Genomic DNA, 72,089 nt, shown 5'->3' on the forward strand with positions numbered 1-72,089 from the left:
TGAGTTTGTACTCGGGCATCACTCCTAGGGGTGATTTCGCTCTTAAGAGTGATTTCGCTACTAAAAACAGTGAATTCACTCTTATTTTTGTAATGAGTAAAATTTTAGAGTTAAGCTGGTTTTGTGAAGATTATCCACGAAGTGGTTACACGGTCTCACTAGTTACACTGAAAAAAACACTAATCACTGTGTTTCCACCAATCTCAGTGTTTTTTTGACTGTATACCCACCACAGTGTGTCCCATATACAATCTCACAGCAGGGATCATCCTTTTAAAGAGCTGTGAATTTGGTTTTTTGTATCACTAGTTTTTATAGTAATTCATCAAATCGGGGGACGTCCACTGGAGTCAGTCTGGATACAGTGAGGAAGGAACCCCAAACCTTCCGTTTGCTAAAGCATTGCTAAAGCAACTTAACTAGACTCGATGATTTAACCGCTACACCAAGTGACACATGAAATGATAGGTTTTAATTGTATAAGAATTGGAGTATAGAGTAATGTATATATGTAGTAGTGGGAAAAAGGTGCTATCCAATCAAGCGCGAATACACGTTAGTGTTGAGTGGTTGGTTGGATAGAACCTTTTTTCCCTCAAGTTTACTGCAATTTAAACTAATCTGAACACGCCTGATCTTGACGAAAAATTTATAACAGAATTTACAAAGTACTTGCTAATAACTCCCGTTGTGCAAAATAGCACCAAAGAAAACAGGAGTCTTTAACTTTTTTAATTATTTTGTTTATGCCCGTTGCTGATTTTAACTTTCTCTATGTTCAAACCTTGATAACGTCAATAAATGTTCCCTTCAATTGCTTTGGAAATGTTTTTTTTTCCTTCAATATATTGGTTTTCAAAGTGCGCGCACCAATCTGTATGTATCAGAGGATTTTAACATTACGTTGGAAATGTCTGATTTCTCGACTATATATACCCGGTTTTTGTCATTTATTTTTTACCTCCCAGGTATTAATTAAGTTTAGACTTGCAAACGTGTGTTTGATTAGTTAGAAATCAATTTGAATTTGCTTCAAAAGCTGATGTATGTGGAACTGTAATACACGATGCGTGTTTTTGAGGCTAGTGTGAAAACTATTGTCAATGCTTCGTAAATACGTAACTAATTTTAACGCCGAAAATCACTAGTTCCCACGCGTCACCTTTTTCAACTGCTTAAGCTTCTAGTAACTAAGATATTTGAATTAGATCGAAATGAAAGAAAGCCCAATTTTTGATTAATTGCGCAATTGTTTTCTCAATACTAACTGTGGCTTAAGAAGACAATAAGAAGTTTTGCAAATACCCAAAGCATTTATGACAAGAATAATTGTGTTTTTAAATTTATTCTCAAGTAATTACTGAAAGATTTAGGGCAATCAAGTATTAGTCTATTTCATTGGTCAAATTGGTAAAATTGAGTTACGTATATCCAAAATTACTAGTTAAAAAATGTCAAAAATTTTTCTAAGATGTAACTTTTTTTCGGGCACTAGAGACGTAAAAAAAGCAGCAATCAGTCCCCATGAAAGTAGGTTGATTACAGGATTGCAAGTATAATTTTGCCATTTTCACTGAAATGAGTATCAGTGAAATGGAACAAGAACAAATGGATCATTAATTGAAATAGGTCTGAGCAACTTTTGAAATTCCAGATAATTGCAGTAGCAGATCAAACAATACCAGTTTTTGCTAAATTTAACGTATGATTTTAAACTTGTAAAGGCGCATCAAGCAAAGTTAAATTATTTCTCAAAATCACTGAGAAGTTCTGACTTATATTAACACCAACTTTCTCCGTTAACGCCAGATTTTTTTCAGTGATTTTATTAGAACCACTTAACCCATTCGTTCATAATAGTAGCAGTTTTGTCACTGAACGATTCAATCGCACTGCCCATTTCACAATATTCCTTTGTTTCATAAGCACACTGTGCATTGAAGAAAATCTTTTTTATTTGATTTGGTTTATCAAAATTCCAATCAAGCCATATTTCTTTAAATTATAATCCAATACTTAAGATTTTGATACTGTGATATAATTGATTATTTAAAGAGATGTTTTAGCTTGCACTTGAACCTCAATGTGATTAATTATATTCGGTATAAAAAGTGGAAGAAAATCAGATCGTCTTCATCGTAAACAAATTAAGAGAAACAATTAAACTTAGTTTTCAACAGTTCATATGTCTTGAATCTGTCTAAACATAGGGAAATTATAAACAAAAATGTTTTATAAAATTTAGAAAAAAAATTTTACAAAAAAAATTTAACAAAGAGACCACTGAAGTCCTTAAATTCATTGACATCCGAAAACGATTGTGTTCACACCTGATAGGAATAACTTCGTGTTCTGTTAAAATTTTTTGAATAATTTTGTTCTGCAATCAAAGTGGGACTTTATGCGTGTATGCGCCATTTAATTTTTTGTGGATCAATTTACAATTTTCATGCTGTCGAGTGTTCTAAATAGTTTCTGTCAAGACCCCGAGTCAACACGTCTAACGCCAGGAGTTTTTGGTGCAATTTTTAATGATTTTTATTTTAAAAAAATTACAAACTTTTACAAAAACTTTTCGAGTTGAAAAAGATGTGACTAGTCAGTACATCGCCTGAATAGATATTTTTTGGCTTTTTCAGCAAAAACTCTGTAACTTCAAAAACGACTCGTAATCTAAGAAAACACATTGTCTGAGATTTTTCTCAAGAGCGGTTGAAATTTTGGTGATTTAATTGAGCATAAGTGAAAATTTGAAAACTCCTGACTGGGTTGGCAGGATAACACGACTTCATCAATAACAGCCACCTTAAGATTTTTTCTTATGGTTGGTTATCTCTGGTATACGTGTCGTGATTTCATTGTAAAAATTTCAACCGCCTCGGAATTTTTTGAACATCATTATCCAACTTTGACGTCTATCACCTCAATTTGATCACGATCAATTTGTTGTCGCTTGTTTTAGCTCGCACATACTTCAGTTTTTGGTGTATAGGATGAAAGTGACACGCACCTCTTAGCGTCTGACTATAGGGCCTATATTACTTATTTCCAACAAAGACTAAGATAAAAATGTTTCATAAAAATTGAAGAAACGTTTTTACCAGCTTTGAATTTCTCATGCTCTTGTGACAGCTTTGAATTGCTCATTTCTCACCAAATCGAGTATAATTGAACACTTCATTTTTGTTGTTCCCAGACTAGAGCATCAATTTCATCGGTATAAAATACAAGATTGTGGCGTCAAATTATGGAAAAGATCGTAAGTGAATACAGATGATAACATATTCGCACCAGTAGCTAGTTTACTGTTTGTGGCTGAAGTATATATGAGTTTGGAAAACAAATAAAAAATTACAAAACTTTATGTGACCTGAAGTCATTGACTTGTTCAAGCAAATTAGTGGTGGTAGAAAAATATCCGGGAAAATGATTCGTTTGCTCTCGCGGCAAAATAATTGACAAAAACAAATTTTGTGTTAAAAATCAGAAGATATCACCGCTGAAAAATTTTCTTCAGTTCTCAGCAGTCTTGTTTGCTTGCTCCTTGGACTCAATGCAATGACCTCATTGACCAAACGAATGTAAGCTTAAGGCGCAAATCTAAACAAAGTTAGAAGTGTTACGCTATCAATAGTAACAGAAGTTGTTTAGTTGGTGAAAATGTGATCATAAACTTAGTTTTGGTGAAATATTTTTCGTTGTTTAAGGAAAATTTGGGCAATATTATGAAATATACAGAAAATGTTATTGTCAGTTTAAAATTTTGAGACCTTAGAGGAGAACTCAAGGCAAAAAAATAAGCCAATAAGGTTACAATATTTGGCTTAATCGCAATAAATCTCCGAACATGGAAAAACCGGAATAGTATATTGTGCTTTAATATCATTTTTTAAATCAATTTGCTCGCCCGATGTCAATGAGTATAGCTTAATTGCAAACAGTTAACAACTAAATTTTCTCATTTCAATACTCCTAGTTACTCCTGCTTTGATTTCTTTATTAAAAATCCGATGTAAAGATTTAAAGGGTCACCTAAACATCCTATTTGAAATCTTGAAATGTGGGAAAGCTGTATGGATGAAAAACTCTGGACGCAAAAGCACTGATCAAAATTGCAATGAAAACTTCCAATATCTGACTTCTAAGTTGGCTTCAACTGGTCCAAAAATACCGCATTTTGGGCTAAAATGCTGTACTTGGCAATGTGAAGACCATCTATGCTATATATCTATTCAATCATGGATTGAATATCTCTGCCAGATAAAAATTAATTCTGCTGTGCTCAGTGATAAGAGTAAATAAATATTTTTTCAGCTGCATCTTGATTTTGCGAAAACGGGATATCTTGCGGGTGGAGCTATAAAAAGATTTTTGTTGCTGATTATCGACAAAAGGGTTTGTCTTCAAAAACAAAATTTCATTCTAAAACTCTCTAAAACCTAACCAATCAACAGTTTGAAAAAATTTTGTACAAAATAAGACATTCATTTTTCATAATCTCAAAATTTGGTGCTCAGATATGTAAAATATTGTTTTGTTTTACCATGCAAAACAATAACAGATTCATCATAACAGAATTGGTTTTCGTGATCCAAATTTGTGAAGAATTACTTAATTCGAAAATTTTTGTTTAAGAACCATCAAAACTGCAGCGTTTTTCTTCATTTCTTTTGCGAATATTAAATGCGGTAGAAAATCTGGCAGCGAAAAAATGAGATCGTATTATTTGAACGACATGAGCAACATTCAAAAAAAGCGAACCGTATTTGCTCTTTCACTTTCTATGCCCAAATGAATTCCCGTAGAATGGCCGTGTTTTAGTTGCCTTTTTTCTTGCATTTCAGACCTCCCGGGTAAAAAAGTTAATCTTGTAAAACCTTGCAAGATTTTTGCAACATTCTTACACCACGTTTTTAAATCTTACAATATTTTTAAACGTTTCTCACAACATTTTTTTTCGCAGAAATCTTAGAAAATTAACTTTTTCTTGCAAGATCATGCAAGATTAGTTTTCTGAATAGAGACCCTAGAACTAGTTAAAAGAGCGCCCAAGAATAGCAAAAAAACCTATCATACGTAGGAATACAAATACCGATAAGAAAAACTCCTACTTGAGAAAAATTTGTCCAAAACAATAAGAATTGGTTTTCATTATTTAAGAGTAACCTTACTTTTTGTAAAAAAAAAACTGTAGGTTTTGGTTTTTAAACTTTGTATGGCATCACATTAAAGCCAATTATGGCCATGCATTGATCAGCCTCCATCCAGGTTTAGGTGCGCGACCCTAGATCACTCTGATCAGACCATTTCCCAGACTTTGCCCTCTTATGTGACCATCGTGCGATCCAAAGCCCTATGATCAGACCGTAGTGCGACCAGAGAAATTGTGCAACCATAGTGCGACGCAAAAAACCTCTGATCAGACCATCGTGCGACCCAAACCCAGTTCGCCTCTCCTAAGAGCTGACCCTTTAATAAGCGACTACACTGAGGCAGCGTACTGAACTAGTTCATTTAGGTCTTAAAAGCGATCGATCTGCTTCTCCGCCGTCGCTCTATCAAATTTCATTTAAACTCAGCACAAAATTACATTTTTTACATTTTGCATTCGACCCCAAGATAACTGAAATTATCCTGTGTTTCAGAGGAGTATCGCCGATCTGAATTTGAGAAGCCGTGTGATCCAAAAGACCCCCACAGCAGCTGTTGTAAGTAGAAAAAAAATAAACTTCTGTTTGATCTGTTTCAACAAGAAATCTCGCACGTAGCACAGAATAATCCAACATATTTCTCAAGAATTTCAGCACAATTGACCCATTCCATTTTACCCAATGTCTTTATATCCAATGCCATTTTACACAACCTGCCATTTTACCCAATGCCAATTTACCCAATGCCAACTTACCCAATTCACCCTATTAATAAATTTGATAAATCAGAACGACTATTTAGCTGATTATAAAAAACCCGTGGGACTTGATATGAAAATATCACAAACGAACATGGGATTATAATATCCACATAACTATTTTAAATCATACTTGTAATAGCGACTGCTAATTTGTAATTTGTGAATTGAACGCAAAGATCAAAACGCATTGGGTAAGTTGGTATTGGGTAAAATGACAGGTTGGGTAAAATGGCGTAGGGTAAAATGGCATTTGGGTAAAAGGGAGTTGGTAAAATCTCATGTAACCGTCTCAAGTTTGTCAAAAATTATTCTCCAACCGGAGCGGAAGATCTCATTTGCCCCTGAGTTTTGCGCAGCCCAATTTGAAGCAATTTTGCGGATAAACTTTGAGTGCCACTTTTTTTACAATGGAAGGTTAAAAAAATAAGAATACTCATTTTAATATAGTTTTAGCATGTATTACACATGCATCATCAAAAAAATGCAACAAGAAACAGCTTTTTGCAGAAATTTAAATTTCAGCAAGAGCAATCTGTTGCAAACAATAATCTTTAGCTTTAGCCAACAGAGAGTGTAATTTATAAAAACAAATTGCTGAGACCACTTTACATGTTAGCAACAGCAAACAATTAACGGACTGGATATTATATTAATGGTTAACTTACGACATGGAAGAGAGATTAAAAATTTGCAATCCAATTAAAAAAAAATTTGTTGTTCCATTTTTTTCGTTTAAAATTTCCCACTTTGAAGAAAATTGTACATATGAGTTCAGCTAAAGATCCTGTATACTTGGCCAATATTTGACCAATTCCATAAGTTTTAATCAAATCAGATAATAAAAACTAAAGACCGTGGTTTCTGGTTTGCGCTCGTGGTCGCAGAAGTTTACAAAATTTATCAATTTTTTCAGGAGAACTTTTGATCTGTCTCTTAATTTAAAAGAGTAAAAAAATGTTCTTATAACTTCGAAATAACGCTGAAAAAAAGTTATTATAACCTAACAATTCTACTTTGCAAGCAACACAATTGTCCAGGAACTCAGTGAAACCAGCAAAAACAAGAAAAATGATTTCAAATTCGTTTGGTCATTTGCTTAATCTCTAGAAAAAATAATTATTATAGATTTTCCTGTAGATGAAAAGTATAAGAGTTGTTCATTTGGATAGTTAATCTGCGATATAAGGTGACAGAAATTATATACAAGGTACTATTTAGTTTCATCATCAACGCTAAGAGTTCAAGAAGGAAAGAGAGTTGGTGAATCATTTTCTTATTCTTTTTTTAAGCATCTGCTTAAATTTAAGCATCTTTTTTTAAGCATCTTTTAAGCATCTTTTTTTAAGCATCTTCTAATATTTAAGCATCTGCTTAAATATTTTTTAAGTACAAAACTTTATTTTTTTTGTTTTGGTTTTATCAGAAGCCTTTTAAGTAACAGTAATTAAAAGCCTGAAAGAGCTTTGTAAATGAAAAGAAAACTTCAATGAAATGAGAAAGCATCATTGAAATTGGAGAAGTTTGTGTTTTCTTTTCGAGTTTGTCTTTAGTATACTTTTTGATTAGAAAGATATGTTTTTTTTTCAAACTTCAATACAAATTTGCAATATAATAACTATATGTAAAAAAATTAATTTAATGTATTAACTAGCCTTACATATTGTTTATAAAAATTTGTAGCAGTTATATGATCAATACAATTTTAAAACCCAATTTTGCAACAGCTCTTCTCTTTCAACATTAGCTAAAACTGTAAAATAATCACACCCTATAACTGCTATAAATTTTTTTGTTTTTTATCTAAAATGCGTGAACACAAAGCAAAAATTTGAATAACAAGCTGTTCTCACACATATGTTCCACGATTTGAAAAAAATTCAATTGTCCGATTCAACTCAATTAGACGGCGTTGCTTGGAAAGAAAAAATAGAAAACTACCCCGATCTGGTTGGTAGTCGATGATACGTTAACGCTTTTGAATACACGTTGTGTCTAAAAGCCTTCTATTGCAGAACTCTACAAGAACTCGCAAAAAGCACTTAGAAAACATGACGCTCAAAACATCCAATAATGCACAGTTTGCAAAATCTTGTGAGATAAATCTAAAAATAATTGGTTAATCGTGCATAACAATTGCAAAATGTTAGAATCAATTGCTAATCTTGCATCAAAATTGAAAAAAAACAGTCAACTTTATAATTCGTTTCCATATTTTTCAAATTAAGAAATTATAATAATTAATCAGCTAGAGACAATCAGGTCAACTAGAGACGTTAGTTCGTATTATAAAATCAAATTCGTATTATAAAATGAAATCTAAAGTTGCTCATCCACTCTATGAGGTAAAACGAATCATTTACTGCTGGGAGCATATTAGTAATTCCTATTACTAATTAATATTAGTAAATCCTAGTAATAAATAGAAATCAATAAGCCTATAATTAAGGCAAGATCTTGAACCCCTTCAAAAGAAAACAGCAATTTTAAATAGTAAAAATAGAAAAACATGCGGTTCGTTTTGTATTTCAGAGTTGCATTTAAAAGAAATATAATTCACCATTAAAACAAGGCGAATTTGAGACCTTTAACAAAACTTCCAAGTCATTAAAATCGGAAAGAACGAACAATTGAAAATTGAACTGATAGAACATACTTGTTAAAACACAGCGGAAATGCATTAAAAAATGTTCTTCCCGCAAATAAAAATTACAACCCCAGCAGCCCCGAGAACTGACACAACTGATGATTCAGGTCCTTTTTCGGTAAAAACGAACATTTTATTTGTTCGAGTTGACATTTTTGCAACTTTCTCGCTGAATTAATTATAAACTTCTGGCCAATTTCATACAACAACATCTTTTGATAACTCTAGGAACTTTCTACGGTTACGCACATTCAGAATCTATTGTCATTCAGTCTATTACAGAAAAACAGTAAATTTAGCACAGTAAGATTTTTGGAAAAGCCGGAAAAGATGCCCTTGTTCTGGAAAAGCTGCCAATGGTTTTTTTTTCCAGGAAAAGCTGCCCTTGTCACACGCCATTAAAGAAAGCAATCAAGTTAGTTGCCCCCCCCCCTTTTAGCTAACATACGTTACGGGCACTTACCACACTTAAGCTCAGTTTGATGATATAATGTATTAATGTAATCTACTATACTGTATTAATAGATTGTAGTAATGTATTAATATAAGGATTGTATTAATATAATGTAATAATATAATCTACCATAATGTATTAGTAGATTGTAGTAGAGTAATAATATAATGATTGTATTAATACAATGATTGTATTAATATAATGTAGTAATATAATCTACTATAATGTATTAGTAGATTGTAGTAATGTATTAATATAATGATTGTATTAATATAATGATTGTATTAATATAATGTAATAATATAATCTACAATAATGTACTAGTAGATTGTAGTAATGATTTAATATAATGATTGTATTAATATAATGATTGTTGTAATATAATGTAATAATATTATCTACTATAATGTATTAGTAGGTTGTAGTAATGTATTAATATAATGATTGCAAAATTATAATGATGGCATGAATATAATGTAATAATGTAATCTACTATATTGTATTACTAGATTGTCCTAATGTATTAATATAATGATTGTAATAATATAATGATTGCATGAATATAATGTAATAATTTAATCTAATATAATGTTTTAGTAGATTGTAGTAATATATCATTATAATAATTGTATTTTTAAAAAGTTTGTATTAATATAATGTAATAATATTATCTACCATATAGTTTTAGTAGATTGTAGAAATGTATTATTATAAAGATTGTTTTTTTATAATGATTGTTTTAATATAATGTAATAATATAATCTACCATAATGTAACAGTAGATTGTAGTAGAGTATTAATATAATGATTGTATTAATACAAAGATTGTATTAATATAATGTAGTAATATAATCTACTATAATGTATTAGTAGATTGTAGTAATGTATTAATATAATGATTGTATTAATATAATGATTGTATTAACATAATGTAATAATATAATCCACTATAATGCGTTAGTAGATTGTAATGATGTATTAATCTAATGATTGTATTAATATTATGATTGTATTAATATAATGTAGTAATATAATCTGCTATAATGTATTAGTAGATTGTAGTAATGTATTATTATAATGATTGTATTATTATAATGATTGTTTTAATATAATGTAGTAATATAATCTACTATAATGTATTAGTAGATTGTAGTAATGTATTAATATAATGATTGTATTACTATAATGATTGTATTAATATAATGTAATAATATAATCTACTAATACATTATAATAGATTATATTACTACATTAGTATAATGTAATAATATAATCTACTATAATGTACTAATAGATTGTAGTAATGTATTAATAAAATGATTGTAATAATGTAATGATTGCATGAATATAATGTAGTAATATAACCTACTATAATGTATTAGTAGATTGTAGTAATGTTTTAATATTAAAATGATAGTATTAATATAATGTAGTAATATAATCTACTAAAATTTATAATTATTTTGTAGTAATGTATTAATATAATGATTGTATTAATATAATGATTGTATTAATATAATGTAATAATATAATCTATTATAATGTATTAGTAGATTGTAGTAATGTATCATTATAATGATTGTATTAATACAAAGTTTGTATTAAGCTAATGTATAATATAATCTACTATATCGTTTTAGTAGATTGTAGTATGGTAATGTATTATTATAATGATTGTAATAATATAATGATTGTATTATTATTATGCAATAATATAGTCTAGTATAATGAATTAGTTGGTTGTAGTAATGTGTTAATATAATGATTGTATTATTATAATGATTGTCTGAATATAAGGTAATAATATAATCTACTATAATGTATTAATTGATTGTAGGAATGTATTAATATAATGATTGTATTAATATAATGATTTTTTAAATATAATGTAATAATATAATCTACTATAATGTATTATTAGATTGTAGTAATGTATTAATATAATGATTGTATTAATATAATGATTGTATTAATATAATGTAATAATGTAATTTACTATAATGTATTAGTAGATTGTAGTAATGTATTAAAATAATGATTGTATTAATATAATGATTGTTTTAATATAATGTAATAATGTAATCTACTATAATGTATTATTAGGTTGTAGTAATGTATTAATATAATGATTGTATTAATATAATGATTGCATTAATATAATATAATAATACAATCTACTATAATATATTAGTAGATTGTAGTAATGTATTATTATAATGATTGTACTAATATGATGTAATAATATAATCTACTATAATGTATTAGTAGACTGTAGTAAAGTATTAATTTAATGATTGTATTAGTATAATGATAGTATTAATATAATATAGTAATATAAACTACTATAATGTATTAGTAGATTGTAGTAATCTATTATTATAATGATTGTATTAATTTAATGATTGTATTAATATAGTGTAATAATATAATCTACTATAATGTATTTGTAGGTTGTAGTAATGTATTTATATAATGATTGTAATAGTATAATGATTGCATGAATATAATGTAATAATATAATCCACTATAAGGTATTGGTAGATTGTCGTAATGTATTAATATAAAGATTGTAATAATATAATGATTGCATGAATATAATGTAATAATTTAATCTACTATAATGTATTAGTAGATTGTAGTAATATATCTTTCTAATGATTGTATTAATACAAAGTTTGTATTAATATAGTGTTATAATATAATCTACTATATTGTTTTAGTAGGTTGTAGTAATGTTTACTATAATGATATTATTAATATAATGATTTTTTTAATATAATGTAATAATATAATCTACTATAATGTATTAGTAGATTGTAGTAATGTATTAAAATAGTGATTGTAGTAATATAATGATTGTTTTAATATAATGTAGTAATATAGTCTACTATAATGTATTAGAAGATTGTAGTAATTTTTTAATATAATGATTGTATAAATATAATGATTGTATTAATATAATGTAATAATATAATCTAATATAATGCATTAGTAGATTGTAATAATGTAATAATCTTTTGATTGTATTAATATTATGATTGTATTAAAATAATGTAGTAATATAATCTGCTATAATGTATTAGTAGATTGTAGTAAAGTATTAATAATGAAATGATAGTATTAATATAATGTAATAATATAATCTAATATAATGTATTAGTAGATTGTAGTAATTTATCATTATAATGATTGTATTAATACAAAGTTTGTATTAAGCTAATGTAATAATATAATCTACTATATCGTTTTAGTAGATTGTAGTAAAGTATTATTATAATGATTGTTTTAAAATAATGATAGTTTTAATATAATGTAATAATATAATCTACTATAATGTATTAGTAGATTGTAGTAATGTATTAAAATAATGATTGTAGTATTATAATGATTGTTTTAATATAATGTAGTAATATAGTCTACTGTAATGTATTAGTAGATTGTAGTAATGTATTAGTAGATTGTAGTAATGTTTTAATATAATGATTGTATTAATATAATGATTGTTTTAAAATAATGCAATAATATAATCTACTATAATGTATTATTGGATTGTAGTAATGTATTAATATAATGATTGTATTAAAATAATGATTGTATTATTATAATGTAATAATATAATCTACTATAATGCATTAGTAGATTGTAGTAATGTATTATTATAACGATTGTAATAATATAATGATTGTATTATTATAATGCAATAATATAATCTACTATATCGTTTTAGTAGATTGTAGTAAAGTATTATTATAATGATTGTTTTAAAATAATGATTGTAATAATATAATGCAATAATGTAATCTACTATAATGTATTAGTAGATTGTAGTAATGTATTAAAATAATGATTGCATAAATATAATGATCGTTTTAATATAATGTAATAACATAATCTACTATAATGTTTTATTAGATTGTAGTAATGAATTAATTTAATGATTGTATTAATATAATGATTGTATTTATATAATGTAATAATATAATCTACTATAATGTATTAGTAGATTGTAGTAATGTAATAATATAATGATTGCGTGAATATAATGTAATAATGTAATCTACTATAAAATATTAGTAGATTGTAGTAACATACTAATATAATGGTTGTATTAATATAATGATAGTATTAATATAATATAGTAATATAAAGTACTAGTAGATTGCATTAGTAGATAATGTATTAGTAGATTGTAGTAATGTATTAATATAATGATTTCATTAATATAATGATTGTTTTAATGTAATGTAACAATTTAATCTACTGTTATTTATTAGTAGATTGTAGTAATGCATTATTATAATGATTGTATTAATGTAATGATAGTATTAATATAATGTAAAAATATAATCTACTATATTGTATTAGTATATTGTAGTAATATATTATTATAATGATTGTATTATTATCATGATTGTTTTATTATAATGTAATAATATAATCTACTATAATGTATTAGTAGATTGTAGTAATGTATTAATATAATGATTGTATTAATATAATGTAGTAATATAGTCTACTTTAATGTATTAGTAGATTGTAGCAATTTATTAATATAATGATTGTGATAATATAATGATTGTATTAATATAATGTAATAATATAATCTACTATAATGCATTAGCAGATTGTAATATGGTATTAATATAATAATTGTATTAATAAATTGTTGTAATATAATCTGCTATAGTGAATTAGTAGATTGTAGTAAAGTATTAATATAATGATTGTATTAATAAAATGATTGTTTTAATACAATGTAATAATAAAATCTACTATAATGTATTAGTAGACTGTAGTAATGTATTTTTATAATGATTGTATTAATACAAGGATTGTATTATTATGATGTAATAATATAATCTGCAATAATGTATTAGTAGATTGTAGTAATGTATTAATATAATGATTGTTTTTAATATAAGGATTGTTGTAATATAATGTAATAATATTATCTACCATAATGTATTAGTAGGTTGTAGTAATGTTTTATTATAACGATTGTATTATTATAATGATTGTATTAATATAATGTAATAATATAATCTACTATAATGTATTACTAGATTGTAGTAATGTATTAATATAATGATTGTATTAATATAATGATTGTATGAATATAATGTAATAATATTATCTACTATAATGTATTTGTAGATTGTAGTAATGTATTTTTATAATGATTGTATTAATACAATGATTGTATTGATATAATGTAATAATATTATGTATTAATATAATACAATATAATCTAAAATCTTAGGTATATCTCAGAGAGTGATGGCTTAGGAAAGATTTCATTAATTACGATCTGAATTGTTCTCGAATTGAGGAGAAATTTTCTGAATCAATATTGTAAGAGTTTTTTTTCAAGCACGAATTGAGAAATGAGTTTTTTTCAAGCACGAAAAAAATCATGGCCTTTTCCTTCCACTTCAATTGGCTGCTCAGCAAATTGGAGTGGAAGGAAAAGGCCATGATCTTTTACTGTTGTTCTCGTGAGAGTGAGATGTGGGGGTCTGAAAACTACTTTCTCAGGCAGTTTTTTTTTTCAATTTAGATCGTTTGCATAAGAGGTTTCAACAAGCCTGTGTGTTCTTGCATCAGCTTTTTCCGACAGAGTTTTAAGGTCAAACGTTTTTGGTCAATTTATATAAGTTTAAATTTTCGTGGAGTCAATTCAACGTTTTTGGGGATTTGTAGCCGTTTTTGGATTTTTGATTGCTTGCATTGCTTTTATTGGGAAATGAACAGTTGCCTAAGTTGCCTATCGGGCATTATTTTTGTTCAGATATCTGGAAAATCGTAACTGTTTTGTCAGCTTTTTGTAAATTCTTTAAAAGTCAAATAGTTTGTCTGCATACAATGAGTCTCCTAATAACATGCGACCAACTTTTTTTTTGCAATTTATCTTTGATTTAGCTTAAATGTTATAAAGGTAAAAATTTTAAACAAAAATCGCTAAATCTGAATTTTTACGTCGGCCTATGACAACATAATTAATCTAACGATGCTTTTTTGACTTGTGATGAGTTTCACAGCAAGCTAAAGTGTCAAAACAAGCTAAAGAGCTGCCGCCCTGTGAACTTTTACAGTAGTTCATTGAAAAACTTTCTTCATTTTAATTATTAAAAAGGTGAAGTGATCTCTCTTTGAAAATTATCCATTGGTTGCAAATTTTTAAATAAAATTCCCGTCCATCGTCCATTTTTTGCATTATTTCCATGTAAATTTTTTCCTTTTTTGTACATTTTCCTGGCCAATACAATAGCTCTAAGCTGTCAATGAAGTCATCTATCAACTTCACCTTGATAGGCTCAATATGTCTGTATAGCTAAGTTACTGCATAAAGAACAAGAAAATTACGTGCATTTTTGAATGGGGGACCTCTTCTATGAGTTAGAGACTTAAAATTATAAATTATTTGTTAAAAAACAGTTTCTTTATTCCTTTCAAGCACCCTCCTCATGACCCCTCCCAGGGGTTGAGGATATTAACGTTTTTTAGAAGGTTGAAAAAACAATAAATAATTTTTGCATAAGATAGGCTTGACATAGCCTAGCAAAAATCTCTACCTGTTCAACGTATACTTGGCTAGAGAATTGAAGCCTTGAGGAACAAGAAAGTGAGGTACGTGAGAACGGATTATAAGAGATGCCCAAGTTCGAGAGTTTAAGACCTGTTGGTGTGAATGGGTAGCACACTAGGCTTGCAAGTAAGAGATGCTGGTTCGAATCCAGTACTGGTCCATTTTCACAGTAGTTTCTTTTTCCTGCTTAGAACCCCTAACAGTTTTCACACCATTTGTACCACAAGTACCTTAAATTTGGGTGCTGCCGTTATTCCAATAAATTATGCAACAAGATCGATTAATTGAATTGGTTTTTTGTTTAGATAGTGGCTACAACCATGTACGACGCAACAGCCGAGTGGCAGCAGTAGGGGTTGATAAGAAATCAAACAACGACGGGGGTGCCAGTGTCATCGGGTGTCTCCTAGACGGACCCAATGTCATCTGCTGAGTCAGATCTGTTTCCATAGTGCCCCTCCTCAACGTAGGGAGGGAACAATTACAGTTTTTAAGAAAAAAACGAAGAACTACCTTTTAAGCTGTTATTTTAAGCGCCATTATTTGTGCGATGTGTTCACGCCGAATTTATAAAAAATTTAGACTTGCCAGCAAATCTTGGCAATCACGGGCCAATTTATCTAAAATGTGAAATGATTATGGAGATCTATTCTGCCTCCTACCCCCCCCCCCCCCAGCGCTTATGATCATATAACTTTTGCACCCCCGCCCCTCAGGCGCACGTGCTATTGTTTTACATAGTTATATGTTATGTGCTAGACAACAACGCAGAGATTGAGATTGTGATGGGGGCATAAAAACACTTGGGGGGGGGGGGGGGCAGAATAGATCCGCTTATGACGGTTGTGAATTAACACTAATGTCACACTTTTTAAATGATAATGATTTGCACATTACTGAAATTGATCTCAGGAAACAGATCTACTGCGACAGAATTCTGGAACATTCCAGAACTTTCTATCACTGACCCTATTGCTATCTACCTGTTTCTCCTCACATTGATCAAACTCATTCCACTTTTGCACTTAGAACTGAATTGACGGATGGAAAGAAGAAAAACAAGACTAATTATGATATCAATATTGTTTATAAATTTAGTGCACTGAATTTCAATTGACTTTCGACTTGTTCAAAACCACAATTTTTTCAAACGCAATTGTTCAAGTCAGTCAACAGTTTTGATGTTACTTACGTGTACAGCTACTTACGTATTTAAAAAAATTACCGAGAACTTTGTCTCAAAGAATGCTCAACTTCTTTGGCTCCCTAAATTTGATTACACAAATCAAAATTCAGACTTCTCCTGGCCCAAACTGCTAATACACAATTTGGTCAGGTGGATGTATCTGTCTTCAGATATAATGGTTAGCGCCAAAAAGAAAAATCAAAACAAAGCGGGACAAGTGATGAAATACAATCCAAAGAATTGAATGAAAAATTACCAACAAAATCATTGGTCTGGCCAGCAGACCAATTGATCATTACAAGCGAAATACAAATTTAGAGACAAATTCACAAATTTAGAGCTAAGTGAAAGTATTAGCCTTTAATTTTTTCGAAGCTTTAGGTATCAGTGGGTGGAATAACAAAATTTCCATCAACAAATGTGGGAGAGAAAGAACAGACAATTTGAAAATCTTCCTCAATGTATAATAAATAAGCAGAGATAGGCAAAAAAACTGCAAAACCTTTGATATCAACAAAAGAATATTAAGTAAATTAGAATCCATGTCTTGTCAACCAAAATTAGAATTGCACAAGACTCCAGCTGCAAACAGAAAAAAGTTCAACAATCGTTTCCACTAAAAAAAACACGAATAGGAGTAAAGATTTCAAAAACGTGAAAATAATTGCAAAAATAATCGCTCTCTTTAAACCACGCGCAAGCTTAAAAGATTTCTACCGGCCCCTTAAAGTTAAAAAAACTCAAAACTGGACAACAATTTTCAAAAACCTTGAAAAAAGAATAAAAAATTCACTGTAGTTTGAGTTGGCACTACCAATGCATAGAACTTAAAAAACCAACATGATAAGAAAAAATTCAGCTGCTCACAACTTCAATTTAAAAGAAATTTAGCCAGGTACCTAAAAAATGCAATAAAACCTGAAAAATTTTGGTTTTGGGTTTGTTTTTTTTGCAAAACACGACCTTTCATTTTGACTTTAGGCCATTCCAACACATTCAGTTGAACAAAAATTTGCTGAACGTGACTTCATTACCTTAAATTTGGGCGTTTCACGCATTTTAAAATCTGTGCGCAACTAAAAGACAACTAAAGTCAGCATAGGGACAATTATAAAATTTGTTTTCGCGTTTTTGAAGCTTCAAGTCATACAAAAAATGTGTAAACACATTCTAAAAAGTGACAGAGCGCTAAAAAATTTCAATTTTTCTGGATTATAAAAGGTCATCTTGCGAAAAAATATCAACTCGCAGAAATTAAAATTTAGTTATTATTTGGTTTATTGGGTTCAAAAAGTTACTGCAAGTCTTGAGCCGTAATTTAAACGCCTCATACAATTGGGTTCGAGTAGTAATAATATTAAAGAGATCATAAACAATCTTGAAAATATTTTTTTGTTCAAAAATTGTTCAAGTTGTTCAAATTTGCTAAGGCGAAAATTTTCTAAAAAAACATAAGAAAGCATTTCGCAAGAAGGTATTTTCATACCGTTGTTTTCAGTGAAATAATAATAACGAACATTTGAACAACGAGGTTTTATTTGATTAATACGTCAACGGAGGCTAAGAAAAGTGCCTGTTTTTGTTCAAAAAACTTATTAAAAATAAAGTCCTTTTTCTTAAATTGATGTTAAAGAAATTTCTGAATATTGAGCATATCTTGTCAATTATTCAGGGAAATTTTGTTGCGGTACCTTCCACCAGTTGTGCTGTTAATAAAAAACAGTTATGTGTCTTACCTGACTGAAAGGTTAATTGCAAAAACTCAATTGCCAAACATCAAAATCTTTATCATAAATTGTGCAACAAACATTAGAAACAATTCTCTCTTAAATGTTGAATTAAGACAAGCCAAAACGGGTAATAGCTGTTCAAGTTTTCGTTAAACAGTTGCCTTTTTTTTTTAAAAAAAGAAGACATCGCAAGAAAGTGAAGAAATTTTCATTTTTTTGTCTTTTGATTTGCGAAGGCATAAGAAAATCGATTACTTTCTTTCGCCTAAAATTTTGATATCAAACTTTTAAAAACGGTTTCTTGATAGGTGAATGATAATTGTTTGAAAGTGATTTCCCTATCAATTTTTTGATGAGAGAAAAATGGTCGCCGGTTTTAATACACAGTCTCAACTGATCGAACAAGATTGTTCTGTTTAAATAATATTAAGCAAAAGTATGTAATGCTTTCGCACATTTTAAAGCTCTTTTGCATTTTTCCAAAAAAAATAAATTGTTCTTTTCCATTTTTACAAATGCTTATAGAATTATTATTGTCTTTTTTGTGTTTCACATGACTCCGTCTGTAAAAATACTACCAAGCACTTTGATTCCCGAGCTCGCAAAAAATTACATTTTATCTTATTTCTTTGCTGAAAGAGTTCATTGGGCTCCAATTGTTTAATGAGAGAGGTAAAATTAAACAAAATTACAATTTAATGAAAAGTATTTGTTCTGACAAAAAATGTCATCGATTTGTTCAAGAACACCTAAAAGCCCACCGGAGGAACCCGATTTATTTTAGTTGCATGATACAGTTTTCAAAAGATGATTTTTGTTCCATGTATCATGTAATTACATTTTTCTCCAAAGAGACTCGAAATAAGTTAATTTACCAGGTTCATAAAATGCGTATTTGAGAGCAAGTTGACATGAACAAATCTCAACATGTACAACTGCCAATTTTTGCATAAATTTTCTGGAAAAACGTTTTATATAAAGATCAGTTTCATAAAAAAAAGTAGGACACTAATTTTAAGCTTTGCTATGCACTGAATTTCAAAAAGTTTATAGTAGTTTGTTTTGCAGATATTCCATCGGTGTTTTTCAATCTCGCGTCGCGTTGTCCAATTTAGTTATGAACAAAAAAATGAACTTTAATTAAAAATGTATTTAAAGTCTCTGTTTGAATGCGAAAACGGCTGGAGTGACTGTTTTGGCAAATATTAAAAGATGTAAAAATTTAAATGTTCAATGCTTAATATCCTTCCCTTACAAACAATACAAATCACTTCACAAAGATGCCACAGGGTGTAACTGTAATAATTGTTCAGCTCATTCTTCAACAATTGATAATGACGGTTTTGGGGGCAACAAAACTAAAAAGGCCACTTTTGATGTTTTTGATATAAATGTTCATTTTTTTCAAAGCTTTTATGAAGATATTTTAACAGCTATTGTCTTGTCAATGATGCTCTATCCTTGAAGTATGACTATCACATTTTCTTATTTTTGGTTCATTTTCATTGGTTGAAAAAAATAGTTATCATGACAAAACGTTTAAGCAGAGAGTTCTGGGTCCATCCAGCTATGTTTCAGAAACAATGACAGTTGGCTACTGCAAAAAATTGTTCGTGAAATTTCCAACAGACCGTCTGAAGATAAATTTATAGTTTTTTTTTATTAATAATGGATTTTGAGTTATCAGTTATTTATTCAGTTTCCTCTTATTTATTTCCTTTATTGAATAAATACTAAGTAGCAGAAAAACTCTTTGTAAGCTGTTAAGCAATATCAGCGAAAAATAAAGTGATTTAGCACATTAAATCAGAAAACGATCACTTAATTTTTTCTGACGCTTTCTATTTGTTGCGACTATTATTACTTTCCATTGGGAATACATACAACATCATTAACAATTTTTTTTTAACTCAATGCAAGATCTTTAATTGTTTGGTTGCTTTATTTTTGTATATCGTGTCGTTGGTATGCAAAAAACACGTAGCAGTTGATTATAAGTGGTTGAGATCTGTGTAAAGTTCACAGCGCAAGCCATATCCCTATTGAAGCAAAAATTCATCTTTTGTGTATATCTTCTGTAGATTTTAACTTACAAAAGATTCAAGATAGATACGGGGTTCGCGAAGTTTTTGTGCTAGGTACCAGTCTCTTTCTTATATAAATAAATGATATTTCAAAAGAACTTTTGGAGATTTAAATTACATTATTTTCAAACGACAAACAGTACTGCAGAATTATAAATCTGATACTGGTATTTTAATTGCAATTAAAGATCTAAAAAAAATTAGCAACTTGGTTTGAAGAAAATAAACTTAAGAGACCGCTCTGAAGAATATAAACAACTAACACGTCAAAAACACACATAGTTGAGTTTCCTTGACATTCTGGCATCAGATTGTGATTAATGGTCAATAAATAAGAACTACTCTCGATTCTGAGTACCAAGGTTTGATAATTGATCAGAAAATAAAATTCGAACCGTTAATAGAAGGAATTACAAAAGCTATGTGACTACAAGAAGATATTTTTCTAAAGTTTTTGACCGTAAATGATTGATTAGAATCTACATTACCTACATTCAACCAGTAATTCAGTATTGTGTATTGAATTATGGAACAACAGGTAAAACAAAGATCATGAAAATTGAAAAATACCAAAGATTCATTTGGAGAACTATCTCTAATTTGAAGATAAACGATTTTGTCGAAATTTTAAGAGTCGAAATTTTTGTCGAAATTTTAGGAGTGAAGCATAAACTATGCATTGTGAGCGAACTCCACACAAACAAACTTTGTAAAATTCTTATGAAAGCATATAATAGAGATATAGACGGAACAGAACAATTCTATACGAAAATTTTTAGTGAAGAATTAATAGAAAATTTTTTATTAAGGTATTAGACTAGGCTATTAGAATCAGATAAAAGAAGAATCCAGTTAAAATTAAGCAAAAAACCAAAAAAACACAAGGATGATACGTAACATAACGTAAGATTGTAAATGTAGATAGAGTCATAATAAACATTTTCTTAAGAATAAATTTTGATACCGCCAAATCGTTCTCAAATATTTTTCGGGACAATTACATAAGCGATACCGAAAAATTTGTTTTGCTCCTTTCGGAGAAAAATAGATTAATCAATATGCGATAACCGTAACAGAATCCATTCAAAACTTAAAATCTGTTCAGTCGAGGCGTCTTTATACAGGCTTCTCAGGCCTTTGACGTCCTTGCAAGTGTATGGTTTATGATTTGAAAATTATTTTATTATTGTTTTTTTCTCACTTCAAAATATCTTTTCTCTATTTTGTATGAAGCCCTCTCATTTGGGGAGCACAGACTCTCAAACCAAGCGTGTTTCTTTGAATCCTCCACACATTTTCTCTTTTACTCTCTGCTTTTGACACATTTTCAATTATTACTGCATGATTAACGAGCACACGATAAAAACAATATTGAAATCAATATCCTGCTAAGCCACATTTTTACTCGAAAGAAACACTTAAATATATTTTAATTCTCTGGAACGTGCCTAACAAGATTTGAATAATTATGTTTTCTGGAAAAAGTTGTAAATTACTATACAAAAAACAGCACGTGCGTCTCAGGGCATAAAAATGTATGCACTAAAATGGGGGGGGGGGGGGAATGTGGCTTTAATGGTAAAGACACGTGCTTTCATCTTCGTCCTGGGTATGCTTTATTTCGGTCTCGGATCTCGACCTAGATCAGAGATGAAATAATTAAAACACGAATGTGCAAGTTTCGAAATGCCGAATGTTTGAAATTAAAATGCCAGAAGTTAAAATGCCAGAAGCTTAGCCAGATATTCATTGTCAAACTAACAAGTTGCATGTTTTAATGAAAGGTTCTATTTTGTCACCCCCCCCCCCCCATTACAAATTGGATCTATTCTGTCTAATCTGTTTCGGCCGCCCAGTGTTTGCTATGACCCCCACTAACACACTAACAAATTATAGGTTGTTGTACAGCACGTTACTATGTAAGGAAATAGCACGTGTGCCTGGGGTCATAAAAATTTATGCTCACTAAGCTGGGGGGGGGGGGGGGCAAAACAGAATAGATCTTACAAATTATATGTTGTTACATAGCACGTTACTATGTAAAAAATAGCACGTGCAACTTAGGGCGTAAAAAATATAAATCAACTAAGCTGGGGGGGGGGGGGGGGGGGGGGGGGTTCAGAACAGATCCAAGAAAAAATACGTGACTCTACAGAATGGAGGACAATTGGCCTTTATTTTTATTTTAATACGCACATTTTTGTGAAAAAAAGTCCGCCATTAATTCAAACATTGACTGCTTGTCAAAATCGAAACCAAGTTAAAGTCGTTTCAAGATATATTTATAGCAAAAGCAAAATTAATATCCAAATTATTATTGAACTGCAACTGTTAAAATTTATGACGATAGCGACGAGAAGAATCTGCAACTGCATTGATTGATGCAAAAAAAACCCGGATCTATTCTGCCCCCCATCAATGTTCTTTATGCCCCCCACCCCAACCCCAACCCAATACATCAATTACAATTTAGTTCTTGTTATATAGCACGTTACTATGTAGTCATTGTGGTCATATTAACCCCTGCTTAATGGTCATGAAACGTATAATAGAACATATAAAAACATAATTATTGGGTGGATCTTTCCGAGGACCTATTTTGTCCCAATGTCCCCCAGCGTTTCATTATTGACCCCAGTTATAAAAAATTCAGGTGTTTCAAACTAATTAAAACTACGTTAGGGGTTACATGTTCATCCAATAAACTTGGGGGTGATTTGCACGTGCTAGATGCTACATAAACACATCCCGTACTTCACGCCAAGTCAATATCAGTACTGGGCAAGTCTAATTCCAAGTCTAGGTATCAGTACTGATTCAGAGCTATGATCATAACAAATTTAAAGCTTGTCAGACTTGGACAAGACTTGGCAAGTCTAATTCCAAGTCTTGGCAGGCAAAAAACGTCCTAAGGTGTCAAAAGGCCGCAAAAACCAGGAAAACGCCTAAAAATGGCCAAAAAACGTCAAAAAAGCCAAAAAAAATGTCAAAAATACCCGGAAAAACGCCATCATGGGAATCTTCACAGTTGCACCCCATTTAAAAGTTTTGCCTCGTTTGGAAACGTTTGACATTTGGTTTTTCTGACAAAAGCAAAAATTTGGTGATTTCGGCTATTTTTGTGGCTGGAACGGCTAAAAAATGGCTGAAAACGGCCCAGAACACCTGAAATAACGTCAATTTGTGCTGAATAGGCCCCCAGGGTGCAATGATACTGTTTGGAATGACCCTGGCATCAATTTATAGCACCCCGGGAAACTGGCCAAAAATCAAAGCAAAAATTGTGCCACGTTGCGCTTTTTTTGAATTCGAAATTTTCAATCGAAATTTTTTGAAAAATTGGTTTTTAATTGGGAATCAACTTGCAAGTGTTACCCAAGTCTTGGCCAAGACTTTTCAAACTTGTAAGACTTGTTTTAAAACTTGCCCAGTACTCAAAAACTGAAAGATTTGGATTTAGACTTGCCCAGTACTGCTATAGAGTTGGAGTTCGGTACGGGATAATAGCGTACGGGTATTTCCCATTATAGCCACCCCCCATGAACTTATGGCCCCCCATTATGGTATGTTTACCATGATTGGGGGGTATATGTTATCGTACCATTAGGCCGGGGGGCTATAATCGGTGTAATGGCACAAAGTGTTGTGGGGCAATAACGGAAAAGATCCCATTTTTGTTTAAACTTTTGGATCTTTTGTGTTCGTCACCCCATCAAGACGCACGTGCCATTTTTTTACATAATGATCTACTAAGTAATGAAACGTGTTGTGTAACTGGGGGTGCATAACGAACTGGGAGGGGGCACAAACGGAAGAGATCCAAAAATTTATTCAAAACTGGGATTTTTCCCATTATAGCCCCCTTTTAATATAACCCCCATTAAGCTTAATTACTATGATTGGGGAGGAGCTATAGTTTATCTGACCACTAAGGTGTGCGTGTCTGTGTGTATGTGTGTGTGCGGTGAGTGTGTGTGTGTGTGTGTGTGTGTGTGTGTGTTTGTGTGCGGTGAGTGTGTGTGTGTGTGTGTGTTTGTGTGCGGTGAGTGTGTGTGTGTGTGTGTGTTTGTGTGCGGTGAGTGTGTGTGTGTGTGTGTGTGTGTGTGTGTGTGTTTGTGTCCGTGGGGGGGGGGGGGGAAAGACCCGTTTTTAAATAGTACGTGGTAAAAAGATCCCCCAATAATCATTTTTTTCACTTGGCAGACTTCTTCTATCTGAATCAAACGCAAAGAATAGAGCAACTAAGAAATAACTTCAAATTTGGGTGCATATATGAACCTCCACTGCTGTGTTTTACTTTTCACATGCTCAGTTTACGAGATGGTTGAACAGATTGCTGCTATTGTTGGTGGCCACAGGGCAACTGAAGTGCCCACATTTCTGCTACAGAGTCAGGTGTATGCACAATATGAACATTTTGCGATCACTTTTCCGTTTTTCTCCCACCTAACCCCCCACCCCCTCCAAGCTTAGATTAGTGTGAACGTTTTACTTGCACCCCCCCCCCCCCCCCGATGCACGTGCAATATTTTTACACTACTGTCTATGTAATAACACCTGCTCTGGTGTCTGTGTGTGTGTGTGTTTGTAGGGGGGGGGGGGGGGGGGGTGCATGCTGCATAACGTACTATTAACGTACTGGGGGACACAAGCGTCAAAGATCGGTCCAAATTTTGGATCTAATTTGGTTTTTCATGATCCTCGCTTACAAACTATGAGTCAGTGGGGTAGGAGAGTATGTATAACACCTTTGGTCTTCACTCATGATTGACAATAAACTCCTCCCGGGTTGTGCCTCCTCTAGTGTCCTCCAGGGATCCAGTGATACACTAACATTCCACTAAACGCTCGTTTCCGGCTACTTTCACTGGTGTTTCGCTAAAATTTCATATTTTTAGAAAATTTATATCGAAAATTTCGGATGACCCTAAAATTCAGTAGCGTGTCATGATTTTTGAATTTCTGGCTATGTAGCAATGCCAACTAAATAAACAATTTCCTTCTTTTATAAAAAAGACAAATGATGAAGTGATTGGGCCTCCAGAACGTTGTGATTGCTCAAAAAAACACACAGGCCTGAAAGCGGTTTTGGAGGATTGGGTTTTGCTGGAATATGGCAATATTTCACCCTGCAGAATTTTTTAAGATTGCTATTTGTAATTAAAATGGCTACCCATAGAGTGCCAGCCAAGAACATCTGGGAGGCATCCTGTATTATTCGTTGTAATACTTTTGATGTTGAACTCAAGTAAAATGACCCAATCATGAGACATGAACAAACTTTAAACAAAATTTATGGTGCTATCGTTGCATTGTTTATACATACGTGTTCTCAAAATTTAGGTTAAAAGAGCTCATGAACGTCTTTAGATGCAGCATTAGTGACCCTAACCGTTTATTAATATGATATTGCCTACAACAAGTGTGGCTAGGCTACTAGGTGACACAAAAGATAATATTAAAACCTCCAGAGACTACCAGCTTGGTGCATATGTTACTTTTTTCGTTTTTCCCCTTGCTCTTTTCTTCCAATCCCCTTTCGCCTATGGCGATGTGCTTTTCTTTTGGTTTGTGTGTGAAGCGTGCGTAACCCCCGCCTTTCTCTCTTTCGCTCCCTTTGTTTCACGCTTCAGCCCCACCCTTTTCTGTACCACCTCTCATGTGCTTGTGTTTTGCTGATGTTCTTAACTATAATTGTTTGCTTTCTTTTGCAGCGCAAAAACCCCAAGCACTTTCTGTGACCACTTTTGCACATTTTTTGATTTGTTATTTATACATGTTAGCCTTTGCAATTTCCGGGTCTCTCTTTTTTTGGAGGCTTGGAAATAGGTCTAATCCTATTCTCTAATCCTCAAAGAAGCCAAGGCCCATTCGGCAGCTAAGACATGTTTCCGGATCTTCTTGCAAGACAGTTACTTTGAAAGAGTCTTACAAGAAGGACTATTATCTTGCTAGAGTCTTACAAGATGGACGGTTATCTTACAAGATCTCGCAAGAATCTTGCAAGAATCTTGCAAGATCTTTCATGATAACCGTCCGTTTATGACTGGGGTTTTTTATGACCCGCAGATACAATTTATAAACTGATATCTCATAAGCTGAAATAGTTAAAATAGAAATTATATGCCCACTAAGCAGGGGGTGGTATCGAAATTTTTCTCACACCTGCCGTCCTTTACTATTTTCAAAAACATTGTTTAACAAGGACCCAGAAATTCATGCAATTTCATTCCAAAATGTTAGAAGCTTTAACTTTTTAACTTCAGTTTATTAATTCAAAATATTTTCTTAATTCAGTCCGCAAAATGTTTTATTAATTCAAAGTTACATCGGTTTCAAAATTTTTCAAACTTTTCTTTTTTATGTTCATTTGCACATTGTATATCAACAATTTCAATAGAAGATCTAAGCAGACTGACAACAGACACTGTAAGATCTACTTTGTTTCCCCACCCCATTGTTTTTCTGTCCGCCAATCACAATTTATTGTTAATAGCACGTTTTTATGTAAACAATAGCACATGTGCCTGGGGGAGTGAAAGTTATATGTCCACTATGCTGGGGTGCAAAACAGAATAGATCCAAAATGTATTCCGTTTTTTTGTTGAGGAAGAAAATGTTATTGTCTGTACCGTTAAAATTGATAAAATGGCTGCTCAGAAATTGATACAGCATTTGTCGCTGTTGAATTTTGCTATCAAACAGTTAACTTTTTTGTTAATGCAAAATTTTGAGAAATCTTTGAATTTTGATGTAGTTTGTTTTTTTTTCGAATCCCTTCTGAGTTAAGACAAACGAAAAACCCACAAAACATTACGTTTTATACCTCGGCTGCATACGTTAGTCTAGAATGTTTGTGAAATAGAGTGCTCAAATCATTATACGCAAACAAAGATTCTCGGGTCTCATTGTTACAACTTAGTTGCAACTTAATAGCAACGTAATCTGTTTGTAACAAAGCACATATAATGAAAAAATTGGATCTATTCTGTCCCCCCCCCCCAGCTTAGTGGACTTACAGTTTTTACGCCCTTAGTATCGTGCTATAACAACATTTGAAACTGGAGGCGTAAAAATACCCTGGGGGGAACATAATATATCCCAGAATAGATCTGATCCTTATATGAAATCTGTGAAGTTGCGAACCGGGATATTCTTTTTTTATAATGGCGTTAGGAAGGAGGTATGACGTATATGTTGTATGTGATCTGTAGTACTATGGTGGGCAAGTACATGACGGAAACTACATCTGTGGCTCTGGGATGTTCTATCCAGACTGGACTGTCACAGCTGCAAACTGCAACCCGCAATTATCTGGGAACGGAGGTACAATTACAACATTGTTCGCAATGTTTTTGCATGCCAAACGGAAGTGTGCATTACGACCCGTACCGTAAGTTCGGTGACAATCAGTACCGAATCAGATTAATTTCAGAGAAATTTCAAGTTTTGGTGCTGATTCAGAAGAATTTCAGAACCAACTGTGAGATAACTTTCAATATTCCTCTGAATTAGAAGATGATTCAGAATGAATCAATGATTAGCTCTGAAACAAACAAATTCAGTACAAAATGTGACCTGAATTAGACTCTGACTCCCAAGTTGAGACTAGATGATTATCTTGCAAGATATTACAAGAAAAATTTGCATGACGATGTATCGCTTTTCATAATTCGGATCTGTTCTGTTTTGTCCCCCGCCCCCCAGCTTAGTAGGTTTTTATCTTTTACGCCCCCCAGGCGCACGTGCTATTTTTTACATAGTAACGTGCTATATAACAACATAATTTGTAATTGGAGGTGTAAAAAAACTGGGGGGAGGGGCAATATAGAATATATCCAAAAATTTGTAAAACTGAGAAGGTAGTTGAAACAATTTCGTAATAGCCCAATGTTTTCTTTCTGATAAAAATTGTTACTACAACTCATCTAGTGTTAAAGCTCATCTAATATCTGAATGTTTTCTTGGATAATACTATTCGCTCCCAGAATATTTTAGTGAATTTTTCTTGGGTTGTAATATCCTCGCTTGTTTCCTTATATGAATAAAAATTTATTTTTAATAGCCGCCCTCATCTTCTCAGCCGGCTATTATAGCGCTCCTATTTTTTATTACAATTCAAAGATTTTGAATTGTATTGGGGCGCTGTCTTTTTTTAAGCTCTGTTCACACACTTTTATGATTTTTGAAGTCAAATTGGAGTAGTGATTTTGGTCACGCCGAAACAGGAAGTGGAGCGAAAAAACGAGTGATTTTGCGGCGTTAAATTTTTTCGCTCTAAATTTAAAGTAGAGTGAGAAAACGGTGTTTGAACAAAAATTCGCTTTCTCGCCAGTGATTTTTTGTTCACATGCGGCAATTTCACTTTGATTTTTGCTGTTTTTTCGGTTTATTGGGTCAGATTTTTTCTAAATGCTTTTCCCAATCCATTCATAGTCAATTCTGGGTCTAGGTTTCCGTTTAGTCAATGAAAATTCTTTGAATTGTACGTCAGGACTTGTCCTGCTATGTTTTTTTTACTTCGTCGATTTTTTTTCGCTTTACCCATTTTGCCGCTTTTTCAGCATTTTGCGTGAAACCTTTTGACTTCTCTAGGCTAGTTTCTCTCTTCTCTCATTCTGCTCAAAGTCTTTTTAAACAGCAGCTGCTCAGCAAAGCAATTCAAAATGAAGAGAGTCAGTATAAAAAAATCAAAGTCAGAAATAGAAACGGGATAAACCCATAAAGCCCAGTTTTAGATGCCCGGTACTTGAACTTTGTTCTCATATGTTTTAGTTACTATCTATAATGTTTATTGGTAGTGATACTAGACCTTGTAGCCTCTCACTGAGAGACAGGAGTTTGTTATATTACGAAATGACATCAAAATAAATCGCACTTAAAAATGTTTTTATACAAAAATCCATTTTTGTTGATATTTTCTTTTCTTTCAATCCCAATCAACGGGAATCAACGGCGGCTATTTTCCGGCAATCTGCCGGGCATGTTCGATAAAAATTGTGAAACAATTATAGCCAATATATCAAATTCAATAGAAAACTTGAAATCCAGGATTAGGTCTGAGTTACTGAACCAAAAATTTTACTACTTGTCTACTGCACCTTTTGAAGCCCGGATGTTGGTCATCGGGCCGCACATCATTAAAAAAGTTTCAAATCGTGAATTATCGCTAAATTATCCTCGTCTTCCTTTGATAATACATACGACTAACCCTCTCATTTTACGCATACAGTAATAATTGCTGGAAGACAGCACGCGGGTCGAGGCCAAATGATTAAAAGGTCAGCACTTGCAAGTCGAACGGTTAACTTGTAAGAACTTGCAAGTTTTTGGAAGAAAACTTGCAAGCTGTAACGGCTGCTCTCCTATCAAAGTCAAGGAAAACTTTACACCGCCCAGTTCGTTTCAGCGGTTTCAAATCTGTCCGGATATTGTGTTTTTGCAGTTTACTTTTGAGAACTGTATTATCCGCTATACTGTAGATTACCGTTGCATTACTTGTTGCACAATAATTTCAAATAAATAATTGATCAGCCTTGCTGAATAACAAACTTGTTTCAAACAATTAAATTTTGTTTGAGTTTTGGTTAATAATTCAAATAATGATTCGAAAATGCAAAACCCCTTATGTGCAGCTCGAGGTAACTATCATAGCGACTGTTTAGGGTAAACATTTTCCATATCGCAATGTTTTAATGTTCTGGGCGACCTTTTCCCGATAATCAAAGTTAACAAATGTAACCAAATTCGCACTTTGTGCTTTTCAGCGCACTCAATTGCTCAATAACGCAATTTGTGAACTATGCTAGGCTTCGTTAAAGCCAGTAAGAGAAACTGACTTTATGCTTTGCACAAAGTTTCTCTTACCTAGGAACTTTGTTCCTCAGAAAGAAAGTTTGGAGAATATCAAAGTTAATTCTCTTTTCACAAGTCAAAGTAAAGTTAAAACAGTACAATCACTAATATGATCTACAGAAACAAGACACGATGACAAATAATTTACCCCTCAAGAAAGTTTGCTTCAATACGCACTGTATAACAGTTTGATAAGACAAAATTAACAAGTTTCAACTGATTTTTTGGTAGCTTTTTCAAGCTCCTTTTATGCTGCTAGTTGCGTGGATTTACATGTCAAATTCAACTATTGATTGGTTGTAGATAATAATGTCGACAGAATGTGAACACTTTTCCATAACTTCACTTTTTCAGTGTAAATTTGATGTCATGGGAAATTTGTTAACCATGTAGAAGTTTTGTCGAATATTCTGTATCAATAACAGGTTGATTCGCAATCCAATCGCAAAGAATCTGATGCAATACTGTTAGGTCGTAGTATTGTTTTGCTGGTGGTTGAGGTAGTTCGAGTTTGAGTTTTACTTCATGAATGACGATTGTGTTCTAATAATAGTTGCTAAATATAAATGTTGAACAAAATGAACAAATCCGTATGACTTCAATAGAATGTAGCATTAAATTTTGCTTGTCACGCTATTCTAGCTTTAAGGCTTGAAATGACCTTGAAGCGCTGTTCAGATTGATTTCTGAGATGTTAAGCTCAGCCGCAATGTCGCCGGACCTGTTTTCCATCGCGAAAACATCTTTTCCAGGTAGTACTGGGGCGAGCTTCACTACTGGTCTCTTGTACACTCCGTCGTTCGTTCGAACTATAGCTGATCGAATCACACCATCAGACCAATCGATGGTCTCCGCAACTCAACCTAGATTGTAATATCCACGCTTATCGCTTTCTCCGATCAACCAAACGAGATCGCCTTCTTTAAGGGTTTCGTTCGCCGTAGATCGCCATTTTTGCCGATTATTCAGAGTTGGCAGGTATTCTTTACGAAGTCTGTCCCATATGAGATTTGCATAGTCTTGAGTTTGTCGAAAGAGCTTTCGATGATCAACAATTTCTTCTGCGCACGGTAGAGAGGGTAAGCAAACGTTCTTGTTACCAAGCAAGAAGTGATTGGGGGTCAATGCTTCTAAGTCATTAGCATCTGAACTGACTGTAGTCAAAAGTCTTGCGTTCAATGTCTGCTCAACAATACACATCGTTGTTGAAAGAACGTCCTCGGTGACTGTTCTGTTCCCCAACGCTGCATACATTGCTTTCTTGCAACTTCTCACCAACCGCTCCCCTACTCCTCCAAAGTGAGGTGCTGCGGGTGGGTTGAACTTCCATCTGATTCCTCGTTGAATTAGATGTTCTTCGATCCTTTCTTTGTTCCATGCCGCAACGTACTCTGCAAACTCTTTTTCAGCTCTAACAAAATTTGTCCCGTTGTCGCTGATGATCGTATTCGGTTTGCCTCTTCGAGCAATAAATCTCATTATTGCATTGAGACAACTGTCAGTGTCCAACTTAGGTAAAACTTCTATACGCACCGCTCTCATAGTTAGACAAGTAAACAGACAACACCATCGCTTTTCGTTTCTGCGCCCATTATTCACAAGGAAAGGGCCAAAGTAGTCAACTCTAACATTTGTAAAGGCTGTTGAAGCATCTAACCGCTCTTCGGGTAGATCTGCCATGACTGGTGCTATCGTTTGTGCTCTACCTTTTCTGCAGGTAACGCACTTGTTCTTCATTGATCTTAAGGCTTTCCGTATGCCTAGGATCCAAATCTTTTGCTGAACAATGTTTCTTACATGCTCAGTGCCCTCGTGTTGATTGTCCTTGTGCTCGTTTCGCAAGAATAATTCAACCACATGATGTTCCCAATGTAGCAAAATTGGATGCTTTACATTGAAGTCCAATTGACTTTTGCCTATTCTGCCTTTGTCTCGAATAAGTCCTTCTTCATCTATAAAGGGTGAGAATTGTAGAGTTTTGCTGCCTTTTGGAAATTCCTTTTCAGCTTTGAGAGAATTCATCTCTTCACCAAACTGTTATTGCTGTAGTAAATTGAAGATTGTTGCTTTTGCTTTTTCTTTTTCTTTAATGCTGACTACAATTGTTGCTGCTTTGTGTTTGTTCAATGCTCGCTGTACGTATGCCACTGTATTTACTAGTCTCTTAAAGTTACTGAATCGTTCCCACTTAATAACAGTCTTCTTCTCTTCAGTCTGTATCATGAAGACTGATGAGGGTATATTCTCTTCATCTGATGCAAAGATTAGGTGATTCACTTGCTCTGGCCACTGGCTTTCTGGTTGTTTCAGCCAGGCCGGCCCAGTGAGCCACTCGCTTCTCTTGAGTTCCTCAATGTTGATTGCTCTGTTGCCAATGTCCGCTGGGTTGTTGATACCGCTGACATGTTTCCACTGTGAAACATCAGTTGTATCTAGCTTTTCAGCCACTCGATTGGCCACAAACACTTGTTGTTTACGATGGGAACTGTGTATCCACTGCAATACTGTAGTTGAGTCTGACCAAAAGCTGCTACTGTTTATCTTCATTTCGTGTTCCTTGACTATCTGTTCCTTCAACCTCACTGCCGTGACTGCAGCTTGCAATTCCAATCGTGGTATTGAAAGATGCCTCATCGGTGGCACTCTGCATTTTCCAATGACGATTGCTAAGTTAACTGAGTATTCTTTTGGTTGTGAACGTAGATAGGCTACTGCACACATCGTGTCTTCTGATGCGTCAGCAAATACATGAAGTTCGGCTTTATCCCTCTCTTTTTTGAAGTACCTTCTATCGGTGCTTGTTTCAGCCACTATTGGAAGTTGTTCTTTCCATCTCAAGAATTCTTCTTCTTCACTAGGCTCCACTCCGTTGTCCCAATAATGTCCATTCTTAGTCCAGATGCCTTTCAGAAGTCGTCTCATATGAACATTGAACGGAGGAGCAAACAATCCGATCGGGTCGAATACTGAAGATACCAGTGACAGATTCTTTCTCTGTGTTATAGGGGTTTCCACTTCCTTGTTGGTACCTCTACACACTTGAAGGCTTTCATCAGTAACGGTCCACTGTAGTCCTAGCACCGAAGATCCCTCCGTACTGGGTTCCAGTTCTACTTGCTTCGTGTTGCTGATTGACTTCAAGTCTTCTGGAATTGCTTCGGTAACTGCATCATGGTTGCTTATCCACTTCTCCATTTCAAATCCATGTTGTGAGAGAAGAAGTTGTAGTTGGTTGAAAACTTCAATTGCTTCTTCCGGGGTTTCTACTGATTTGATGAATTCGTCCATGTAGAAGTTGTTTTGTATTGCCTTTGCTGCAATCGGATACTCTTTTTCGTTGTCCAGTCCCACTCGCTTGAGAGCATAGTTTGCACAAGTTGGAGAACTTTTAGCTCCAAATACGTTACGCTGATATTCGTATATCTGAACAGGTTCGTTAGTTCTTGGACGCCATAAGAATCTCAAACAACTTCTATCCTGTTAGGGAACTTGCACTTGTAGAAACATCGATTCGATGTCAGCTGTCAGGGCTATTGGTCCTTCACGGAATCTGAATATTGTTCCAATCAACCCATGTAGCAGATCAGGTCCTGCTAGTAGCTTATCATTTAGGCAAAGATCTTTGTACTTTGATGCGGCATTGCAAACACGTCTTACTTTGCCAGGCTTGTTCGGGTTTAGCACTGGATGGTGTGGCAAATACCATTCTTTCCCGATGGTGCCTTTCACCTGGGACTCGTCCAATATCTTTACGAATCCACTTTCTACATCTGTATCTATTGACTGTTAATACGAACTCTTCAAGTTTGGGTCCCTTTGGAATCTTCGCTCCAGTGAGTAAAGCTGACCCAGGGCCGAGCTGTAGTTGTTCGGTAGGTTTGGCTCTGGTTCACTCCACAGCATTCCTACTTCGTACCGCTCGCCTGTGAACATCGCCATACTCTCTAGCATCTTCTGTGCCTGCAGTTCCTTCTTTGACTGACTGACGACGTTGATTTTGGAAGCATAGGTTTCTATGTCCCACCAGGTTTGAATATTCTCTGCCACTTTCATATCTTCAGTGAAGTCGAAATGACAAACATTTTGTCTTCTTTTGCCCATCATGGGACTACTGACTACTCATCCTAGCTCTGTTAGGACGGCGAAAAGTTCACTTCGTGTTCCTATCTTGTAGTCCAATGGGCGTTGTAGTTCATAAGCATCTTGACCAAGGATGATGCCAACTTCCATCAAGTTGAAGCTTTTGTTGGGTAGAACACTCAAGTGATTGAAGCTTTGCTTCAACTTGTTGTAGATGTAGTTTGTGTTTCCCAGGGAGATTGATGGGTGTGCAAACGTTTCGATTGAATGCAACTTTGAATGTAGTCCCTTTATTTTGAGAGGAATCTCTTCTGTCTTCAGATCCTTCGTTCCGTGTATGCCAGCTATGTTGAGCGTCAGCTCGGTGCCTTGGGCCCGTAACTTCTCTTGCACACTTTGATCGATGAATGAAAACGTTGATCCACTATCGAGGAAAGCATATGTGTTCAGCCTGTTGCCACCGCTCTGTATTGAGACAGGAACTATCTGAAGAAAGCTTGTAACTTCGTTACTCTGACTGATTGTTGCTGCGCTAACGTTGACTGCGTGATTGCCCTCGTCCATTTGGTTTTCTGAGTATAGCAATCGGTTGTGCTTCTTGATGCATCCATTGATGCCGCACGCATTGACTTTACAATCTTTGATTGCATGTCTTTACAATCTTTGATTGCACTTTGCCTAGACATCCGTAACATAAGCGTTGCTTTCTCACTGCTGCGTACGATCAATCACACTCATGTTCCTGAATAGTGGACAGTTCCATATTTTATGAGTGCCATCAGCTAGCGGACAATGATCACTTTGACTTTGCTTCGTTTCTTTCACGTTGGAACTTGCACTGAAGTTCGACGTTTTCGAGAACCGTTCGCCTCTATTTGTGCTTCTTCGGTCTTCTTCTCTTCGCTCTCCCTTGAAAGCTGAAAACCCTTCGTGCACGAATGCTATCCTTGATAGCCAATTTTCAAACATATTCAGATCAGGCCAATCTTCATCTTTATCATCAACATAGAACCACCACTTCTCTTTGAGAACTTGGGGAAGCCTATCTACGGCCATATACAGTGTCGAGCTTGATTGCAGATCACCAATCTGCTTGTACTCTTTGAGCACATTCACAAAGTTCGAAACAATAACTGAGAAACTGATCAGACCTGTTGAGTCGTGTGGTTTCACCTGACTTGCTTTGCAATGACTCTCCAGTTGTGCATCAATGATCACATGAGGCCTTCCAAATTTCCTCTCCAGAATGCTCCATGCAGCACCATAGAACTGTCCAGAATAGACCATTCCAGAGATTGCTGACCTTGCCTTGCCTGTCAGTAGAGTCTTCAGATGGCTCATCTTCTCTCAGTCTTGTATTGGTCGTTTACACTGTAGCAATGAAAATACTAGACCACTCCGGCCATTCGAGAGGGTTTCCGTCGAAGTTGTTCAACTTCAGCTTTGGTAGGCTACTACTACCTGAATAGCCAGTGTTGTATCGTAATAGACCAGCTCTGGGTGAAACGTCTCGGTCTTCAACACTTGAGGATCGGTCTCGTGAACTGCGATATCGTGAGAAGTGACTTTGCCTATCCACTTCAGGGGTTACTTCGAAGCGAGCTGTTGATCGATCTGGTGTTAGAAGGTTGTCGATTCTGCTGGCCCAGTCAGAGACATCTCTCTTCGTGGGAGTCCAGTTGAAGGGTGATTTGTCTCGAGCACTGGTTGATTGGGAACGAGCATCATCGTTCTCTAATGCTCTTCTCTTCACTTTTCTCTAGCTCGCGCTCTTCCTCCAGTAGTTGATGCTTGGTTTCCAGTTCCTTCATTTGCATTTCCAGCTCTAGCCTCCTCCGCTCAAACCGTGCTTGTTCCAATCGCATCTTGGTTTCGAATTCGATATCGAATTTTTTCATCCTTTCCTCTCGCCTTTGCTTTGCTGAAGATGCCTCCGAAACATTCTCCGTCTCTTGGACGCTTGATGTTGCTCCGTTTTGCACTGTTTGAGCAACTGGGTTGTCCGTTGGGTAGTTGTTGTTGCCCTCGCTGTCGTTCCTTGCTTAGGTTGCGTTGCTTTGCTCTGCATCCATTTCTGGTTGCGTGCCTTTGCTTATATATGCAAGCCGATGATAGTCCAAACTTGCTTTGCACTTTCTTGCTTCTTTCAGATGTTCATCAACGAAATTTGCTTGGTAGGGCACAAGCTTGTTTTGACGCTGCAGTTGCTTGGGTATTTCTTCCTCTAGGAGGTGGACAGTCTGTTGATAGAGGACCTTTAATTTGTTGGGTCGATCTGAGTCTTCAATTATTTTGTAGCCAAGACTTCTTTTAGTGTTAACTTCTTCCACTAACTCTTGAAGCTTCTTATCGTACCTGTGAGCTGTTTATTGAAGCTCCTCTCTGCTGGTTGTGCTTGGATTGCTTGGTTGCTGTTTGCTTTGCTGGTTCCTTTTAAGCGAGGTCAACTCTTCAACGTGTTGTGTGAATTGCACTCGCACCTTTCGCTCTGCCTCACTGGCGTTGCGCTGTTGATTCGTTTGATTTTCTTTGGGGGGTGCATTTGGCACTCTCTTCATCAAATTGGACAGCAGTTTGCCTTCCACTGTCCGGGTCGGTGGACCAAATGTAACGGCTGCTCTCCTATCAAGGTCATGGAAAACTTTACGCCGCCCAGTTCGTTTCAGCGGTTTCAAATCTGACCGGATAGTGTAATTTTGCAGTTAACTTTTGTGAACTGTATTATCCGCTATACTGTTGATTACCGTTGCATTACTTGTTGCTCAAAAATTTCAAATAACTAATTGATCAGCCTTGCTGAATAATAAACTTGTTTCAAACAATTAAATTTTGTTTGAGTTTTGGTTAATAACTCAAATTATGATTCGAAAATGCAAAACTCCTTATGTGCAGCTCTAAGTAACTATCATAGCGACTGTTTAGGGTAAACAATTTCTATCTCGCTATGTTTTAATGTTCTGGGCGACCTTTTCCCGATAATCAAAACTAACAAATGTAACCAAATTCGCACTTTAATCAAAGTTAACAAATGTAACCAAATTCGCACTTTGTGCTTTTTAGCGCGCTCAATTGCTCAAAAACGCAATTTGTGAACTATTCTAGGCTTCGTTAAAGCCAGTAAGAGAAACTGACTTTATGCTTGCACAAAGTTTCTCTCACTTAGGAACTTTGTTCCTCAGAAAGAAAGTTTTGAGAATCTCAAAGTTAATTCTCTTTTCACAAGTCAAAGTAAAGTTAAAACTGTACAATCACTAATATGATCTACAGAAACAAGACACGATAACAAGTAATTTACCGCTCAAGAAAGTTTGCTTCAATACGCACTGTATGTCAGTTTAATAAGACAAAATTAACAAGTTTCAACTGATTTTTTGGTAGCTTTTTCAAGCTCCTTTTATGCTGCTAGTTGCGTGGATTTACATGTCAAATTCAACTATTGATTGGTTGTAGATAATAATGTCGACAGAATGTGAACACTTTTCCATAACTTCACTTTTTCAGTGTAAATTTGATGTCATGGGAAGTTTGTTAACCATGTAGAAGTTTTGTCGAATATTCTGTATCAATAACAGGTTGATTCGCAATCCAATCGCAAAGAATCTGATGCAATACTGTTAGGTCGTAGTATTGTTTTGCTGGTGGTTGAGGTAGTTTGAGTTTGAGTTTTACTTCATTAATGACGATTGTGTACTAATAATAGTTGCTAAATATAAATGTTGAACAAAATGAACAAATCCGTATGACTTCAATTGAATGTAGCATTAAATTTCGCTTGTCACGCTATTCTAGCTTTAGGGCTTGAAATGACCTTGAAGCGCCGTTCAGTTTGATTTCTGAGTTGTTAAGCTCAGCCGCAATACAAGGCAATGCATCGCCTTGCAAATTTCTGCCAGAAACTTGCAAGTTCCTAAAGGTTAACCATTGGGCCTCGACCCTGGCAAAGACAACGTAACGTCAAATTCAATTTTTCTCCCTAATTTATTAAAATTGTAAAAAAATTTCCGTCTTTTGTTCCCATTTTTTTCAGAAAAGGAGTTTAATCGTGCAGAAATATAGCCGAGATTTATATTTTAGTCTGTCAAAAAATCGAATTAGTCGGTAAATTAGTAGTTCGGCGAAGCACCCCAGTCGATTTCGAATGGTTATCTTGCAAGATTCTGGAAGATTCTGCCAGAATCTTGCAAGATTATGCATAATCTTGCAAGATTTCTGCCAGTATCTTGCAAGATAACCATTCATTCTGCCAGAAACTTGCAAGATAACCATTTTTCTGCCAGAATCTTGCAACATAACCATTTTTCTGCCAGAGTCTTGCAAGATAGCAATTTTTCTGCCAGAATCTTACAAGATAATCATTTGTCTGTCAGAATCCTCTAATATATCCTCTAATATATGCACAAGATCCTACAAGATGAATTGATTAATGCGAGTAATTCTGACAGCAAGAGATTTGCGCGAAAACTCTTCTAAAGTCCTTCGAAGCTCTAAAAAGAGGCAAGCCGTGAATAATAACATTTTTTGGGCATTGGCAAGAAAACTTAAGCGCAAGGAGCTGAATTAAATGAAAGGAAGCTGCTTAAGATGCAAAGAATAATATCACATAATTTTTTCATCAGAAAAGGTAATTAGACGTGTAGTTTTATAAATCTTGATAAAGTTGAACAAAAACAGTTTTTAATAGTAATTTATTTTGTGTTAACAGTTCTCAAAGGCAGATTTTAATTTGTTTTCTTCAGATAATTCATATTTCCAGATTCAAAATCTATTTAAATTTATTATTTTTCTTAAGAAACACGCAACTGATTCTGAAGTAAATTTCTGGTCAAAATGAAATGTGTTGCATGAATGAGAGCCAATAAGAGGACAGCTCGACCGGAACGAACTTGCAAGAATCTTGCAAGATAACCATTTTTCTGGCAGATCTTGCAAGATAACCATTTTTCTGCCAGATCTTGCAAGATAGACAGTTTTTGCAAGATTCTGGCAGAATCTTGCAAGATAACCATCTAGTCTCGACTGGGGCATTATCTTTAGTGTGCTTTCGGGGGACGGGGGTTGAGGTACAGCCACGGTTACACTTCCGTCGCACTAGTTGATATAAAAATTGACCCTGAAGAAATACCGTTTTAAATTGGCCAATCGCAGATCACAGATCCAGAATGAATCTAATTGATTATATTACTGTAATTCTCCGGTAAATTGCTGGTTGTTGGTTAAACGCCCGTCGGCCAATACGGCGTTCACTAACTTTAATGGATGAGAAACAGTCATGAACATTCACAGGCATCTGAGTTTTACAATTGAATAATTATTAAAATTGCCATTAACATAGCGACATTAATTCATCTTTTTTTTACTTTTTTTGCTGGAGGAGACAAAATCTATCAAGCACGGCCAATAATTTTTTAGCTTTTTGAAAAAAAGAGCAAATTTTGAGGTCCAAACTTTGGGGGTACCCAAGCCCGTGTATGCTCTGGGTTGCTTTGGGGGTTGCTTTGTATGCTTTGGGGGTACCCAAGCCCGTGTATGCTTTGGGTTGCTTTCTTCACACTTTGGGTTGCTTTCTTCACACTTTTCTTCAGAACTTTTCACATTTTAAATTGCTTCTGACCTCATTTCTTTTTCTCTGATTATCAAGTTGTTATTGTTCTGTTTTCAGTTCTCGTCTTCCAGCCAAGAGTGAATAACCGAGGAACGCTTTTTTTTACTCTTTCTAAAAATCTTTCTAAGCCGCGGAGCAGAATTTTATGGAAATTTTGCACCTATAAAAAGACAATGAAAAAGTTATTGGCATCACGGCTCTAAATTTTTTTTTCATCTGTTGCTCGTCTAACATCCCCAAAACTGTTTTTTGGACCTAATTGGAAAGCTAACAACCCAGGACAGTTTGTTTACATATCTATATTCATGAAAACTCTATATTCATGAAACTTGTAGTGATAAAACTGCAAGTCCCTTCTGGAGTTTTTATCAGCCGAATTCAAAAATGGTTACTAGGTTTCCATAAAATTCAACCAAGGCAGGTTCATGATTGGTAATTTTTTTGAGGCGTTCAACCCGGGGCACGAGACCCCACCCGTCGGTCAAGAGGTGCAGTAGACAAGTCCGAAAAATAAAAAAATCTTTCAAAATTTGAAAGGAAATAGAAAGGAAAAGAATAAGAATAAGAGGAGAGATAATAAATCAGCGAGAGAATTTAAAATTGAATTCGTCTATGATGCTTTTCAGTAATTATTTATATATACGTAAAGTGAGAAGGTTAGTCGTTTGTTCTATCAAAAGAAAATCTCAGCAACTTGGTATTAAGGTAACTAAACGTCACTTTGGTAACTATAATCGGCTATACCTAAAAGTGCTGCTTCTTTTTTACATATAGAATCTGGCTGAAAAAGAGTAAAAACCAGCAAACTGTAGATAACTATTTGAATCGTTAACTGACACGAGTTCAAATAGTTTTTGCTGAAACATTCTGCAGGAAAAGTTTTTGACCCTCATTGTCTCGTTGATTTGTTATGCGTATATTAAAAATGCTCTTCTTCTCGTTCGCTTTTTTTCTGGAGTTGAACAACAGGACTGACTTGCTTGTATGTAACCACACCCACCTAGACTTAAAATAGCTCTGATGAGAACCATTTTGATCAAAAAAACCATTAGATTAACTACTTCGATGTATTCATTCAAGCATTCAGATAAACTTGTCACCACTTAGTACAAAAAAAATTTTGCAGTCCTCATATACGTCCCAGGTCCCTATAAAACAGCTAAGATAACGACTAAAAAGATAAGCGTACAGGTAGTCTCTTGCCTTTGAAGACTTCCCGCGTTTTGGTTAGTGTAAAAATGTTCATTTTTGCTCGGTTGACAGAGCACTGTAGCATCACAATGAGCAACTTTGCCTTATTTAGAAGGTTTTTGATTTGCCCTAATGTTTTTGAAGAATCCTTTTTTGATTAAAAAACATAAAAAAATCATGAGTGCTTCATTGATCAGACTTTAGACAGACTTTCGCTTGGGAGCCCAGCCTGTATGTGCAAAAGAAAAGGATTTAAACCCTGTGCGTTTTTTTTTTCATCTGATCTTTAACGTTAACCTCAAACCGGGCAACAAAAGAGAAGGTAATGATTATTATTTTAATCAATTTCAAAAATCAGGCGTATTCCTATGAACGCAGAAGAAGTAATGCTTTCCATGGGTAAGCAACAAATTTTACTACAGTTCAAAGCTCAGTTAATAAAATAATGGAAAATATTTCTGCGGTTAAATCCCAATGAAATGTTCTAACTTAAGAAAAACGTAAGATCCCAGATCCCGGCCCGAGGTGCCACAAGGAAATGATAAAGGAATTGCGATTAAAAGCAGTCAATAGAGAAGAAGATAAAAGTTTTTCACAGCATGCGGCTGCATCTTTTTGCAATGTATACAAAAAATTTCCAGTATTTTTTCCTTTTGTGGGCTACCCAACATTCAAACTCAACAATAAGAACCTAAGAAAAAGAATGCACCGGGAAAAAAGTTTTTGTGAACTTTAATGTTGTTATTTTTTTTAAAAAAATTTGTATTAATTAGGGTGAATTCTTTTTTTAAAACGGCATTTTGTTGAAATAAATAGTTATATCGTTGTACCATTAGAGTTTTTTATAGCCACGATTGTTTTACCGCTGATGCTGCAAATTAAAATAGTTTAATTCTGCAATCTGAAATTAAGAAAATAGACGCTTTAAATCTAAAGACCGGAATTCGTACAAAATTTTACGGTAGAAAAAATTAAGCAGTAATATGACGTATTTGCATTTTTCAGTAATACATATTTCTAATTTCAAGACATCATTCGACGCATTGAACGCTGCGAACATCAATTTTTATGAGCATAGTGATTGACTGCTTTGCACACTTTTTAGATATTTTTGAACGGAAAGTTTGACCTGGAATAAGATTTGAGTGGTTTAGTCGCAGTAAAACTGGTAATAACCGGGTCCAGAAATGAGCCGAAAAAATACAAGAAATGAACACAATTTGAGCGGACGGTTTAGCAAATAAGGTTTTTCAACAATTTCACCCATTTCGGTCATCTTTTGCGTTTTTTTAATTCCAATTTGAGCGGACCGCTCGACTAGGATACCCATCATTTTTTGACGTGATAAAAAATAGGATCAGAGAACACTGACTTGTCTTCTGTTTTTCTATAGCATATGGAGGAGTGGCAGTTGTCAATGGTCTACAAAATGCAGAGGACGGGCCAAAGCTCCCTTATGAAGAACAAATCGTCCACGAAAAGTAGGCACATGATTTGCTGTTAATTTCTATAAGAAAATTCTCCAGAAGGAAAGTTCGGAGAACCACCCCCAACCCCAACGCAAAATTACTACCTCCCCCACCGCCCATGCAGGACTGTCTCTGACTTTATAGCCTTTTATGAGGTAGAGGCTTGTCAACTAATATAGATATTAGATTAATAGCAGAATGATTATAATGCTATGATAACAATGGTTATATAGGGTTGTGTTATAACGCCACTTTCTTCTATTTTCCACTGGTTTCAACTGGCGGAACGAAATTCAATTTAGCTTTAAATTATATTATTTCTGCCCAAAACAGATCTTAAGCATATATCTTTGCCTTGGATTTGTTTCACTATGAGATAAAGCAGGTATTGATAAAAAAAGGTCATGTATTGTGATCGAGAGTAAACCCAATTCAACTTGATCGCAAAAAACTTAGCCTGATTTTTTTAAATTTGAAATGCAATAGTAGAAAAACAGCTCATAAACGATTAGACAACCGAACTGCAAAAACGTATTATACAAAAAAAATTTGAAGCCGCTGAAACAATCTGGGCTGTGTAAAGCTTTGTCTTGTCATAGGTGGGAGAACAGCCGCGCTACACCGACAAGTATTAACCAACTCATGGTCGATTCCGAACCATACAGTTGACACAAAGTCTTTCGTTTGTAACAAATATCTGACAACTACGGTCTTTTCAAAGTCGGTCTGGGCTAAGATTAGGATAAGTTATCAGTTTTAGCATTTTTTAAAGCATAATTCTAAATTTGAACAATATTTCACTGGAACCTTTGTAAGTTTCGAATAAATTCATTAGAACTACGCTACAAGTTGAAGCATGTCCTTGGATATGTACACCTTATTCGGTAAGCTTCAAGTAGACTATTAGCAGAAAACAAATGTTTTTAATGCCCTTTAACAAGTACTGGCCTCAAGTGAGAAAATTTATCAGCAATTCCCAAAAACGCAGGAAAAAAACGTTCTCCTTTAAAGAGGACAGTTCTTCAGGGTTTGTTTTACACGGAAAATTATTTTTTTTTGTTGGCGGCGACTAGCAAATTCCGGTTACAGGATCAAACAAAGTTATTTGAATTATGATTTCTGAAAATTTGTTCATCTATGCGTTTCAGATCAGGTAATTTTATGCAGGCATAATACATGGAGGGACACAATGGATATTTCTAATTTTCGTAGACGCTTTGTTTCTTGTTGTGCTATCAGCTGTGAAAACTTGTGTACACCTGCCAAACTTGCGTTCAAAAATCCTTCAGGATTTGTTAGCCGCGAAGATGAGATACCAACAGAAAAGTTTGTTACGTTTTTGACGTTGCCGCAAGCTCGTTTGAATTTATCTGGACCCGTCAGCATACAGAAAAGCAGTGGAAAAGTGCGAGAGATTAGTGTTTCTCTTTACATACTTTTAAAGAGAGAAACGCTGATGTTTAATCAGAGCCAACATTGACAAAATCATTGTAAGAAGTCTTGCTCTGGGCTCCAATCAACAGAAAATAACAAATAAAAAAAAACGAATCTGTTTTGTATTGCCCCCCGTGTTTTTATGACACCCAGATACAAATTACATGTTGTTATATAGCACGTTACTATGTAACAAAATATCACATGCACCTGGGGTCATAAAAAACATACGCTCACTAATTTTTTTTTGGGGGGGGGGGGAACAGAATAGATACAAAAAATCATTGCAGTTTAAAGTGAAATCCAGTTATTGAAGTTGTTGACGACGAGTAGCACAAAAAGTTTTGAATGGCTTAACTACTGGTCTGCAGATCAACTGGTTGACCGACTATTGCGCTGACGCCATATCTCTGAAAACACTGGGAAGAATCAAAATATTCAGAGGCTATTCTTAATTGTTGCTCATTGACATCCACTTTATAATGTGGATGGCTGGCACAAAAGCAATATCGCCACTTTATCTTTTATGTCACGGGCATTAACAGCTTGGCCGCTTCCATCTCAGGTGGACAGCAGAGGACATTTCAAACAGTTCAAAAGTATAACCCACATTGTCAAACATTTTATAAAAGAGTCGTCAGCGGATATTAAGGATCACTTCAATGGTGCCCAACTAGGCAAGACAACAAGCAATGGATTAAAAAATATCTTCAATTGAAATGACAAGATAGTGCGGTCATATATGGTATCAGAAAATTAATCTTTCAATGTGCTCAAAAATAGTTTGAAGTAAATTAATGCACTTTTGGCCTAAAACGGAAGAGTTTACCTCTTTTCATTAAAAACGGCCTTTTTGAGAAAAAAATTTTTCGACAAAAAGGTGAAAACAAACCACAATTTTATGGTTACAATGAAAAGACACAACAAATAAAAATAGATCTTAGCGTAATTGATGATTTTAACATAAAACAAAGATAATTTCAGGATTTTTTGATGCAATAGGACAACCCATGATGAAAATTCTTACAAAAAAATTGTTGATATTTGTTTAGGATTAAAAGAGTAAAGGCCTTAAATTTAGAACAGTACGAGAAATACAAGTCCTTGAAAATCTTTTCTAAGAGATATTTTACAGCATGCTCTTAGTCTAAATTTTCAACAAAGATCTTCTCTTTAAATTAAACTTTTTTCCCTAAGTATGAGGTGCTTAAAGAAGGCGTTGTAACTCTGGAGTTTTTTTTAAGGTATTCAAACAGAAAGTTCACGTCAAACTCCACGCTTTTTTATATAACAATAGTTTTCATACTGTTGATCATCAAATCAAATATTACACTGTAGCTGTTAGAACAACACGGAGTCCAACCAAAAACGTTTACTCAGATAAAATGTCATTTACAAGAGAGAAAGCAGTGTGTTTAAATTGGAAATAGTTAATAGGAAGTTCAATTTTAATTCACCTAGTGTTAATCATCCATATCAACTACCTAATTTTTGACCCGCCTGAAAAAATCAAATTCTGCTATTTGCCGACGATCCGAATGTATTCAGGAGGAATTATAAATCTGAATTATAATCAGTTTTGTATAATTTATTGAATCCGATGGCGTAAAGCACGTACATTTACAATAAAGAGAAAATACAGTATCAATTGTTTGACTAAAAAAAGATGCCGTTTCAGTTGATCGTCAAGCTTTAAGCAGCCACAAATGCACAAATCCATTAGTAGTCTGATTAGTTAACTTCATAAAGCATCAAAACGCAAAAAACCTGAAAAAAACTGTAAAAGATTCTCCAGTATTTTAATCTCCTACAATCTCATCTCAATCAAAAATTATTAATGAAAACTAAAAAATGGTGCATGCAACCATTTTTATCAAAATTTGGTATTCATTTAAAGTGTAGCAGTAAAAACAATCTGCTACAATTTTAAAGATAAAAATCTGCAAAAAAATGAAGCCAGAAGAAAGACAACAAAAATCTATCTGGATTATCATCCTTTGTAAAGGGAAAATTGCAGAAGCTAGACGCTGAGGAAGTTCAAACCAAGTAGCACCAATGATCGGACTATAAAATCAAAATGTATTAAATTTCCTGGCACAAGTGTTTAGACAGAATGATAACAGTAAAATTGTAAAACACTTTATTGCCTGAAGAAGAATCGGAAAATATAAATTTCGGGTGAACACAAGAGAAGGAACTAGTACCTTCAAGGAAATACAACTGATTGAAAAAGCATTTCCGACGAGAACCTGGATTTTTCGCTCACTGGCAGCAACTTTTTTTTTAATGGTTTCATGATCCGAGTAACAATTTTAGTGCTGAAAATTCGCCCACTGGTCGCGCAGATGACATTGCGCTTTACAAAGTGAGTGCTGCCAGCGAAAAGAAAGCTCTGAACATCTGCGACGCGAATCTGGACGAGACAGAGTACAAGTTATTGTTCTCTGGGTTTGGCCAGACGACGGTTACGAATACTACCTACAGCGTGGATTTACTTGTCATGGAAGTGCCAGAAGAGGCTCCGGCCGATGTTTGCAAGAGCACGGGGGGTTTTTCAGATGGTAAGGTTATTTCTAGTGTTGTAAAAGAACAGCCAAAAACTTGAAGAGCGTTACCCATGTTGAGGTACCGTCCGGAAGTGACCTCTGATCAGACCATCCCAGACATAAGTATCCACTGATCTGACTGAAGTGCACTCAAAACACAGTGTGCGCTCGGAGTGCGCTCAAAGTTGTCTCTGATCGGACCTTGCCAGACGGAAATGACCTCTGATCAGACCAAAATCAGGCCAATTTCCAGACGATTGTGCGCTTAAAATTACTTTTGATCAGACTACTATGCGCTCGAGAGTCACTCGTGATCAGACTATAAAGCGATCGAAATCCCCTCTGATCAGACTCAATTCCGCTCGAGATAGTCTGATCAGTGAATGGTTATCACAATCAACGAATCTATTTAATTTGGTTATAATATATTTATTTCATAAGAATTGATGACTGCAGCATTAATTTTATCTAAGGAAAAGCCAATTCTAAAAATATTCTGAAAGTAAAACCCAATTGTTGACACTAAAAGTTGTTTAATATACCATTAGTGCATATTTGTGACTCAATTGATGAACTTAGGCAGCTTTCCATAAGAGACGTCGTTGTCTACAGTTATTCAAATTTTCCTTTTAAGGGGACTTCCATTTGCTATCAGCTGGACTTCTCTGGTTCTGACCAGAGCCATCAGACTCTATATGTCTCTGTGATCAGAAAGCTGCTTTTTGTTGCCTCTTGGCAGAGCCAGCATCTATCAGTAAAAAAATCTGTGATCGCACTAATGTGCGCGTGAATTGGCCTCTGATCAGACCAACCCAGCCGGAAATTACCTCGGATCGGACCATAATCAACCTGAAGTGACCTCCGATCATACTATTGTGTGCTCGCACCAACTCCCAGACCCTGTAACTGTGGTCTGGAAACACACCGTGTGCGTTGGACTTGGGTCTGATCAGAAATTGCTTCCGTCTGGCACCTCAAGCTGGGTAGGAGCCAGCTCCTCGGCCAGATAAAGCACATCATAAGTCCCATGTTACCCTCTTTAATTCAACAAATCTTATCTTAAGGTGACACCTCATCAAAAGGTCTTACCAAAATAAAGAAATTTCAACTCTTGTGCATGTCTGAGACATTTAAGACACCGGAACTTTATGCGCTAAATTAGTCTAAATTTGACATAGCCTTAATTTAGATTATTTATTTTACGACATCTCGCCGTGTCTCACGGGCCATGGAAACCTGATTGATCCATGGGACTTGACAGGAATCTACGGAAGAAAAATCAATTTCCACCAAAAAAATAATAATTCTCTTTCGGCGTAAAGCGATTTCTGAGCTTATTTGTTAACTTTCATATCCTTTTCTATAACATAGAAATTTAGTTTAACGCATTTGGGCGCTTTCAGCCAATCAGAAAACAGAAACAACATTTCCGCAATTCTGATTGGTCAACAATAATTGTTCTATAGTTTGATGCATCTGCAGTTTTGACTTCCGCCGTTGGATATAGCGAAAAAGGAACATTTATACGAATCGTTTTATACTTATAAACAATAGATTACAGTAACCTATAATGGCGCTACTGAAAGTTGTAGACGCTTCAAAGTATAGAAATTTTAGTGCTAGCCAATCATAATTGAAAAAAACGATAAAACTGTTTTCTGATTGGCTGACTGCTCTGTAATGCACTCGACAATTTTGCATGTTTTAAACTTCGAAATGGACGTCAACATAAATATGCTCATAAATTGTTACAACAAATCACCACATAAATACTTACAACATAATTACTTACAACAAATCACCACATTTCACCCCTAAAAATTGCAAATTTACCTGGCTTGTTTTACAGAAAGTAAAGTGAATTTGATTTAAAAATACTAGAATTTAGTGAGAGATGGCGCAGTGGAAGAAGAAGTGCATGACATGCAGGAGGTGAGAGGTTCGTATCTTTTTAAGTGAGGTGAAATGCGGTGACTTTTTGTAAGTTCACCGCTTTCTTTGCGGGGAAATTACATAGTTTCACCGCATTTCAACACAAATTTATGTACGAAATATGCAGTGAAAAAAAAACATCTTTTCCGATACATATTTTTCCAATTTTTCTAGACCTGGGGCATTTAAGCTGGCGCGCTTGCTAGCAATGATTAAAACTTAATCACTCATGATGTGGTCAACTTTTCAAATCTGAGGCGATCGTATCAAAATCACGCCAGAAACTTTGGTAGACATTTCTATGCGTATGGCCCACTTTATTGTCATCAACGTATATTAATGGTATTAAATTTAAAATGTTTGGTCAAACCGACAAAATTCTCGGTCTTCTCCTAATGTATGTAGCTATCGCCAAAACAGTACACATCATATTAATTTTTGTAGAAAAGTAGTCAGAACACCGTTTTTATTTTGTAATTCAATGCCCTGAAAGGGTACGCATTGTTATGATATTCCAGAATCAATTTTCAGTTCAGCAGCTCTAAAATGTAAAGATTGCTCCAATACAAAGACCGTAGGAAAACACAGCCTAATTCATGATAAAGAAATGAGATCGTCATATCTTCTACAGAAAACAACAGTTGGCTTGGCTGCAAAATTATGATGAAAACAGTGAAACTTTTTGGCCAGAGTGGTCGAAAAAATTATTAATTTTCATAATTTTTCACTACAGAGCTCAAATTGAAAACCGAAACAATGAAGAGTAAAATTTGAAATATTAATCTTAAAATAACAGAAGGACAAAATGAATAAATGAATCATCCCTCATTTGTCAGGACAATTTTTCATTTAACTAAATTTAATCTCAATTTATTCTTAACTGAAGTTAAGTTTAAAAAATGACTATTACCTGAATTTTGATTTCTTGATTACTTGAAGGAGAAATTCACGGAAAGCTTCATTTATCATTACCGATTCCTTAAGAGAATTCATTAACAACGGTTATCATATAAAAATATGATAACCCGATACTTAATAATAACCCGATCTTTATAAACATCGGGTTATTATTAAGTATCGGGTTATCATATTTCTATAAGTCTTCTAAAAGCACATCTACCTGCATTCGATAAACTCAATCTAGCCTCACTTAGTGCTAAAATGAATGAACGTATAAAGAAGCTGTCATTTAGAGCAGGGCGAAAAACAAATATAATGCAAAACTATTTTTCCAGAAAAAACAATTGGCTGGTGTAACAATTTACCTCTCAACATGCAGCGGAATATCACCCAAAAAGCGGCTCTCAAAAATGCAATAAAAATTCTGGAGTGAGTTCAATAAAAACCCAATGGTTTTGAACCTGAATTCTTATCTCAAATACTTCAGGTTAAAACTTAATATGATTATTAAATCATTTTAAGTTTTAACCTGAAGTATTTGAGATAAGATTTCAGGTTCAAAACCGTTGGGTTTTCATTGAACTCACTCCAGAATTTTTATTGCATTTTTGAGAGCCCGCTTTTTTGGTGATATTTCGCTGCATGTTGAGAGGTAAATTGTTACTCCAGCCAATTGTTTTTTCTGGAAAAATAGTTTTGTATTATATTTGTTTTTCGCCCTGCTCTAAATGACAGCTTCTTTATACGTTCATTCATTTTAGGGCGTCTGTTACTCGTCTAAGAAATGTTAATTTTAAAACTAATTTCATTTTTAGGGCGTCAGTTACTCGTCTAAGAAATGTTAATTATAAAACTTATTTCATTTTTTGCTCTTAAAAATGTTAATTGTACTCATATTCTCATCTTAAATAATTTTGCTCTTAATTTGACGAGATCTTTTTATAAATTTTAAGTTTAGCACACTTTTGAACCTTCCCAATACATGCTGTTTGTTCTTTTATCTTTCCTATCACTATTTTGCCTTTAAATTATGTTCTAGATTTCTTAGTTTACCCTCAAAGTAAACAACTATGTTTTTTTTATAAAAAGACGCAAAGTTCCGAAACAACCATCAAATATCCCCATCGAACTCCCGTTGTCCCTAAATTTTGTATAGTTAATATAAGCACTTTATGTTTTGCCCGTTTATTGCTCTAAAAGGTAAAAGTTGCTTAAATTGGACGATAAATTGTACAATTACGGTTTGATATCGCGTACTTACTTGATCGGCTGGGCTGTTATGAGCGCGGTTTGAACAGCATAGCTGAAGTATAGTAATCAGATTTCGTCATACAAGACTATTAGAAATCAGAATAAGACATAAGTGGTGTTATGGAATCTTAGAAACCATTTTAAGATCACTAAGAGACTCTTAGTAAATACTTTAATAATTTTTTAAAAGTTAGAAATATAGAAAAAAAGATTTTTTGTATCTTTTTTTAGGCTTAACTAATCAAAATATAATCAATTGTTTAGTCAAAATATTTTATTTAATCTCTTTGTAGCTCACAAATAGAAATTTTGTATAGCCAAAATTTTTGATTTCATCCCTTTGTAGTTCACAAGAACTTTTTTCAGAAACTTTATTCTGAAATTTTCTTTAAAAAAAGTTGTGAAAAATTATGTTTTGTTCCACAATAGAACAATCACAAGCTCATCAAGACTTCTGTGCCGTTTTCATTTTCTATTACGCAAAACATACTTATGTACCAGTATCCTCCATTCTCAAAACCAAAAGTAAAAAATAGCATTCTGTTTTTGATCCACTTGCAGCACACACAATTAAAAAAAACCTTAAGTAGAAAAGTTTTGGGTTTATGAAACTTAACAACCGTAGACAGTCCATATTTTGTTTTAAGTAACCATGCTAAGATCATATTTGGTTCTTTCAATTCATGCAAAGATCGTATATGGTTCTTGCTAATCAAATAATGATTTCATATGACCCATGATGATACTAAGAAAAAATTAAATGGAAGGGCGTGGAACAATCTGACATTCCTAGAATCATTGCAAAGAAAACGTCTGAATTCTAGAGTAAAAGAAATTTTCGTTAGCGGCACTTCTAAACAGCAGCCGCAAAAGCCATCGGGTGGCAAGAAAAAGGTTTTGAAAGTAAAAAACCTTAGAACGTGAAAAATGTAAGAAAAGGTCAAATCTGGAAAATTTTACAAGTCAGGATTGGAAATCTGTACACACCCTCTGAAGTTGAGAAGGAAAACCCTGAAAACCACAAGTATTGGCATTTGGTGATGGTGTCCTCTAAGCTATTCAGAAACGCAACTAACAAGATTGCATCATATCCACAAGTGTGGCTATTAGCAATTTACTAAAGCATTTGTTCCAGGAAGATAACGTCACTACTTATGTTCACAAAATCAAATAGTGCAGTAACTTGACATTTACTCTGTAAATTTTGATCTAATTCCTCCTTCATGGCTAACCAATTAGAAACGAGTAACAATGATGTCACAAATGATATCTATCTTACTACTTTCTGTAACCAAATTGTTTGAATAGTGCAACCATATTGTAATTAGAACCGTTATAATATTTTACAACGACCAGTAGGCTCTCAGTTTGACTATAATTCGATTCTTCGTCAACATTAGGTTAAGTTTGGTCATTAGGTCAACATTAGGTCAACAATTTAGTCAACATTAGGTCAACAATTTTTGGTTAAGTTTCGCCAGCTGGTAGAATCGGCAAATTTCCTAAATTATTTGCGTTTTTGTACAAAGAGCTAGCAGTACTTTCACCGACTGAGGCCTTACAAACTTCAGTACAAGATTGAACATAGTTTATCACAAAGGATATTCTTAACTTCAATCAATATCAAAGCTACAGTTCTTTAAAGGTCCGAGCGACTAATAGTTTTGACGAGACTCTTAGTCAATTGGATACAGTGAAGAATCAGGCCTGCGTAGAAGTCGAGAACCAGGCTGTAGAGATTTGGTTCCGCTGAGTTTCTTGAACATCCGCAACACATTTTTTTATAAAGCGCTATAAAGAGTTATACGCGTGTGTGAAAATTGGCGACAGCATAAGCAAACTTACACGGGTTGACCAAACTTACGTACAATAAAAAGTATCCTATTTGGTACCTTAGGTATCCTATTTGGTACCAAACTTACGTACAATAAAAAGTATCCTATTTGGTACCTTAGGTATCCTATTTGGTACCAAACTTACGTACAATAAAAAGTATCCTATTTGGTACCTTAGGTATCCTATTTGGTACCAAACTTACGTACAATAAAAAGTATCCTATTTGGTACCTTAGTTACCATAGAACGGATATATGGTCCTTTCTATGGTAACTAAGGTTCATCAAAGCCATAAGAAACCGTTTATGTTCTTCTGGTTATGGTTAGTAAGGAACCTTATCTGATCCCTTTTATAGAAACTGATTTTCATTTACGGAAACGCGAAAATTTTTATGACAATTTTGCGTTTAATAAATTTCCATAAAATCCATATATGGCGTTTTATGATTGGTAAATTTCTTTAGGGTGGTCAACCCGGGCCGAGTTTGTTTTTATTTTGTTGAGGTATTGATCCCATCAAGCAGCGGTGCACAACAGGTGTTTCAAAGAAACCCGGAGTACCTGTGGTGTCGCCCTGTTTCGGAGACGAGGGAGCACCTGTCTATGCTGTGAGTAGATACGACCCCTCTAATGGTCCATTCTGCTTGTATGGAATTGTCAGTTACTTCGACATAGGTTGAAATCTTTTCCATTCATGCCCAAGGTGATTTTGTTCATTCCGTTCATTCACGTTCATTCACATATCTTGCCCAATTTTGCACAATTTACGTAGAAAAATTTAACCAGCTGAAATCTATTCATTTAAATCAATAAAAACAGATTTTTCTTGAGAAGATAATTTAGACTAAAAAATTTATTTCTTGAACGAAAACTATGAAGTTTTCTGAATGTGTTGAGTGCGGGACAGTAACCTTGGCAGTCCCGTTTAATAGTCGTCTTTCAATGGTTTAATAGTCGTCTAACAAAGGTTGAGGTCCCAAACGGAAGCAAGCATGTGCAGACTCAAAATGAACGCACGAGGGGGAGTCGTGCGTTCAAAGTTACATAGTTTGGAAACATCGGCAAAACCCATAAAAGCGAAGTTTCTGAACGTGAAACTCCAAAATTCCGATGAACGCAGGTAAATCTGATCAAGAAGGAACAAAAAATTGAACATGTACTCACAAAAGTCTCAACATGAGGGCACGAAAATCTGATGAACGCATAAAAATCTGGACAAAGTTGACGGATCCTCAAAAACATGTATGAGAAAACGAAAATCTGCTCAACGCACATGAACGCACGAAAGTTGGAACATAAACTCTCGAAAGTCTTGTGAGCGCACGGTCTGGTGAATTCACGAAAGTCTGAACATGAATGCAAGAAAGTCTGGACATAAAGACTCTCTTTCTTGTTTAATTATAAAGTTAATGGGATGTAAATCTTGAGTAATATCTGAACTCGACTCGGTCTATCTGGATATCAAGATTAGCAGTCCAATTAAACACCCGATTAAGACTTTTTGAATGATTAAAATTCGTCCTTCAGTGTTCATGAAAAAATTGGAATTCGTAGAACTATCGAAGCAAGCCAAAAACGCATTGAAAAACCAAAAACAGATGCGTCATTTGCTTTGGAAAGTTTTTTGATATCAAGTTGATAAAAGTCAAGTAAAATTGGTCATGAAAAATCGATATTACTGGAAGGTTTCATTGAATGCTCTAAAAAAGCTCTTTCTTGGGTTGACTTCCAGACCCAATTTGAGCTATGATCGGATTATCCAGACTGAAATGACCTCTGATCAGACTTTCCAGACCAAAATGACCTCCGATCGGACTTTTGATGAAACAGTACTGACTTTTGATGAAACAGTACTGACTATGGTACAGACTATAGTGCGTTTATGATCAGACTCAAACTCAGCCCACTGTCCTGACTATAAACAGACTATGATCAGACCTTTCAGAGCAAACTGACCTCTGATCAGACCTTCCAGACCAAATTGACCTCTGATCAGAGACTATTCTCAAACACGCACGAGTCTCTAAGTATCCTTATAATATATGCACTTCGTTAAAACCGATGTTTGCAGCATAAAGTTCAATTAAGTCAATTCAAAATCAAAAGTGTTTGTTGTAAAATAATAGAATTACAGAAACTTTTGAATTGCAAACTTTACATGCTATTGCTTTGGTTCGCCGGCACCATAGATGAAGATTCACAGTTATTTTTAAGAAACCTCTGAATCTACCGTTGCTACTCCTTTTTATAAAGGGACCAATCACTTGTTAGCTGATGGACCATTTTGTCTTGATCGTTCTGATCGGAGGCAAGAGAGTGCAAAGAGGTCTCTGGCCATAACAGATATCTTGTTTGGCTCTTGGCATAGCCACAATGAGCTACTCATTAGAATAAAAGCAAAAAAAGCTCAGACTCAAGTGCGCTCGACATGGCCTCCGATAAGACTCAATATGCTCTCGATATGGCCTGTGATCAGAGTCAAGTGCGCTCGAATGCGCCTCTTATCAGATCTTTCAGACCGAAGTGACCTATGGTCAGACCTTCCAGACCGAATTGACCTCTGATTAGACCTACCAGACCGAGTTGACCTCTGATCAGACCTAAATCAGACCATGGCCCACACTCTTTTGCGCTCGAATTGCTGTACAGACCCTTTAGTTTCGGTGTGGGAACACACGTGTGTGTTCTCAAGTGGGTCTGATCATAGCTCAATTTGGGCCTGGACCTCAACCTGGGTTACGAAGTATGAAAATCGTATGTTAAAAAAGAATGAATGTGCAAAACTAACATCCGGTCTCGGCCAGAGGGTCTGTACCGTTATGGCCCACTCAGCCCCCACTCTGCCTAGACAATTATAGCCCACCCATAATTTCCATAATTACACCATAAATTACAAAATTTAGGGGGGCTATAATCCTGTGGAAGAGGTGGGTATCAAATGGAGGCACAAATGGAAAATATCGCACTTTGTGTTAACACGTGCGCCTGGAGGTCACAGAAATTGGCGCATATTTGGAAAAGATTTAAAGGTTGCGATAACACAGCTGTCTACTTGAAATTGGCGCCCTATGTTGGGTGGATCAAAGAGCGGCTGTTGAATACGACAACTCCAAACACTCCGATGTCAACCATTTTTACAACGTCCTCGCAAACAAAAGAACCGAGTAGTTATTGTACTTCTGCCACAGATATCAATATTTATTTTTTCTTCGTTCCATCAAAAAGTAAACATTGATAAAAATTAGGTATCTCCTCCTTTTTGTTCCATCAGAACTTCCAATCAATCAATAACATTTGCAAAAATTGAATAGATTTTCTACCAGCCCTCTCCCCTCCCCTGGGCCACATGTTACGCAAACAAAATTTTGTTCAGTGAGCAAGAGCATACAAACTCAGTGTTTCTTTACTCCAAGTTCCCAGGTCGATATTTTTACTGAAAATTATTTAAGAAATGAACTGACAGCCGCTGAAAGAAAGTATTTTTCAGCGAAAAAATTTCACATAATGATCTGTTTAATGCGCTAAACTTTCCACACACTTCTTACATAGATTCAGCGCTTGTCAACACATTAAGCGTATCAACCTATAAAAAAAGTTGTTGCTAAAATTAATTTGCGGAGCCTGTCAGCGCCTGTCAAGCATGGCTTGTTCTTGGGTTGAGGAAAAGTCCTTTCACAATTATGCTTTCTCGCAAATTCGGAATTTTAAAAAATTGTATCTGCTTCTGAGCGTACAGAGGCAGCACCGGAGCAAAATTAAACAGCATTTCACCAGAGAATGTAATTTAAAAAACAGTTCACAAACTGCCAGAAGATTTAAGAACTTTGTGAACTCTTGAGTTGAAGCAGTTATTCCAGCTGGAGTACATAGCAATATTACTTTAATGAATGAAACCAGGCTGTTTAAGTATTACTGTCTTCTTTCCGTTAGCCACGTTGAAAGTGTGACAATTTTCAGTTATTCTCCTTTCCGAAAATTTGAATTATCTTTATTTAAAAACGCAGACTTTTGATTGATTAGTGACTCTTCAGAATTCCAAAAGATGAGAGAGCGTAAATGCTGACTATAATATGAGAAAAAGTGTTGCAGGTAAAGTCTTATCTGAAGAATGTTCTGAAAGCGTCTTTCTCTGAAGTGCTAAAATTATGTAAATCTTGTGCTGAAAATTAGAAGTGTTGAATTTATGTTAAGAATGTGCTGATAGTGTGCTGAGTTTTGTCAGAAGTGATTTGATAATTGCTGAAAATGATCTTATTCACTAAATTGTGCGCCTAAATGTAAACCAGCATGTCAATATTGCTGTGAAAATTTTACAGGACCCACGTAACATACGGAAGTATTTCAGTGAAATTAGCTTGTGGAAATTTTTCAAACTGGGTTATTTTAAGGTCATGTTGAAAGTCGACGTCTAGACCAGGAACTCATTTGACATTAGTAAATTATTTTATTTTCGAACTCGAGGCTTTTTCAGACATATGAATTGCAGTTGGAATATTTAATCGCGGTCGGGTGGACGCGGGGGTGAGTGTGGGGGTGGGGTTGGGGGTGGGGGCAGTTGCCCACAATTTGTTACTCAAAATTGGAGGAAAAACTTTTCTCCAAAAAATTGGGACTTTTGACAATTTTTGGTTTAGCGTACTTTAAAACGGCCACCATTGGCGATAAGGAGGATTAAGAAGTAAATAAACTGCAGACATGACAGACTTGAGAACATTTGACTTGGGATCTACAGAGGGCTACGTTACAGAACCAGACGAAGCGACAACTAGAAAAACTTATACCCTAGCGATGCTAAAAATTAGTTTCCTTCAATCAAATGCCGTCTGACTACATTTTCAGGTTTTTAGCATCACTAAAATTTTTATTTGTCATATATGGCCTTATATGATGTCCAGGAAAGTTTTTTATGATAAACAAGACTTTACAGTTTTCAGCTCCAAAAAAATTTTCTGATTTCTGTATGGATTCCAATATCATATATGATCATTATACGACTACTTAGAAAACCCGTGCACAGTTGAATTTGTTCTGAAATACTCTAGTGGACCTACGTAGTGTCAGGGAAATATTCAGCGCAACCTTAGCCTGTCCAATTTTTTCAAGTTGAGCTACTTTAAAATCTTTGTGAATTGCTCAAAGTTCATTGCTTAACATTAGAAGAAACAGATTTTTGTAAATGCTGCCATAAAAGTGGTGACTGTCAGATTCTTCATGTTAACAATATTTTCATGTTTTCTCTATGTTTTCTGCTCATTGCTAACCACTATTCACTACATAACCGAATTTATAAGATATCACTCTGGCAAAAACAATTGTTTTGTTTCAGCTTCCTTCTTGAATATTTCAAAAGTTTTGGTTCCATTGACAATAAAATTTTACTACACCAAATTTTTTTATAGTTGAATTTGATGGTAAAGGCATTTTATTCAGCGATAAATGGATTTCACTAAGAAGACAAAGAGTACTTGTAAATAACACTAATACACAGTCCGACGAAATTATTTTAAACAGAGGGATTCCCCAGGGGACGGTGCATGGACCGTTGCTTTTCTAGTTTTATAAAAATGACATGGGACAAAACTTTGAAAAAAAAAACGTGTGAACTAGTCCAGTAAACGGACAAAATAATCTTACATACGACTTTAACAGAAAAAAAGTAAAAGGTAATAAAAAAACATGAGCGCGACGTTGATCTGCTCTCAAAATACTTTCTCAGCCTGATGATACAATCAATTAACTCAAAAAAGAGTTCATTACTTTTGGACGATATGTAAAACAAACGAATGTAGTTCAAAATTTCTGCTGATGAAGCCATCACTCAAAAATTTCAAATACTTAGTAGTACAACTGGATAAACACTTAGGCGTCCGGGAAGAAGTAAAAAGTCTGCTCAAAAAATAGCTTGTCGGATGAAAACCTTATAAGCACTTCGAAATTCTTCTCAATATTCATATTCAAAACAGTTATAAACTCTTTCTTAGTGACCACTTTACCTTATTCTGCTCTATTATTTCAATTAATAGGCAAAAATTGATGTCGCGAGACCATAAAACTATGTATTCCATCCTTTCTATAGAAAAACATTCCTTATGGAAAAGACTAACCTACTTTTGGGAACTAAAAATGCATCCCTGCAAGCATTTAGACAACCACAAGAGAACACGCGCCGTACCTGGAGTATAAAAGAGAAGAAAGGAACTGGAAAATTCTCTTTTAGTTCGAAAATTACTAGTCGATTACTCGAACGTTCGATTTTAAATAATGCTCCCGCTCAGCTAAATGGCCTAGAAGAGAAAAAATTCCTATACGTTAAAAATTTATTTTATACAACAAATTTAAATTTTAGCAACTACTCGTCTTTTGGTACCATCAGCTGTTAAGAAATCAGATTCAGAAAAAAACAATTAGGTCCTTATATCCTTTTATTTTTGTTGAACTGTGGTCGAGCTAGTTCAACAAAAGTACTAATTGGTCACGTGAGTTTAATACTTTTGATTAGCTGTCTGTACACATCCTGGTCAGTCCTGTTACAATCAACAAAATGTTACGAATAAAAGTGTTGTTTTTATTGGAGAGACAGAGTTCTCTTGATTGAAAAGTTTGATTGGTTAATTGGTTGCGAGCAATCTTCTGACCAACTTGACGATTAGAATTTTTCTCAAGTTAACTAGCTATTAGAAAACACGAGAACACATAACATCAGTTATCTAGCAAAAAATTGACTGAAAATTTTTTGAAAATTTTAATTCAGTGCATCGCTAGGGTAATTAGACAATAATCCAGATTACATAACTCAAAACTCGGACTACGTAACTCAAAGCTCAGATTACGCAACTCAAAGCTCAGATTACATATCTCAAAGCTCAGACTACATTATTCAAAGCTCAGACTACGTAACTCAAAGCTCGGATTATATAACTCAAAGCTCAGATTACGTAACTCAAAGCTCAGATTACATAACTCAAGGCTCAGACTACATTTCTCCAGATTCAGATTACACAACTGAAGATCTACCAACTGGGGCTACCGAATCTACTACCACTTCTTTTCCATTACCTGAAGTACCCCCTTTACATCTAGGTGGGGATCATGTTCACTTCCCAGGTTTTGGTCCAGACCCAAATTGAGCTATGATCAGACTATCCAGAGTGAAATGACCTCTGATCAGACTTTCCAGACCGAAATTACCTCTGATCAGACCTCCCATACCAAAATGATCTCTGATCAGACTTTCCAGACCAAAATGTCCTCTGATCAGACCGAACCCAGACTTTTGTCCAGACTATGGTGCGCTTATGATCAGACCCAAATTCAGACCATTGTCCAGACTATAAACAGACTATGATCAGACTTTCCAGACCAAAGTGACCACTTTTTAGACCAAAACCAGACCTTTGTCCAGACTATAGTGCGCTTATGATCAGACCCAAACTCAGACCATTGTCCAGACTATAAACAGACCATGATCGGACCATCTTCAGACCATGGTTCAGACCTTAATCAGACTATGATCAGACTTAAGTGCGCTCAAAATAGTCTGATCAGAGTAGGATTTTAATTATGAACAAATCTCTTAAATTTGCTATAATATATTCATTTCATAAAAACTGGTGTTTGCAGTATTAGAAACATCTAAGGAAAAGCCAATTCTGAAAGTATTGCTAATGAAAACGAAACCGAACTGTTGAGGAAAAAAATTATTTACTATTCCCCTTAGTTCATATTTCTGACTCAATGGATGAACTTAGAAAGCTTTCCACAAGAAACGTTGTGGTCTTCAGTTAATCAAAATTTCTTCTTGAGGGGACCGGCCTTTGCTATCAGCTGGACTCCTCGTTTTTGATCAGAGTCATCGAACTTTTGATGAGTCTCTGATCGGAACACTGCTTTATTGTTGCCTCTTGTTAGAGCCAACATCCCTCAATAAAAAAACAAGAAAAAAATGAAAAGATAATGCACCAAAAAATAATAAATTGATCAGACTCAAGTGCGCTTGAAACGGCCTCTGATCAGACTCAAGTGCGCTCGAAACGGCCTCTGATCAGACTCAAGTGCGCTCGAAACGGCCTCTGATCAGACCAAACCCAGACCATGGTCCAGACTAAAAAGACTATGATCAGACCGTCCAGACCGAATTGACCTCTGATCAGACCGAAATCAGACCATGGTCCAGACTATTGTGCGCTCGAACCGCTTTCCAGACCCTGTAATTTCGGTCTGGGAACACAGGGGTGTGGGCTCGATTGGGTCTGATCATAGCTCAATTTGGGTCTGGACCAAAACCTGGGTTGTCGGAAAATTGTGCTCCCAGAAACAAACTGAGAACTGCCTTCTTATCCATAACAGCAATACTCTCTATTAAAAACTAAAATTTTTAATTTGTTTATTTAGAAATATTATTTAAAAAGAAACTAAGATGAAATTATGGAAAGAAAAATGAGCATGTAACGTTTTCTAGTTTTTTCGCCTGCTTTTCAAGGTTCCCTAATAAAAAGGTTTTGATCAGATGAGTTTGGAGGCTTTGTAGCTTGGATAAAACTAACTTAGGAAAATAACTTCATTTTAGACATTTTGGTTCCAGAACAGGGAAAAAACTTTTTGAACATGTATGTTTGCGACCTATCGGACCAGAGAATTTTGTCACAGTCAGCTTCGATTGATAAAAATGTTTACTGAAAGTGATTACTTACATGTAAATTGTGACCCCCTTTTTTATTTTATCGGGTCACGCTCGATCTGAAGGCTTCAAAATGGTAATTGTCATTCAAAACAATTTATCTGTATTTCATTTATATTATGCGCGTATTTTTTATAATCGCTTTTGTTGAATCCGAAGTTATGGTTGATTCAATTTACTTTTTTTTCGAGTTGACTAGTAAATTACTTTCATAACCTGTCTGTTAAAGTTTAGAAGTCAGATAAAATTTATACATTCTATTTATCCGGTAAATTATTATAAAACAAAATAAAGGTTTCCGTATTTTCCTAGATATAGGTTAAGTAACTTCCGATGTAGCTAATGGCTAATGATCTTTTCTGTTTGTCCCCCCCCCCCAGCCTAGTGGGTTCATATTATTAGCACCCCACAGACGCATGTCTCATACTCTTACATACTGATTTACTGTAATGAGACGTGCTCCGAAATGGGGAGGGGGTGCATCACGTACTGGGGGGCGGAAAAGATCCCTTATGTTTTATTCAATTGGTACAAGTCAAAATTGATGGAAGAGATGCTGTTTATGTTTGTTTTTACTATGTCATTTCTAGAATTACTTGTGATCTAAAGTTTGTTCCAACACAAGAGGACGAGGATGATGATGTCATCTTATTGCAATGGTAATCAGAGGAGGTATCAACTAATTACTATTACAAACGCACGTGTAATGATCCCAAAACAAAATTGAAAAACTGAGATCTATTCTGTTTTGGCCCGCCAACCCCTAGTTTAGTGGGAATATATGTTTCATGACCCCCAGGCGCACGTGCTTTGCTTTTAAATAGTAACAAGCTATATAACAACACATGATTTTTAACATGGGGGGGGGGGATAAAAAACAGTGGGGGGAACAGAATAAATCCAAAAAAGTATACTTTCACCTTTGAAAATAGAATGTTTCAACTAGTAAAGTTTAATCGCTTGAAAATAGGATATTACCATCCTGGACGCGTTGTCAACGATACAAAACGCAAATTTAAGTAAGATGGGCGTTCAATGGGTAAGGTTTTTTCAAGGTTTAATCATAAGGTCTTAAAAAAAATATTGTCGTTTCTAAAACAAGATCTTACGTTAATAAGTGTAATTCTTCTCTAGATTTGCGTTGCTGAGCCCAGGCATTACATAATCTGGCGTTTCTAATAGTTGATTTTACAAAAAATTTTAGGCTTCTAAGCGTGGATCTTATATAATTTCGCATTTCAAAGAGTTGATCTTAGATAATTTTAGCGTTTCTAATGGGAAATCTTACATAACTGTGGCGCTTATAAGCGTAGATCTTACATAATTTGTAAGCGAATTTCTTAAATAAAATTAGCGTTCAAGCTTTAGTGTTACACTAATTCAAATTTTATCTTGAATTGAGGCTTGATCTTACGAAAACTCAACGTTTATGTTTTAGCGTTGATCATAAAAATTTTAGCTTTTAGTTTCCCGTACCTAACTCCAAGTGCGTTTCAGTACTGGGCCAGTATAAATACAATTCCTCATCATTACTGAATCATAGACTGATTCATGTCACTTTTTTACTTGTCAGATTTGCGTTCAATCTGATTTTACAATGGTCAGACTTGGGCCAAGTGCATAAATAAAGTTCTGTACGAGAAGCGATCTCACGCTCTCCCGCTACCTAGACGTTCGTTCTCCGTCCTGCGATGACTGTTGAATATTTGCTTTTTGCGCTGTTAATATATGCTTGAAAGGAGAAAATTTCAAGCGAGAAAGCGAGCAATATAAAGGCGAATTGCATTTACAATTGCCCAGTACTGATTTACACTTGGAGTTCGGTACGTGTTAGCATTCATGTTATAAAAGTCCTAAATCAATTTTTTTGCGTTATTCTTACATAAAATAGAGGTTGAATTTCGTTTATTTTGCGCATTCCTCGCTCAAGTAACCTTAATTTGACATCTCATATGACCTATTTTTTTTTAAAAAAAAACCTTACGTTAAGCAAGGGGGTTTTTGAGTAAAATGATTTATAAAAGAACGCGAGACAACTGCAAACTGAAAGTTCTAAGAAGAACAAAACTTTGAATCAGAAGCATAAATTCAAGTGTTTTGACATTCTTTCGGGGATCCATCAATTGTTGTCTTGTCAGTCTTCAATTTGGTTAGTATTTTCAGGATTTGTAGAACAAAAGACCGCTCCACACAAAATCGGTGGAATTGGCCTTTCTTCCAACAACTTCTAAAATAGAATTATCATAAGTCACTTTCATATAACAAAAAAATACAAAGAACTTTTCCATTGTTTACGATCTCCTCAGGAAAATTTGCTGTGGCTATATGGTTGGTATGAAAAAAGCAAGGATACGATAAAGATGTCTTAGAGTCTTAAGATGTCGAGAAGTTATGAGACATCTTAAGACAATAATCAGAATGTATACTGCAGTTTGCTTTTGATCAGACCTGTTATCCTAGAAGTTTTTCGTACCAGTGATATATCAATAACAAATCTGCCTAGAGACATCCTAAACAATGGAAACGCTCTCAATAATTCTTCTGATATTTAAAGAGATTTATTTTTCCAGGTCTAGGATGTCTTAGGATTTAATGGCCAGAATATTTATTCAGACAGAAGATATCGGTATTTTCGAGCCCCGAGTTAGGTCCCACTGGGTTTCAGCGCTGTACCATTGACTTTCAATTTTAACCAGTACTGAACCAGACAAATAGAAGTATAAACCTTTTGTCAGTCTGCCCAGACTACATCCCACTCTGTTCCTCTTCTTCGCAGCCTAATTTAAATTCTTGGTCACAACTGCACAGAATGTTCCACCATAAGACTGTGCAGACAAAGAACTCACAGACTGCACATAGCAAATTTTGAAAATTTCGAATAACTGATCTCATGCTTGAAATTTTTAAAATGGCGATACCCTGAACAGCCATTCCATTCTAGCTCTAACTAAACCATATATTAGTGCATTCATATCTAAACCATATATTGGTGTATCGGAGGCGGCGGAGATCGGTGGAGGTCGGTAGCGGAGGTCGGAGGTCGGAGGCGGAGGTCGGTAGCGGAGGTCGGAGGCGGAGGTCGGAGGCGGAGGTCGGTAGCGGAGGTCGGCGGTGTAAAAAAGGTCTCTATGTGCTCTCGTAATTTCAAAAAACATTTGCCGGTAGCGGAGGTCGGTGGAGGTCGGTCGCGGAGGTCGGTGGAGGTCGGTAGCGGAGGTCGGAGGTCGGAGGCGGAGGTCGGTAGCGGAGGTCGGTAGCGGAGGTCGGCGGTGTAAAAAAGGTCTCTATGTGCTCCCGTAATATCAAAAACATTTGCCGGTAGCGGAGGTCGGTGCATTGACCATGTATAAGTTCTTTTTAATGACGTCAAAGATTGCATAGTATATTATTAGAGCAAACAACCGAGCAGCTTACAGCCGCTATGAGTCTTTTGTTTATTTTTCTGTGACTTTATTCTGGTACCAAAGGAAGTCGAAATACTCCTGTCCTTCTCTTCGCTTATTTCCATCCAGGCTCCCCCCACCCCAGGAGCATGTGCTATTTGTGTTACATAAACGTGCTGGTGGATAGAAACGGGTGGTGGTGGATAGTCTGCATACAATTTTTTAGGAGCGGTATTCTTTATTTGTTTTGAGGAGACACTAATTTTCTGACATATTATGTAATTCAAATGTAATTTTGACGTTCAAATGTTTAGGTTTCCTTTAATTTTGTTCAGCTGGACGGGATCGACAACCTTCGGTCTTCACTCATCCGGCCAATTGGACCAGAGCCGAGCGCACCAGACGCTGTTATTCCACCTGCAACCTCCTGAAACCGACCTCCGACCACCGACCTCCGACCTCCTGCTGTGATTTCTTTGGCTGTACGTGTGAACGAGGAGAATTCAAATCTTGTGAACTCAAAACTTGCAACAACTAAAACTTAATCGTACAAACACATGATTTTGATTTTGACTGCATGATTACATGATTTTAACCAAATTACTGTAAACAAAATTTATGCTTAATATAAATGCTCAAATTTATGCTTTGACAGCGTCAATTTTGCAAATTAAGTGCCACTTGAGCAAACAAAGCGCGGTAAAATGAGCAGGAAGGCAAGCTGAAAATTGCTTCTATTAGTCATGATGCTAATTTTAAGCGAATACTAAGCATCCTGCGCATCCTAAATCAAGCGAATACTTCGCATCATGCGCATCTTAAAATCATGCTTTGCAGACAAAAGACAGTTTATGATTCATTCTGTCAAGAACAAAAGAAGTTTATTATTTCATACTATGCAGCCCATCGACATAGTAGAAGCTAAAAAGACATCATAAACAGTCTATAAATCAGTAAACCTGACATAATAAAACACAGAATTGAAATGTAATGATTCGGCACTGAACTAGTATGTGAGGTAGGTGAGGGAAAACCATCAATTTTTATAAAGGCACCGTTTTTCACAGCGCACTCCGTATCCCATCGCTCTCCAATACGATTCCTTGACCATTCGACAAACTACATTGCTTAATTACCAAATGACATTCTTTACACTCACAGGGCTTTAACTCACAGCACATGTTCGCTGAACCTATCTGCCTATAAGAATTCAGATCCAGACTCTTTCGAAAAAGTAAAAAAATATTTTGCTGCTAAATGTTCCATATTTCTAATTTTAGAATTCTCTTCTTGAGTTGAATTAAAAACTTCACCATGCTTCTATCTTGGTTTTGTTATCGGACTGAAGTGCTATTTACCTTAAGAAGTGTATCATTTTACAAAAAATGCGGGAAAAATGCTTCACTGTTTTCCATAGTGAACCACTTTGTTTGAGTGTTATCAACAGCTCAGGTCAGTTCCTTCTTGTAAAAAAAATTCTGGCACAGCCCATGAGCATGACATCGCTTTTATGTTAATCCATTGCAGAAAGAGAAAATATCATTTGAAACCATAATACCAGAAATAAAGACTAGTGGAACCCTTATCATTAAAGCCTTTAAAATGTAATTATTGAAAACAACCACGTATCTCAATGATTCTGTTGTTATAGTGATGCCATTTAGTGGAGTTTGATTGAACATCGATGAAGACCTCCTTTTCTCCAAAAAGTTTTTCTTGGAGGACGAAAATTGTCTTCTGTATGATTGTCTTTTTTGATGAACCTTTTTATTACCAACAGCGAAAAGTGTTTATTCACAAGTTTACTTATATCTATAGTAATTTTTGTTTACAAGAAGACGAGGACAATCAGAATTTGAAAATCGTAATATCAAAAACATTTGCCGGTAGCGGAGGTCGGTGGATTGACGGAATAATTGACCATGTATAAGTTCTTTTTAATGACGTCAAAAATTGCATAGTACATTATTAGCGCAAACAACCGAGCAGATTACAGCCGCTATGAGTCTTTTCTTTCTTTTTCTGTGACTTTATTCTGGTACCAAAGGAAGTCGAAATACTCCTGTCCTTCTCTTCGCTTATTTCCATCCAGGCTCCCCCCCACCCCAGGAGCATGTGCTATTTGTGTTACATAAACGCGCTGGTGGATAGAAACGGGTGGTGGTGAATAGTCTGCATACATTTTTTTAGGAGCGGTATTCTTTATTTGTTTTGAGGAGACACTAATTTTCTGACATATTATGTAATTCAAATGTAATTTTGACGTTCAAATGTTTAGGTTTCCTTTAATTTTGTTCAGCTGGACGGGATCGACAACCTTCGGTCTTCACTCATCCGGCCAATTGGACCAGAGCCGAGCGCACCAGACGCTGTTATTCCACCTCCAACCTCCTGAAACCGACCTCCGACCACTGACCTCTGACCTCCTGCTGTGATTTCTTTGGCTGTACGTGTGAACGAGGAGAATTCAAATCTTGTGAATTCAAAACTTGCAACAACTAAAACTTAATCGTACAAACACTTGATTTTGATTTTGACTGCATGATTACATGATTTTAACCAAATTACTGTAAACAAAATTTATGCTTAATATAAATGCTCAAATTTATGCTTTGACAGCGTCAATTTTGCAAATTAAGTGCCACTTGAGCAAACAAAGCGCGGTAAAATGAGCAGGAAGGCAAGCTGAAAATTGCTTCTATTAGTCATGATGCTAATTTTAAGCGAATACTAAGCATCCTGCGCATCCTAAATCAAGCGAATACTTCGCATCATGCGCATCTTAAAATCATGCTTTGCAGACAAAAGACAGTTTATGATTCAATCTGTCAAGAACAAAGGAAGTTTATTATTTCATACTATGCAGCCCATCGACATAGTAGAAGCTAAAAAGACATCATAAACAGTCTATAAAGTGTCATGATCAGTAAACTTGACATAATAAAACACATAATTGAAATGTAATGGTTCAGCACTGAACTAGTATGTGAGGTAGGTGAGGGAAAATCATCAATTTTTATAAAGGCACCGTTTTTCACAGCGCACTCCGTATCCCATCGCTCTCCAATACGATTCCTTGACTATTCGACAAACTACATTGCCTAATTACCAAATGACATTCTTTACACTCACAGGGCTTTAACTCACAGCACATGAACCTATCTGCCTATAAGAATTCAGATCCAGACTCTTTCGAAAAAGTAAACAAAATATTTTGCTGCTAAATTTTCCATATTTCTAATTTTAGAATTCTCTTCTTGAGTTGAATTAAAAATTTCACCATGCTTCTATCTTGGTTTTGTTATCGGACTGAAGTGTTATTCACCTTAAGAAGTGTATCATTGTACAAAAAATGCGGAAAAAATGCTTTACTGTTTTCCATAGTGAACCACTTTGTTTGAGTGTTATTAAAAGCTCAGGTCAGTTCCTTCTTGTAAACAAAATTCTGGCACAGCCCATGAACATGACATCGCTTTTATGTTAATCCATTGCAGAAAGAGAAAATATCATTTGAAACCATAATACCAGAAATAAAGACTAGTGGAACCCTAATCATTGAAGCCTTTAAAATGTAATTGTTGAAAACAACCACGTATCTCAATGATTTTGTTGTTATATTGATGCCATTTAGTGGAGTTTGATTGAACATCGACGAAGACCTCCTTTTCTCCAAAAAGTTTTTCTTGGAGGACGAAAATTGTCTTCTGTATGATTGTCTTTTTTGATGAACCTTTTTAATACCAACAGCGAAAAGTGTTTATTCACAATTTTGCTTATATCTATAGTAATTTTTGTTTGCAAGAAGACAAGGACAATCAGAATTTGACAATCGTAATATCAAAAACATTTGCCGGTAGCGGAGGTCGGTGGATTGACGGAATAATTGACCATGTATAAGTTCTTTTTAGAGGACGTCAAAAATTGCATAGTACATTATTAGCGCAAACAACCGAGCAGATTACAGCCGCTATGAGTCTTTTCTTTCTTTTTCTGTGACTTTATTCTGGTACCAAAGGAAGTCGAAATACTCCTGTCCTTCTCTTCGCTTACTTCCATCGAGGCTCCCCCCCACCCCAGGAGCATGTGCTATTTGTGTTACATAAACGTGCTGGTGGATAGAAACGGGTGGTGGTGGATAGTCTGCATACATTTTTTTAGGAGCGGTATTCTTTATTTGTTTTGAGGAGACACTAATTTTCTGACATATTATGTAATTCAAATGTAATTTTGACGTTCAAATGTTTAGGTTTCCTTTAATTTTGTTCAGCTGGACGGGATCGACAACCTTCGGTCTTCACTCATCCGGCCAATTGGACCAGAGCTGAGCGCACCAGACGCTGTTATTCCACCTCCAACCTCCTGAAACCGACCTCCGACCACCGACCTCCGACCTCCTGCTGTGATTTCTTTGGCTGTACGTGTGAACGAGGAGAATTGAGATAAAGAGCGACAAAGTGTCAAGAGGTGCAGATTCAAAATTATAGCATGTATGGTGACAAAAACTGCAACAGTTTTTTAGACACCCAGTCTGTAAAAACCAATGAGAAAAAAGACCTATTAATTTGAGAGGCCTTTCTTTACTTCTAGTAGCTGAAAACAGTTTTTGCTAAAGCCTTTTTCAAGTAATTCCCAATCAATGAGCGTTAATTACAAATGACATAAACTTTTATCAAAAAAACAAACTTTTTGAGAAATAGCAACATCACATTTGATCAAAAACCATTCGCAGTAATAAAGAAAAATTATAGATGACGAAAAGACGACTAAGTCAAAATCGTCTTCCAATTACTTGATGACAAATAAAAGCTAAATGCGGTTTTTATGAAAACTGATTATTTTAATAGGACTGTGATAACTCGACGCATTTGAATTTTAAGCTATTTGTTTGAGTTCTTCAGATTTTTTTGATCTTGACTGTCTTCAAGAGTAAATTTTTTGAGCTATTTTTAGTTGAAATACTCGGTGAATTAGGTCAGATTAAACATCTAGCATAGGGCTATTTTTAAAAAAACGAAAAACGTGACTTTGCTTGAATGCACTGAAAACTATAGGAGCACCTTAATAGCTGTTTGAGCAGCGGTCTGCAGCCATTAATGAATACCTTGACTGGTTGAAATAAAACTAAGTGGAGCAATTTACTTCTACTGAACTTTGTAAAAAACAAATTTTGGCAGAAGGAAATCTTAGAACAGTAGTTGCTGCTCACTTTTCAAGGCATAACTAAAAAAAAAATGAAGCTAACAACGTGGTTGAAATGTGCAAGGAAAATCAATAAAATATTAAAGTGTCGCAAAAATTAGTCACTCGCAAAAGCATTGCTTTATAGGTCAACAGAAAGCTCTCCGTACCCCAGCTAGTGGGCGGGAAGATTTGTTTGCCTTACTCATCCTCCCACCAACACATTTGTAAATATTCACCTAAAAATGAAACCGTGAATTTGAAAGAGTTTGTAAAACGAAATAAATCAATGTTTGCCGGTTTAAGAGTCGTAAAATTCATTGTTTCAAAATGATTTTCGATGCAATTGTCTGCATTTTTTGTGGTGTAAATAATTGAGGAACAGTCAATAAATCAATTTTTTGCAGATAACTCAAAAAATTAAATGAAACCTTGGGTCTAGCTCAGCCAGATAAATTGAGAATAACTCACACCAGTTTTATAAATAATCGGAGAAATATTTTTTGTGGTGTAAATAATTGAGGAACAGTCAATAAATCAATTTTTTGCAGATAACTCAAAAAATTAAATGAAACCTTGGGTCTAGCTCAGCCAGATAAATTGAGAATAACTCACACCAGTTTTATAAATAATCGGAGAAAAAAATTAAATGCAGTTGCATTTGATTGAACCAAGGATTTTTCCAAACAAACTTGTCTTTTGTGGCGTCTCTTAGTTTGAATTTTATCTTAGTTAGAAACAAAACAGATTTAGTTTCTTTTAAAAATTGAAGTTTACTATTGTACTGTTTTCGTTAAACAATTCACTTTTTGAAATTTTTTGACAATTGTGTTTTGTGTTTTTGGCACCATGGGTTAGGTAAAAATCATTGGTAATTTTTAATTGAAACTGAGCACCAAAAATTAGTGCTTAAAAGGTATAAAACAATAGTATGAAAAAGTCTCAATTTAATGAAACGCACCAATTAGCGATGAAACTACAAAAAGTTTACTATATGCAACCAGTAGGTGCTAATCATATGTTAGATCAACGCTAATTTAAACGTTCAGATACGGAAAGTTAACTTTAGAGTTATGTGACATCCGCGATTAGGAAAGTCAAATTTATGCAAGATCTACGCTTATAATTGCAATATTGTGTAACATCTATGCTTAAAAACCTTCAGCTGTGCAAAATCCACGCTAAGAAACGCAAAATAACGTCCTATCTACACACAGTAACGGTAATTTGTTCAAGATCATCGCTTGGAAACGAAAAGCAAAGTGTTGTAAGATCTAATGGAGACACTAATTTTCTGACACTAATTTTCTGACATATTATGTAATTCAAATGTAATTTTGACGTTCAAATGTTTAGGTTTCCTTTAATTTTGTTCAGCTGGACGGGACCGACAACCTTCGGTCTTCACTCATCCGGCCAATTGGACCAGAGCCGAGCGCACCAGACGCTGTTATTCCACCTCCAACCTCCTGAAACCGACCTCCGACCACCGACCTCCGACCTCCTGCTGTGATTTCTTTGGCTGTACGTGTGAACGAGGAGAATTGAGATAAAGAGCGACAAAGTGTCAAGAGGTGCAGATTCAAAATTATAGCATGTATGGTGACAAAAACTGCAACAGTTTTTTAGACACCCAGTCTGTAAAAACCAATGAGAAAAAAGACCTATTAATTTGAGAGGCCTTTCTTTACTTCTAGTAGCTGAAAACAATTTTTGCTAAAGCCTTTTTCAAGTAATTCCCAATCAATGAGCGTTAATTACAAATGACATAAACTTTTATCAAAAAAACAAACTTTTTGAGAAATAGCAACATCACATTTGATCAAAAACCATTCGCAGTAATAAAGAAAAATTATAGATGACGAAAAGACGACTAAGTCAAAATCGTCTTCCAATTACTTGATGACAAATAAAAGCTAAATGCGGTTTTTATGAAAAGTGATTATTTTAATAGGACTGTGATAACTCGACGCATTTGAATTTTAAGCTATTTGTTTGAGTTCTTCAGATTTTTTTGATCTTGACTGTCTTCAAGAGTAAATTTTTTGAGCTATTTTTAGTTGAAATACTCGGTGAATTAGGTCAGATTAAACATCTAGCATAGGGCTATTTTTAAAAAAACGAAAAACGTGACTTTGCTTGAATGCACTGAAAACTATAG

General features: G+C 34.8%; 1 protein-coding gene across 1 annotated transcript; it reads left to right on the forward strand.

The window, feature by feature from the left end:
- The first annotated feature begins 24,804 nt into the window (after positions 1–24,804).
- LOC142345135 (uncharacterized) lies at positions 24,805–57,517 on the forward strand. The gene is made up of 7 exons (XM_075397222.1): positions 24,805–24,990; positions 27,810–27,921; positions 42,717–42,804; positions 46,543–46,787; positions 53,195–53,365; positions 55,735–55,854; positions 57,384–57,517. Exons 1-7 carry the CDS (start codon positions 24,868–24,870, stop codon positions 57,515–57,517), a joined length of 993 nt encoding a protein of 330 aa, XP_075253337.1. The 5' UTR covers positions 24,805–24,867.
- The last annotated feature ends 14,572 nt before the right edge of the window (positions 57,518–72,089 follow it).

Source organism: Convolutriloba macropyga, chromosome 8 (assembly GCF_964194025.1).
Source record: "Convolutriloba macropyga chromosome 8, txConMacr16.3, whole genome shotgun sequence".
NCBI lineage: Eukaryota > Metazoa > Xenacoelomorpha > Acoela > Convolutidae > Convolutriloba > Convolutriloba macropyga.

Bases quoted from the DNA above. Each gene is read 5' to 3' on its own strand.
- LOC142345135 (XM_075397222.1), top strand. From the start codon at position 24,868: ATGAACCTCCACTGCTGTGTTTTACTTTTCACATGCTCAGTTTACGAG. The intron at 24,991-27,809 runs GTGTATGCACAA...TGTGATCTGTAG, and splicing joins CATTTCTGCTACAGAGTCAG to TACTATGGTGGGCAAGTACA. The intron at 27,922-42,716 runs GTACAATTACAA...GTTTTTCTATAG, and splicing joins GCAATTATCTGGGAACGGAG to CATATGGAGGAGTGGCAGTT.